Raw genomic sequence first — 60,948 nt, forward strand, 5'->3', positions numbered from 1 at the left:
CAACACGAAAACAGTACATGCCACGGGTTATGATGATCCTATGGATCTGATTTTTGGTACACACCCTATCTATGGAAGGGCCTTCCAAATGAATGCTTTGGATCACCCAAAAATGTGAGCCCATATGATTTTTCTGCACTTGAGAGCAGAAACAGTTTTTCTATATATATGAGTGGGCTACGAATTGACTATAGTGAGCAGAGATAGACATATCTCCACGGCAAAATCGTAACTACTCAGAGTACATGGAACAGATACGGTTGATGTTGGCCACACCAGAATAAAGAAGGGTAGTCTGATCTCAGACATGCTTCAATGTTGGAAGAAGCATCAAGGGACTAGCAATATGAGATGCTCTGCCAAAGTAGTGTACGGACTAGGGCATCCTCTTGTTCCAACCTATCATAGGTAGGATCAATAGCAGGAGTGGAGGACCCTCAAAACGAAAAATGACATTTTATTTTTCCAATTGTGTACAAAGTAGGTAAGACCAGGGACCCTCAGATTGGTAACACAATTCAAAATGGATTGTGACATAGGCTCCGAAATTAGGATCTGAAAAGCACTCCGAAAAGGATCCCCATTAAGGATTTAAACTGATCATGACGAAGACAAAGGTGGGTCTGTTGGAACCCCTCTTACACAGTCTCTTTATACAAGATGTTTTCATTGAATGTTACAATTCCCAATGAGCTAAATTTTGGTCAAAACGAAGAAAATTCTAAACAAAGAGAGAGGGAAGATACACTAACAAATCGGTGGAAATTTATATTTGGGATTTTCTAGGGACCATCGCAGAAATTCATTTCCCAGCTGGCTATTGCATGTGAAAGCAGCCACGTTTGGGATGGTCCCTAGCAAAACCTTCATACTTTTCTAAAAAATACAGAAATGGGCCTCAACCTTGAATTATATTGAAGCATTTTATTTGAAGAGTAAGTGCGATTAGGAAGGAGATTAAGAAAGGATTACCTATAACAACTTGGATGGTTGGAAATACGTTGGCAATGCAACCATCTCCATCTATCCCATAATCGCCATGTTTGCCCTTTGGGCAGCTACAAATATAACCAGATCCATCTTTCTTATTCTCGCAATCCCCTCTTTTGCAGGGATTTGGAACGCAGTCATTAACATCTACAACGCCATCACAAGCAATTACAGCTTTCGTCAGAGAGAGAGAGAGAGAGAGAGAGAGAGAGAGAGAGAGAGAGAGAGAGGGAGATGAGTAGAGAGAGAGAGAGGAGTACCTTGACAATCACCTGGAAGGTAAGCGTTCCCTTTGAAGCCCGGAGGGCAATCGCAATTAAACCCACCGCTGTCCGAATTGATACAGTTACTTTTCAAACCACAATTATAACTAAAAGGGTTTCTCCGGGCTTGTTCACACGTTTCTTTCCCTACCGCCCAGTCTAGTACCATTGGGTATTTTTTTGTAACTTCATCTGTGAAGTTTTGAACGGATAGAAGTGGAGTGGAGAATTCGAAGTGAGCCTTTTCAACTATAAAGGCATAGCTACATAGGCTGAAACTCTCGGTGCGTTCGCTGAGACTTTGAAGGGAGAATTCAAAGAACTTGCGACCCTTTGGGACGGCGGCTTGGCAACAGCCAACACCTTTGCATGACCCGTTGTTCAAACTCTCTTCGCTTGGGCAAATTGAGGCACATCCAGTACTGAAATCTGTAGTATTGTCGCCTCCACCGATGTAGGCGATGGTATCACAACCAATGGCAGTGAAACTGTTTCGTGTATCAGAAAATGTGTAAAATGATCCTTCTAAACTAGTAAACTTCTTACCAGATCCATTGCGGATCCATGTAGAATTAAATTGGGATTCATTGCGCCTTGGGCCCAACTCTGAGTAACAGTCCCATACCATCAAACCAGCAATGCGTATTTGCCCTTCTAAACAAATTTCAAGAACCTCAAAGTTACCAAGGAAAGGCCTTGGAGGGTTGAAGGATGTATTGCAGTTTATTTGCAAGCCTTCAACGACACAGTTGGGATCATCTCCGATGCCAAAAGGGTAAGGAATGGCGACATGACCGCATCTATCTGTACAGCCAGGTTTTCCTATAGAAGTTGCTAATGCTGTTGTTAGCAACAATAGCTGAAGCAACACATGAAATACCATTTCTTTTGTTTTTCTACCTTCTAAAATCTCCTCTTTGATTAAATAACAAGAAAGAAGCCCGGCTTATATATATATATATATATATGAGAATAGAGTTCCTAAGGTGTCACCTCATATAGCTTATATGAGGTGGCGCTTAAAAACATAAGGGGCCTACTTTGTTTGGATGATCCAAAGCATTCATTTGATAGGCCCTCACATAGATAGGGTGTGCCCAAAAAATGAACTTCATAGGATCATCCTAACCCGTCCATTTGTGGAGGTTGAAATGGATGGGTATAAACCTCCATAAATTTGCCTATTTTTAACCTCCACAAATGGAAGGGTTAGGATGATCCTGTGGACCTGATTTTTTGTAGGCACCATATCCATCTAAGGGCCTTTCAAATGAGTGGTTTTGATCACCCCAAAAATGTGGGCCCCTTATGTTTTGTGAGCGCCACCTCATATAAGCTATATGAGGTGACACCTTAGGAACTCTATTCTCTATATATATATATATATATATATATATATATATATATATATATATATATATATATATATATGTGTGTGTGTGTGAGGAAACTGTTGGTGCGCTTAAGCTCACCATACTTATGGTGAGCTTAAGCGCCCCAATCACATGGGGGCCCACTTTGTTAGGTGATCCAAAGCATTCATTTTAAAGTCCCTTACATGGATAGTCTGTCCATTTTTGTCCTCCACAAATGGAGGGGTTAGGATGATCCTATGGAGCTGATTTTTGGTACACCCCCTATCTATCATAAGGCCTTTAATATGAATGCTTTGGATCACCTAACAAAGTGGGCCCCCATGTGATTGGGGAGCTTAAGCGCATCATAGGTTTGGTGTGCTTAAGCTCACCAACAGTTCTCTCTCTCTCTCTCTCTCTCTCTCTCTCTATATATATATATATATATATATATATATATATATATAAGTGAAGCTACACATACGTGTAGCTAACTTAGCTACACCGACGGCTTAAAATACAGTGGGCCCACATTATTTGGGTGATCCAAACCATTCATTTGATAGGACCTCACATTGATAGGGTGTGCCCAAAAAATCAGCTCTATTGGATGATCTCAACACTTCAAACTGTGGAGGCAAAAATGGACAGATTTGTGAACGTTTTTACACGTCCATTTTTTCCTCCACAAATCATAGGGTTGGGATGATCCTATGGAGCTCATTTTTTGGGCACACCCTATCTATGTGAGGGCCCATCAAATGAATGGTTTGCATCACCCAAACAATGTGGGGCCCACTGTATTTTAAGCAATCGGTATAGCTAAGTTAGCTACTCGTATGTGTAGCTAAGTTTCCTCTATATATATATATATATATATATATATATATATATATAGAGGAAACTGTTGGTGAGCTTAAGCTCACCAAACTTTTGGTGAGCTAGCTTGCCCAATCACATGGGGGGCCACTTTGTTAGGATGATCCAAACCATTCATTTTAAAGGCCTTATGATAGATAGGGGGTGTACCAAAAATCAGCTCCATAGGATCATCCTAACCCCTTCATTTGTGGAGGACAAAAATGGGCAGATTTGTGTCTGTCCATTTTTGTCCTCCACAAATGGAGGGGTTAGGATGATCCTATGGAGCTGATTTTTGGTACACCCCCTATCTATGATAAGGCCTTTAAAATGAATGGTTTCGATCACTCCCCAAAATGTGGGACCCATGTGATTGGGCAAGCTAGCTCACCAAAAGTTTGGTGAGCTTAAGCTCACCAACAGTTTCCTCATATATATATATATATATATATATATATATATATATATATATATATATATATATATAAAGGAAACTGTTGGTGCTCTTAAGCTCACCAAACTTATGGTGAGCTTAAGCGCCCAATCACATGGGGGCCCCTTTGTTAGGACGATCCAAAGCATTCATTTGAAAGTCCTTATCATAGATAGGGTGTGTACCAAAAATCAGCTCCATAGGATCATCCTTACCTCTCCATTTGTGGAGGACAAAATGGACAGACAGTATTTGTCCACAAATCTGCCCATTTTTGTCCTCCACAAATGGAGGGGTTAGGATGATCCTATGGAGCTGATTTTTGGTACACACCCTATCTATGATAGGCCCTTACAAATGAATGGTTTGGATGAAACTTATGGTGCGCTTAAGCTCACCAATCACATGAGTCCCACATTTTCTGTGGTGATCCAAACCATTCATTTGTAAGGCCCTATCATAGATAGGGTGTGCACCAAAAATCAGCTCCATAAGATCATCCTAACCCCTCCATTTGTGGAGGACAAAAATGGGCAGATTTGTGGACAAATAATGTCTGTCCATTTTGACCTCCACAAATGGATGGGTTAGGATGATCCTATGGAGCTGATTTTTGGTACACACCCAATCTATGTAAGGGCCTTTCAAATGAATGCTTTGGATCATTCTAACAAAGTAGGCCCCAATGTGATTCGGCGCTTAAGCTCATCATAAGTTTGGTGAGCTTAAGCTCACCAACACTTTCCTCTATATATATATATATATATATATATATATATATATATATAAAAGAGTGAGTTTATGAGGGATTTCATCTCTTTCTACACTTCAACAAAGAAAGAAAATGTCAAGCAAGGATTCAAGAGTAACACGCATTGGATAAACACGACACGGTGGCATGTTAATTACCTTTGCGCAGCGGCCGGGGAGGAAAAATTCATGGCAAGGGTCCCACCACAATCGCATCATAAACACCAATGTCAGAACCTTTTTCTCCATAACGTTGGTTAAAATCCCAAGAATTCCCCTCTCTTCCCCTTTACCTATTGGTTTAAAATCCCGCACCATTTACCCTTTTCAAGAAAAGAGAAGTATCACCAATATTAATAACGTGTATTTCCAACTACCCATTTAATTTGATAAACACACCCTTATCAGTAGTGAGAAAATTCTCCTCTTACGTGTGGACTGTATACATTACAGCAACTGGCTAGACAAAATGAAAGAGACATCAGAGAAGAAAGTTATATATGTTAGGAATTCTAGACACATGAATTTAATGGCAATGCTCCACCACAATCGCATCGTGAACACCAATGTTACCACATTTTTCTCCATCTATGCTAGTGGCGCCAATGGGGTGCCAAACATTAGGAAGTCTCTGGGATAGATTTTTTTACAATAGTCAGTCATGCATCAATAGCGATCGAAAAGCAGCAATGACTAGCTCTAACAATGACCAAGACCTCGTATTATTGGTTTCAAGAAAGTAGTGCTTTGAATTTCAGACCCGTGAGGCATCTTCCTTCCTTGCGAGGGTTGGTTTCTAAAATCTATAACTATGACCCGTGTTCAATATTTTGTTTTTTTTTTTTTTTTGGGTGTGTTTATCTTCACCATATGGTCCATATCTGTCTAATGAATTAGTGGCGCCAATCGGGTGCCAACCAAATACACAACCTGGCCTCGGGTGGGCCCATGTCTGATACAAGTTAAAAGTGCAAAGAACTGACTTTCTAAAAGATCTCTTGTTAGGACTGTAGCCTAAGCTTTAGGTACAATGAAGTTTGAAAAAAAATGAATACATACCAGGGCTGGCTCGAGTTGGTGGTCATCCATGGGATGATGGTGGCACAATGAGATGGGCTTTCTCAAGCCCTATTGAGATTGCACGGCCTGGTACAAAATGAAAGAGACATCAGAGAAGAAAGTTATATATGTTACGAATTCTAGACACATGAATTTAATGGCAATGCCCCACCACAATCGCATCGTGAACACCAATGTTACCACATTTTTCTCCATCTATGCTAGTGGCGCTAGCATTCCCCAAACATTAGGAAGTCTCTGGGATAGATATTTTTTAAATAGTCAGTCATGCATCTATAGCGATCCAAAAGCAGCCATGACTGGCTCTAACAATGACCAAGACCTCGTATTATTGGTTTGAAGAAAGTTATGCTGTGAATTTCAGACCCGTGAGGCATCTTCCTTCCTTGCGAGGGTTGGTTTCTAAAATCTATAACTATGACCCGTGTTCAATATTTTTTTTGGGTGTGTTTATCTTCACCATATGGTCCATATCTGTAATGAATTAGTGGCGCCAATGGGGTGCCAACCAAATACACAACCTGGCCTCGGGTGGGCCCATGCCTGATACAAGTTAAAAGTGCAAAGAACTGACTTTCTAAAAGATCTCTTGTTAGGACTGTAGCCTAAGCTTTAGGTACAATGAAGTTTGAAAAAAAATGAATACATCCCAGGGCTGGCTTGAGTAGGTGGTCATCCATGGGACGATGGTGGCACAATGAGATGGGCTTTCTCAAGCCCTATTGAGATTGCATACTGTAATAATGTCAAAGTGGCAATTGAGGGAAGCCCTGGCCTGGTAAGACGTGGGCCCTATCTTACACGGCCCATTAATTACAGTAGTTGGCCGTGACAGAGTGACAGGCAAGACCCAATGATCTTAGTCGATCTGGCCTGCGGCCCACGATGTGCTGGCACGGCACGACCCACGATTTCTTATATATTTAGTTTGAAAAAATACAGTTACACCCCTACAACTTTCAGACACATTCAACGATAATCCTGTAGTTTCAAACTCATCAACGACACCCCCTAACTTTTCAATGTGTATAAGGTAGACTTCCTCAATTGACAGTCCGTCCACAAATCGAAGGGTTAGGATGATCTTATAGAGCTGATATTTTGGGAACACCCTATCAATGCCAGAGCCCATCAAATGAATGATTTGGATCATCCAAACAATGTGAGTCCACTGTGTTTTGGTCGGCGGACTAGAAAAGGTTATGTAGTCGACCGACTAGAGACAAGATCTTAATTAGCATTGATAGTGTTTCAAAAGAGGGGGTCTACCTTATACACATTGAAAAGTCAGGGGATGTCGTTGATGAGTTTGAAACTACAGGGTTATCGTTGAATGAGTCAGAAAGTTGAGGGCTTGTAACTGTATTTTTCCCTTTTAGTTTTTTACCGAAAATACCCTCAACAACTAGAAAACGGTAGTTTTTGGGTATTTTTGCAAGTTAAATATTTTTTTACCCAAATATCCCCTTCGACATCTGGAAAACGGCTAGTTTTGAGGGTATTTTCATAAGTTGAACAATTTTTACCCAAATATCCTCAATATCTAAAGAACGACTACTTTGGGGTTTTCTACGCGAAACCGCTTCTTTCTACTTCCTTTAAGCATATTAAGCATCTTAATAAGTTATCTCGCTTTTGTCCAAAAAGAACTGTTGTTGTCCAAATCTTCCCTTCTTTAACTGTTTTAGCACAAAAAATTACTTGCAAGGAGAGCAATATAAGGAAATTGAATTTTATTTCATTAAAATGTTCTTTAATGTTCTTTACTGGAAAACAAAGTGTGTGCTTTTTATTTTTAAAATCATTTTCAGGTCCTATAAATACCTATTGCTCCATCTCTCAACACACACAAGTCACTTTCCCTCTCTAATTCTCTCTATATACACTCTCTACATTCTACAATCTCTCACTTTCTTTACAACTATAAGGTTACTCTCCACAATCTCTTATTCTCTACAAGTTTAATCACCGATTGGCGATTAAGAAGAGGCTTCCAACTTGCTCAAAATTTTCAACTCACGCAGTTGCGTGAATTCATCAATTGAGAGTAAGGCATTAAGTTGAGGTACATTGCACAAAGTTATTTAATACTAGTTATTATTATTTAATTATGTAGGCTATTATTTTTCTAATTGAGATTAAGTTGAAGTACATTGCATGAAATTATTATTGAGAAGAGGCTTCCAACTTGCTCAATTATTTAGGCTATAATTTTTTAAAATTATTATCGGGGTATGCGGAAGACCAATATGTTTCTAGACCTCCATACTTCAATGGCACAAATTATGCCTATTGCAAAACCCACATGACCATCTATCTTCAATCGATGGATTATTCAATGTGGGAACTAATGGAATATCAGACCCATTAGGAATCTTCCTTCCTCATGAGGGTTGGTTTCTAAAGTCTATTGCCTAAAGGGTTATATAACCCTATAAAGGGTTATATTTCTTCTTGTAAAACTCAAGAATATAACATCACGTGAATGAGGGTTTTAGTCTCTTCCCTTTTTAAAAGAAAATCGAGGGTTATTCTGTGTTTATGAATTTTGTTTGTGATTTTGGTGGTTAACTATGAGATTTGGTCGTTATAGTTGTAAGGATTTTGGGTCCGAAACGGACTATTGGACTCAAATTTGCATTTAAGTTCGAGTCCAATAATCGGTTTTGGACTCAAAATTAAAATTGATTTTCAAAATCCAAAACGAACCAGGCCTTAATAGAACCTAAAAAATATCTACATGAAAAGGTGATTTTTTCTAAAAATAGGAAAATCTGAAATTCATTAAATTAAATCTGAATCTTTTCTTCTTTCATACATCGATCATGCTGGTTGTGATGGATCTGAGATGTAGATAAATATTGATCCAAGAGAGCCTACACTAAACCACACAAAGTCCTTGTCTTAGACCAACCAGGAGTCAACACAAAAAACCTACCAAAAGGTCCTCAAATTTTGACGACCGAGAATAATATTTTTTATAAGAACCAAGTCCAAAATTTGACTGGGTACAAATAAACAACTGAATGATTTGTTTTTATAAGATATAAGTGTTAAAATTCTAGTCCACAAGAAAGCGACATTGAAAATATTTCAAAATCACCCTTAAATTGCATCATCTGAAAGCATAAATGCAATAAAGTGCTTTCATCATATAAAAAGGACATCTTGATACTGATGGGCTGTACTAAAATTATGTCAAAGCCCCTCCAAAAAAAAACTTAGAAACATTAACAAGAAGAGCCGATCATCACAATCTAATTCACTAGTACCTGCCCAAGTTGATTTCTAAGTAGTGTTAGGTCTGGTAGGAACAAAATAAGGTGCCTACATCGTCAAGCTGTGGAGCTCGCATTAACCTATGGGACCATAGCTATTCTAATAAGTGTTTAAAAACTCGTTGACACGACAAGCATTTTTCTTGGCCGGTGTTTTGCCTTACGGAGTTAATAAAAACTCCTTTTGACTCTCCCGAGTTATGACCACATCAACCGTGTCAACCGCATTTCTGGTCACATCCACACTGAGTCGACAAGGATTTTTCTTGGCCGTGTTCCGCGTCACATCCGTATTTTTAAACGCCGATTCTAATTGAAAACTGCTGGCAATAATCAAAACCAAGAAACTTGAAAATGAAAATAGGATATGGAGATCCTTCATTAAAGCCCAAAGGAAATGTCTCTTAAGACTAGCATGTTTTCGTTAAGGAGATGACCACGTATGGCATGGACCCACTGTCATATGTAGGGCAATGAGGTCCATGGATGGTCTTGGCCATCATAAATCAGGCATATTAGTATATTACCCTTATCCCAAATTCCCAACCTCATGTTGAAAATAATTCAAACGTGTTATCAATTCCTAGTTTTTCTTTAAATGCACTTTGGTGACTCAAGGAGAATTCAATTTAGAGCATTGTAGCATGGTGGATCAAATCACCAACATGTTTACAAAAGCACTTCCAAAAGAGAAGTTTTTCTATGTTACATGACATCCTTGACATGTTTACAAAAGCACTTCCGAGTTCCGAAGGAGAAGTTTTGGAAGTTACATGGGCCGGAGTGCTGAAAATAATTCAAATGTGTTAACCTTTATTAATTCCTAGTTTTTCTCTAATTTTATTTTAGGAGATTAGGTTAGCTTTTATCTTGGAAAGTTATTATTATGTTCCTATTTAGGGATTTCTCCTGTCTCTCTTTGTCGTTTAACATTCTCTAATTAAGGCAGGATGGTAGTGTAAAACCTACCATTTTGCTCTTATTATTATTGCTTTCTAAATAAAGAGAATTTATTTCCTTCCTTCTTTTTCTTAAAAACCTTCATTTCTTTTGTTTTTTTTCTTAATTACTTGCCGAATCATAAGGGGAGGAAACCCTACATCCTCATTCGATGATTCTATATGTTGTTCAAGCATGATGAAAAAAATACGTTCCTAAAGAAGTCTTAAGCCATTGTTTTAGCAATGTCCCAATTTTGCGAATGACCCATCAATTCAACGGTCCCAATTGCCAAGCACATATGCCATCTGTGTCTTGGATCATGCTTTGCTTTGGAATTTTAGAAAGCTTTATACAAGAGAGTGTACGTGCAGGGTTATTTTTGGAACAAGGTTATTTTTGGAATAAGCAAGCAATAGCCGTTTCTAACTAAAGAAGGATGTTTTACCATTTCAATCAATGACATTCCATCTATGGGTCCCTTCTTTTGTTTATTAACACCCAAGAGCTTGTGCTGGGTATATTAATTTTTTCCAAAGAGTTGGGCTGAAAAGTGTGGAGAGAAAGCTCTTGCATTGCTTTGAAAAGGCTCGTCTCTTTCTCTACTTCAGCCTTTCCATTAAATATGTCATGGGCCTGGCTTTTCGTCCTTTTCGTTACTATTCTCATGGGCTTCCAAGCTGCAGGTCTCTCTCTCTCTCTCTCTCTCTCTCTCTCTCTCTCTCTCTCTCTCTCTCTCTCTCTCTCTCTCAAACAGAACTAAACATATATTTTTCATAAACCATTCATCTTTACTCTTCAAGCGGGGATGTAGGTTGAGTCAGAGATTTGTTTTTGGTTTGTTTGAATTTTTTTTTATTTGGCTTAAGAGAGTAGTAGAAACGATAGAGTTTTCTTCTGTACCCTAACAAGACATGTCTATTTAGGGGTAAATGATATGACTATGGCTAATTTTGAGGGATATTATAATAAATTGAAGGTCCCACTATTAAAAGTTGCATAGGGTTGGTTCAAGTTATCACTTTAGTGTGTCAAAAAATAAGGAAATACTAGAAATATTTATCTTTTTGAAAAAATTCCTCCAATCCAAAAAAGCCAAAAAAATATTTAATTAACCGTTAAATAAGAGGTTGAGAGTTTGATTGTTGGCTAGTCAACTTGTTTTACTATCGAGTTGAGTCCACTCACTGAGTTTTGGTATTATGGTTATGGCATTACAGCTGGGAAGAAAGAAAGTTTGGCCGAGACTTGTCATCCGAGCAACATTCAGATACGTCAAGACCGAATGGGGTTAGGGCCAGGTCATGTCCCCATTTTCTTCGTTTCGGAGCCCTGGAGCTTCCTCTTATTGTCAGGACATTCATTGGAGTTTAGGGTAGTCATTAGCATTTGATCTTACCATCGTTTTTCGAGAACTTCCTCTCAGGCTCGGGCTATGACGGAATGTTTCTTGAGCCAACCCCTTTCCCTTCCTATCATTTTTCCCATCTTAGGGTCTTCATAGGGTTTGAAGGTTTCCTTTCTTTTTGGGATTCTTCTTTGCACGTTCCTCGGGATCCTTTTCGAGTTTCGGGATGCGGAACACTTCCCTCAGGTTTAGACGTCGATGGAACATTTCTTGAGCCAATCTCTTCTTTTCCTGCCTTAGAGTTTTCGCAGGTTAAGGGATTCCCTCCTCTTAGAGTGTTTAACTAGTTAGGACCATTTCCTTAGTGAGTGATTGTTTAGTAGTTCTTATTATAGGTTTTTTTGTTTGTCCCTTTTGTTTAGAAGTCTACCTTTAGAGTTAGAAGCTTTTTCATCTCTCGTCTGTTCAGGTTTTTCCTCACAGGTTAGATATCGTCTCCTTTGGAGATTGATTGGGGCTCGTTAGTTTTTTTTCGTCTCTTCGAGATTGTTCTTTTCCTTGGAACTTTAGTTCCCTCATTTTGATTTCTTTCCCCTTAGGCTTTAGGGATCCCATTTCCCTCTGTAATACTCTACCGCGATATGGTGGGTATAGAGGCTCTTCTATTGGATTCCTTTATCTGAAAGGGTGTTAACACACTTTAGACGCCTAAAATGTAAAAAACACTTCGAAACATTAGAAATTGAAAACATCAAAAACATTTGAAAAATCAGAAAAATCCAATCATCTAAAGTGTTGAGTGTTTCTTTTAGAAGCGTAGTTAGGAAAGTTTATTTTCAAACTACGTTGGCTTGATCCTCTTTCACGAGGTACGTAGTGCAGCTTGGGATTTTTATCCCAAGTCCAGCCAAACTTTTGTAAATAGTATTTTAAATCTTTTTTTGAATAAACAACTTTAAAATCTTTTTTTCAAAAAGCTCTTCCTCTAGAGTTAGGAGTTTTAGAGTTAGGAGTTTGTCCTTGATTTGTTGTATGCTTGTTGTGTGTTTGTTTTAGAGTTAGGAGCCTGTCCTAGCTAGGAGTGCCTCCGTCCGGTCAGTTGGCGATTCACATCGCCGACTGATGACTATGTCTAGGATGCGTTAGTGATCACATTGTTTCCTTAGGACACACAGCCTAGTTACACATAGGTTGTAGGAACCACCTGCATTACCTTAGGGCTAACCTGCATTTAGTTATGGCATATAGGGTGTCCTAAAATTCACAATCCACTGGAATTTAAATAATCGCACAAGAAGCTTTAATAACTAGTCCGGTCTTTTAGGTCGTGTCTAGGATAGAGGTTTAGATGTCTTAGGCATCATAGCTTAGAATAGGCGCGAAGAACTACGTTGCCTTGATTCTCGTGGACGCGGGGATACGTAGGCTTCTTTGGATGAACATCAGATCATCTAAAGACTCGGGCTTAAGCATTAGAGTCTTAGGGTCTGTTGGTAGCACTTTAGGGCTTGTGTTTGCATATTAATGATGATTTTCGCATAGGATCATGATAGCGTGTGTTCATTTCCTTGCTTACTTACGTGCTTAGTTATAACATTTACCTGCTTATGTGTTTTACCTACTTGCTTAGTTGTAGCTCTTACCTGCTTAGCTGTAGTTCTCACATGTTTAGCGGTAGTTCTCACATGCTTAGCTGTAATTCTCTATCTTTATTAGGTTACTGATTATTATCCTTTACTATCATGTGCTGACGTTTGCTCATTGCGCAGGTTTACCTTCTTAGCTGTAGCGCTTTACTGCTTATTCTATCTGTCATTTATTGCTTTCTAGATGAGATGTGTTAGGATTTTATTTTATATTAGGCGCTATGTATTCGCCCCAATATAGATAGGCGCTATGTGTTCGCCATAGGTTTTCATTACTGTGTTTTCTATCTGTCATTTACTGCTTTCTAGATGGGATGTGTTAGGATTTTATATTAGGCGCTATGTATTCGCCTCAATGTAGATAGGCGCTATGTGTTCGCCATAGGTTTTCATTACTGCATTTTCTATCTGTCATTTACTGCTTTCTAGATGAGATGTGTTAGGATTTTATATTCGGCGCTATGTATTCGCCCCAATGTAGATAGGCGCTATGTGTTCGCCGTAGGTTTTTATTTCATTATTCTTTTATTTGCATGGCATTTTGTTTATTCCTTATTTCATTCACTATTTCTTAATTCATTTCATGATTAACTGCTAATTTTAGATTTTCTTTCCTGTACAGACTCATACATTTAGCTGTAGCATGCATGTGTTCGCCTATCAGAATTTAGACACCTATTTAGGCAAGACACTCATAACCTAGCAATGCTTAGGTAGCACACTTCTTTTATTTATTTTGTATGCGCTTAATATCCCCGGGTCATGCATGTTTAAGTAGACGTTTTCCTCGGGGATATTCGTTCATATTTCACATGATTTTCACCCAAAACTCTTCAAAATTAATAAATAAATGGCATAAGAGACCAAGTGTTCGCACTTGGGCGAATTGGGGGTGCTCTTCGGACCTTCTCCATTCATCACCAGGCACGAACCTTTTGTATCTCTGTTTATCCATTGCAAGCAGAGCATTTGTTTTGGTTCCATGGCCTATCCATGGATGGCGACTTTGAGTTATTTCGGGTGCGTCTTGGTTTAAAGCCCTTGCTCCGAATCAAGAGGTATCTCTTTCTTTTTTATATCGCCACTCGTGCTATGCTATGAGGGTGGCACCGTTTCGAGAGTTCCTTTGTAGAGCTCTCCTTCACATTGTGGAGATCTTAGAGGATTGCAGGGGGATCTCGCATCCCTCGGCACCGGTCCTCTCAAATCGGGGCCCACAGGTAGTGATATATATTATGATCAGACGATCCTAACAGTCCATTTGGAATGGTTGAAATTCCGTATTGGCCTCTTTTCAACTTTAATTTGCTCACATGATAAAAGGTGTTAAGAAGTTGCAGAGTTATCCATACAATGAAGACAAAGGAACCAATAAAGGAGCAAACATGTATCATTTAGCATTGTTCAGTTTAGATTTAGAGAATCAGTATTCGCCCATCTAATGGATGGGTTGGATCATCTGTGGTATGGGCCATACCGTACATTTTAATAAAGTGAGGAGTGCGATCATCAAAATACGGTGAGGGCAGTATCAAAATATGTGATTCCATGCCATTATCAAAATATGCGATAAAAGGTGTTAAGAAGTTGCAGAATTATCCATACAATGAAGACAAAGGAACCAATAAAGGAGCAAACATGTATCATTTAGCACTGTTCAGTTTAGATTTAGAGAATCAGTTTTCGCCCTATTCTAAAACACATTTCTTTAGTAAATGCGTTAATCTATCTCTCTCTTTTTCTTCTATAGCACTGTTCAGTTTAGATTTATGCGTTAATTAGCACTGTTCAGTTTAGATTACTGGACAAGTTGATCATTCCCGTGCTTAGCAAAAAAAAAAAGGTAAGTTAAAAATCATTCAAAAAAGCTTGTTTTCAATTTTTTTTTTATATTTCGCAGCACCAAAAGATCCTCTTTATGTTATCATTTAAATTTTAAATGGATAGCACGTGCATCGCACTTGCATTTTTACTAGTACAAGTTAAAAGTGCAAAGAATTGACTTTCTAAAAGAATTCTTGTTCGGACTGTAGCCTAAGCTTTAGGTACAATGAAGTTTGAAAAAAAATGAATACATCCCAGGGCTGGCTTGAGTAGGTGGTCATCCATGGGACGATGGTGGCACAATGAGATGGGCTTTCTCAAGCCCTATTGAGATTGCATACTGTAATAATGTCAAAGTGGAAATTGAGGGAAGCCCGATGGTGGCACAATGAGATGGGCTTTCTCAAGCCTTATTGAGATTGCATACTGTAATAATGTCAAAGTGGAAATTGAGGGAAGCCCCGGCCTGGTACGACGTGGGCCCTATCTTACACGGCCCATTTACTACAGTAGTTGGTCGTGACAGACTGACAGGCAAGACCCAATGATCTTAGTCTATCTGGCCTGCGGCCCACGATGTGCTGGCACAGCACGACCCACGATTCCTTATATTTTTAGTTTGGAAAAAATACAGTTACACCCCCTCAACTTTTTGACACATTCAACGATAATCCTGTAGTTTCAAACTCCTCAACGACACCCCCTAACTTTTCAATGTGTATAAGGTAGACTTCCTCAATTGACAGTCCGTCCACAAATCGAAGGGTTAGGATGATCTTATAGAGCTGATATTTTGGGCACACCCTATCAATGCCAGAGCCCATCAAATGAATGTTTTGGATCATCCAAACAATGTGAGTCCACTGTGTTTTGGTCGGCGGACTAGAGAAGGTTTTGTAGTCGACCGACTAGAGACAAGATCATAATTAACATTGATAGTGTTTCAAAAGAGGGGGTCTACCTTATACACATTGAAAAGTCAGGGGATGTCGTTGATGAGTTTGAAACTACAGGGTTATCATTGAATGAGTCAGAAAGTTGAGGGCTTATAACTGTATTTTTCCCTTTTAGTTTTTTACCGAAAATACCCTCAACAACTAGAAAACGGTTAGTTTATGGATATTTTTGTAAGTTAAATATTTTTTTACCCAAATATCCCCTTCGACATCTAGAAAACGGCTAGTTTTGAGGGTATTTTCGTAAGTTGAACAATTTTTACCCAAATATCCTCAATATCTAAAGAACGACTATTTTGGGGTTTTCTACTCGAAAACTCTTCTTTCTTCTTCCTTTAAGCATGTTAAACATCTTAATAAGTTATCTCGCTTTTGTCAAAAAAGAACTGTTGTTGTCCAAATCTTCCCTTCTTTAACTGTTTTAGCACAAAAATTACTTGTAAGGAGAGCAATATAAGGAAATTGAATTTTATTCCATTAAAATGTTCTTTACTGGATAATAAAGTGTGTGCTTTTTATTTTTAAAATCATTTTCAGGTCCTATAAATACCCATTGCTCCATCTCTCAACACACAAGTCACTTTCCCTCTCTAATTCTCTCTATATACACACTCTCTCTCTATATACACTCTCTGCATTCTACAATCTCTCACTTTCTTTACAACTATAAGGTTACTCTCCACAATCTCTTATTCTCTACAAGTTTAATCACCGATTGGCGATTAAGAAGAGGCTTCCAACTTGCTCAAAATTTTCAACTCACGCAATTGCGTGAATTCGTCATTGAGAGTAAGGCATTAAGTTGAGGTACATTGCACAAAGTTATTTAATACTAGTTCTTATTATTTAATTATTGTTGGGGTTCCACGCAAAAGCAATAGTCCCACATCCGGCATGTGAAATGGACGTGGATGGGTTATAAGGGAATGGGCACCCTCGCTCTAACAGCTAGCTTTTAGAGGCGAGTTCTACCCAGTTAAATTCCCTACAAATGGTATCAGAGCTAGGGCGTGGTAACTTCCGGGAAAATCTCGGTAACCCCGGTGTGCCTCCGAGGAGGATGGAATTCCCTCGGAGAAGATCTCGTGGTTCCCACGTTGCCACTGCATGGAGGGGCGATATGGTCCACGTTGCTTCCGCGTGGAGGGGAAGATTGTTGGGGTTCCACACAAAAGCAATATTCCCACATCGGACATGTGAAATGGATGTGGATGGGTTATAAGGGAATGGGCACCCTCGCTCTAACAGCTAGCTTTTAGGGGCGAGTTCTAAAATCTTCCTTCGTCATGAGGGCTGGTTTCTAAAATCTATTGCCTAAGAGACTTATAAAGGGTTATATTTCTTCTTGTAAAACTCAAGAATATAACATCACGTGAATGAGGGTTTTAGTCTCTTCTTTTTTTAAAAGAAAATATAGGGTTATTCTGTGTTTATGAAATTTTTTTTGTGATTTTGGTGGTTAACTATGAGATTTGGTCGTTATAGTTGTAAGGATTTTGGGTCCAAACTGACTATTGGACTCAAATTTGCATTTAATTTCGAGTCCACTAATCGGTTTTGGACTCAAAATTAAAATTGATTTTCAAAATCCAAAACGAACCGGGCCTTAATAGAACCAAAAAAATATCTACATGAAAAGGTGATTTTTTCTAAAAATAGGAAAATCTGAAATTCATTAAATTAAATCTGAATCTTTTCTTCTTCCATACATCTCATGCTGGTTGTGATGGATCTGAGATGTAGATAAATATTGATCCAAGAGCCTACACTAAACCCCACAAAGTCCTTGTCTTAGACCAACTAGGAGTCAACACAAAAAACCTACCAAAAGGTCCTCAAATTTTGACGACCGAGAATAATATTTTTTATAAGAACCAAGTCCAAAATTTGACTGGGTACAGATAAACAACTGAATGATTTTTTTTTTTTTATATAAGATATAAGTGTTAAAATTCTAGCCCATAAGAAAGAGACATTGAAAATATTTCAAAATCACCCTCAAATTGCATCATCTGAAAGCATAAATGCAATAAAGTGCTTTCATCATATAAAAAGGACATCTTGATACTGAGGGGCTGTACTAAAATTATGTCAAAGCCCCTCAATAAAAAACTTAGAAAAATTAACAAGAAGAGCCGATCATCACAATCTAATTCACTAGTACCTGCCCAAGTTGATTTCTAGTAGTGTTAGGTCTGGTAGGAACAAAATAAGGTGCCTACATCGTCAAGCTGTGGAGCTCGCATTAACCTATGGGACCATAGCTATTCTAATCAGTGTTTAAAAACTCGTTGACACAACAAGGATTTTTCTTGGCCGGGTTCCACGTTGCATCACATCCGCATTCGGAGTTTTGCCTTACGGAGTTAATAAAAACTCCTTTTGACTCTCCCGAGTTATGACCGCATCAACCGTGTCAACCACATTCTTCGCCACATCCACACTGAGTCGACAAGGATTTTTCATGACCGTGTTCCGCGTCACATCCGTGTTTTTAAACGCCGATTCTAATTGAAAACTGCTGACAATAATCAAAACCAAGAAACTTGAAAATGAAAATAGGATATGGAGATCCTTCATTAAAGCCCAAAGGAAATGTCTTTTAAGACTAGCATGTTTTCGTTAAGGAGATGACCATGTATGGCATGGACCCACTGTCATATGTACGGCAATGAGGTCCATGGATGGTCTTGGCCATCATAAATCAGGCATATTACCCTTATCCCAAATTCCCAACCTCATGTTGAAAATAATTCAAACATGTTATCAATTCCTAGTTTTTCTTTAAATCCACTTTGGTGAATCTAGGAGAATTCAATATAGAGCATTGCAGCATGGTGGATCAAATCACCAACATGTTTACAAAAGCACTTCCAAAAGAGAAGTTTTTCTAAGTTACATGACATCCTTGACATGTTTACAAAAGCACTTCCGAGTTCCGAAGGAGAAGTTTTGGAAGTTACATGGGCCGGAGTGCTGAAAATAATTCAAATGTGTTAACCTTTATTAATTCCTAGTTTTTCTCTAATTTTATTTTAGGAGATTAGGTTAGCTTTTATCTTGGAAAGTTATTATTATGTTCCTATTTAGGGATTTCTCCTGTCTCTCTTTGTCGTTTAACATTCTCTAATTAAGGCAGGATGGTAGTGTAAAACCTACCATTTTGCTCTTATTATTATTGCTTTCTAAATAAAGAGAATTTATTTCCTTCCTTCTTTTTCTTAAAAACCTTCATTTCTTTTGTATTTTTTCTTAATTACTTGCCGAATCATAAGGGGAGGAAACCCTACATCCTCATTCGATGATTCTATATGTTGTTCAAGCATGATGAAAAAAATACGTTCCTAAAGAAGTCTTAAGCCATTGTTTTAGCAATGTCCCAATTTTGCGAATGACCCATCAATTCAACGGTCCCAATTGCCAAGCACATATGCCATCTGTGTCTTGGATCATGCTTTGCTTTGGAATTTTAGAAAGCTTTATACAAGAGAGTGTACGTGCAGGGTTATTTTTGGAACAAGGTTATTTTTGGAATAAGCAAGCAATAGCCGTTTCTAACTAAAGAAGGATGTTTTACCATTTCAATCAATGACATTCCATCTATGGGTCCCTTCTTTTGTTTATAAACACCCAAGAGCTTGTGCTGGGTATATTAATTTTTTCCAAAGAGTTGGGCTGAAAAGTGTGGAGAGAAAGCTCTTGCATTGCTTTGAAAAGGCTCGTCTCTTTCTCTACTTCAGCCTTTCCATTAAATATGTCATGGGCCTGGCTTTTCGTCCTTTTCGTTACTATTCTCATGGGCTTCCAAGCTGCAGGTCTCTCTCTCTCTCTCTCTCTCTCTCTCTCTCTCTCTCTCTCAAACAGAACTAAACATATATTTTTCATAAACCATTCATCTTTACTCTTCAAGCGGGGATGTAGGTTGAGTCAGAGATTTGTTTTTGGTTTGTTTGAATTTTTTTTTATTTGGCTTAAGAGAGTAGTAGAAACGATAGAGTTTTCTTTTGTACCCTAACAAGACATGTCTATTTATGGGCAAATGATATGACTATGGCTAATTTTGAGGGATATTATAATAAATTGAAGGTCCCACTATTAAAAGTTGCATAGGGTTGGTTCAAGTTATCACTTTAGTGTGTCAAAAAATAAGGAAATACTAGAAATATTTTTCTTTTTGAAAAAATTCCTCCAATCCAAAAAAGCCAAAAAAATATTTAATTAACCGTTAAATAAGAGGTTGAGAGTTTGATTGTTGGCTAGTCAACTTGTTTTACTATCGAGTTGAGTCCACTCACTGAGTTTTGGTATTATGGTTATGGCATTACAGCCGGGAAGAAAGCAAGTTTGGCCGAGACTTGTCATCCGAGTGTTAGATTTTTTAAACAAAATAATAAAAAGATTTGAAAAGTCAAAGATGCTTTTTCTTTTTGTTTAAAAAAATTTGGAGGGAAGATTCAAATTATGTTTTCCTCTCTTGTTTTAAAGCAAAAGACTTTTGCATATGTGGGGACTTGAACCCAAGACCTTGGTGAGTGTGCTTGTGGTGTGTTTTCAAAACCAAAACCGTTTTTGTCTTTTAATGGTAATTAAGAGAGAAACGTTTATGTCTTTTAATGGTAATTAAGAGAGAAACGTTTTTGTCTTTTAATGGTGATTAAAAGAGAAACGTTTTTGTCTTTTAATGGTAATTAAGAGATAAACGTTTTTTGTCTTTTAATGGTGATTAAAAGATAAACGTTTTTTGTCTTTTAATGGTGATTAAAAGAGAAACGTTTTTGTCTTTTAATGGTGATTAATTATCCTCCAACGGTCATATTCTCATCTATAAAAAGAAGAGAACAGCACCATTGAAAATATAGTTTTTTACAGAAAAAACATCAAAGTTTCTGCTTGTCTTCTTCCTTTCCTCCGTTCTGATCTGAGCACAGTTCTACGGTGATTCTGGGTGGACCAGTCAGCGAGTGCACGTGGACTGGAGCTAACTTTGGCTGTTTTATCTTGGAGCATCGGTTCGCGGATCCCGGTTTGCACCGGTAGGGGGCGGATACGATTCTTAAGGAAAGTGACCAGTGGCACGACTCAGCCTTCTTCTTCTCGATCTGTTTTACAGAAACGTTTTCTACAAAAGCTAAGTACTGATTTATTTACATTTCTAATTTCTGGATTCAATCAAGCCATATATCAGACCCTACTGGACAACATCTAATTTGTCCAACAATCTTAAGAATCGTATTTTTCAAATCTGATCATATGGCTTCTGATAATCCGAACCCAACTTCTGTTGATACCATCTCTGTTGAGAATTCCAATCCAACGGTTGTTCGCACCTCTGTTGTGAACAGAATTCTCAACATCATTCCAGATTTTTCCAAGATCGAACGCCTTACTAGATTGAACTATAAAAGATGGAAACAACAGATCTTGTTTGCTCTACAACAAATTGGTGCCGCTTTTGTTCTTACACAATCAAAACCATATGAAGATTTTGCTGATTTTGAAAACTGGAATAATGCTGATTATATTTGCAAAAACCCATCTCTTATTTGGTTTGGCAAATTAAAAGGTTGAGTACCTTATGACTCAATATTGTTATTAGCACCTAAACTAGTAGATTATATTTGTTTGGCTTTGATGATGGATTTTCTTATTGTATCTTTATACAATTGCCTCAACATGTTAAATTTCTGTTTTAAGAAATTTTATTGGTTTGTTGATAAAAGAAAAGGGAATTCATGGTTGATCATCATATGGGCTTGATATTTGGACCGTTTGTGGTGGCTCATAAAATCAGTTGCCTATGTTTTGATATCAACACCCATTTATCTAGTTAAATGTTTTGACACTCATTTATTTTGGTAATGGTACATAGTTAAAAAAAAATGATGCTTGTCAAGTGTTTGCTAAAATGCCTTTAAGAGATAAGCATGTCTTGTTGAATGCTTGTAAATGAATCTAATGGCAATATAAGTGATTTATTTTCAATGAGAAAAAATCTGCATTGCTTGAATGGGAATGCTATATAGTTCATATACTATCAAAGTTTAAAGTTCTTGTTCTTGTTAAGGAACTTGATGTATTGGAAATGATGTTTTATATGTACTATGGCATGGGAACTCTAAGAGCCAAATTGGGTTTGGCATTACCCTAACTAGTTTATTCCATCTAAAGAAGAATTGATGAAATTCATCAATATAATGCATGTTAAAATGTCATTCTAATTTTCTGTATTTTTTTTGAAAAATAAGTAGATTTTGCATATTGGAACAAAATTTGAACAATATATGCATTATGTGCCTATTATATACATATTCTGCAGGTTGTAGAAAGTAAGAATACTTATATAAAGATTGGATAATTGAATGTAATTGCGTATGAGTATCGTATGGACCTGACTCTAAATTCTTGAATGGGAGGCTAACCATAATTTTTGGAGTATAGCGGCTTAAAATGTAAATGCCATGTACTCACTTATGGTTTGTTGCTCGAAAGGTACATGTGTACATCAAATTGGGATGGGTAGTACCTGGTAACTCAGAATTAAGAGGTAATTGTTCAAATTGTGGGGGCCCTGTTGTTCAAGAAGGCTAGGTTGTGCTAATGGATCTCTAATTGAGAGAATCAAGGTATACCAGTGGGTACTTATTCACCCTTGGTGGTGGTGCGATTTCTTGGAAATCGGTTAAACAACTTGTAGTACAAGTTCTACTATGGAAGCGGAATTTATAGCCTTAGCCCTAGCAGGAGCTGAAGCCGAATGGCTCAGGAATTTTATGGCAGATGTGCCTTTATGGCCAAGGCTAGTTCCCTCGGTGTTTCTATATAGTGACTGCCAAAAAATGCTATAGCCCAGGCAAAAAATAAGACCTATAATGGCAAAAGAAGGCATATTCGCCTAAGGCATAATTTGGTAAAGCAATACTTGAGTGAGGGAACAATAGCACTCGACTTTGTAAGGTCGGAGAGGAATCTGGCAGATCCTCTGACAAAACCACAGATAAACAAGGTGGTTTATGAGACATCGCAAGGAATGGGGTTAAAGCTCGTGGCATGAATCATTAGTGATGGACACCCAACCAATGTGAAAGGAGATCCCTGGAATTTGGTTCAATGGGTACTAACAAGTCACCGGATGGTTTGTTAACACTATCACCCCCTACTCCTAGATGCAAAATGATGAAAGATAGTGTTCACTGCAAATGAGAGAGGATGAGTTATAGACTCTTAATCAGATCATAACCTGTATTGGGTGGTATGTTACTTGCAGTGCATACTTGATGACTGACCTAAGTGAATGTGGAGGTAAGGCCGCTTCCTATGAGAATTTAACGAGTATTTCTCTAGAACATTCATGAGAACCAAGAGGGGAACAAGGCCAAAATATTCCAAAACTGTGAATGAATCACCAAGGAATCGAATGTAGAGTGTGGATAACAGGTTAGTCAGTTACACCCACGAGGAAAGATTGAAGGAGTCTAACTCTACCCGTACTCGGTAACGTAATCTGTTTATCCTAAATATCGGTTGAAGTCCAAAAGACACCGGTATGAATCCACTCTATTTTCTAATGTGCTCAGATACTTCCGTTTTCAATTTTCAACTGTAATTTGAATCTTATGGGAGATTGTTAGAATTTTTAAACAAAATAATAAAAAGATTTGAAAAGTCAAAGATGCTTTTTCTTTTTGTTTAAAAAAATTTGGAGGGAAGATTCAAATTATGTTTTCCTCTCTTGTTTTAAAGCAAAAGACTTTTGCATATATGGGGACTTGAACCCAAGACCTTGGTGAGTGTGCTTGTGGTGTGTTTTCAAAACCAAAACCATTTTTGTCTTTTAATGGTAATTAAGAGAGAAACGTTTATGTCTTTTAATGGTAATTAAGAGAGAAACGTTTTTGTCTTTTAATGGTAATTAAGAGAGAAACGTTTTTTGTCTTTTAATGGTGATTAAAAGATAAACGTTTTTTGTCTTTTAATGGTGATTAAAAGAGAAACGTTTTTGTCTTTAATGGTGATTAATTATCCTCCAACGGTCATATTCTCATCTATAAAAAGAAGAGAACAGCACCATTGAAAATAAAGTTTTTTACAGAAAAAACATCAAAGTTTCTGCTTGTCTTCTTCCTTTCCTCCGTTCTGATCTGAGCACAGTTCTACGGTGATTCTGGGTGGATCAGTCAGCGAGTGCACGTGGACTGGAGCCAACTTTGGCTGTTTTATCTTGGAGCATCGGTTCGCGGATCCCGGTTTGCACCGGTATGGGGCAGATACGATTCTTAAGGAAAGTGACCAGTGGCACGACTCAGCCTTCTTCTTCTCGATCTGTTTTACAGAAACGTTTTCTACAAAAGCTAAGTACTGATTTATTTACATTTCTAATTTCTGGATTCAATCAAGCCATATATCAGACCTTACTGGACAACATATAATTTGTCCAACAGCAACATTCAGATACGTCAAGACCGAATGGGGTTGGGGCCAGGTCATGTCCCCATTTTCTTCGTTCAAATTATCAATCATGCACCTAAATCACTCACTATTTATGGTGTTCATATCAACTGCGGGGCATTTGCTTCAGTGAAAATGATTGATCCAAAAATTTTCAGGCGACTCTGTCCAGGCAATTGTTTGTTGAAGAACGGGGATCCATTAAAACCTAATGAGGTTATTTCATTCTATTATGCAAATAGTAAACCTTATAACCTTGTTACTTCCCATGTTCGTTGTAAGCCAGGGAAGCTCACTTGATATCTCTTGCATGAGATTATTTTGTTTGGTATCGAGATTATGGTTTCCTGGTTCAATTTATGTAGAATTTTATCCGGCAATAAAGGACTTTTCAGCTATTATATATAATTTTTATAGAATAAAAGTTCCTCATTAATATATATATATATATATATATATATATATATATATATATATAGCGCGTTCTTGTACCTAATGGAAATCTATCCAGATCCTACTAGCTGTTTGGATGTTAGGAATTTTTTTTGGAATTTTTTCTATGAGAAATGCCTTTACCAAATTAACATTGGAACACTCATTTTCCATGCAAGTTTTTTTTTTGCAAAAATCAAACTTTTTCAAGAAAAGCTGTAAACTTACTAGACCCTTGAATTTATTTTCTATGGAATATTTTTTCATAGAAAATATTGTTATGTTAGGAATAGATTTTCCTATTTAGATGTTTGCCTTATTCATGTTATTGCTATCTTATATTAGCTTTCCTTATTTCCTGTTTTCTATTCTGCTGATTTCTATTTTCATATTTTGTTTTCCCTAATTTCTATATAATGTAGATGCCGTATGGCTTTTGAGGAAGGAATAATCAAATTAAGTGCAATTTGCATCTTGGAGGTCGAGTTTCCTCGGATTAACTCATTGGAGGCTTGAGTTTCCTCGAATTAACTCCTTATTTTCCCTTTCCCCGTCATCTTCTTCCCTAATTTCTCTTCTGATAGAACGGTGTTCTATCAACTTGGTATCAGAGCACTTCCTGGTGGATGCCTCTGACGCGCCTTCAAAAGAACAAGCTCGGTATCAGAGATTTGAAGGCTTATTCCATGGCTGCCGAGAACAAGAATGGTTCTTCATCAGACGAACAAGCCTTGGAAGCGAAGTTGAAAGCTGAAATCATAAAAGAACTCAATGCGGTTTATCAGGCACGATTCAACAACATTGAGACACAGTTACAAAAGATCACAGATCTTCTTCTCCAAATCCGTCCATCACCTGAGCCAACCATTACCCATGACAATTCGGGTGCAGGGCTTAGATCTGTCAACACACTGGATCGACGGGACGAGGATCGTGTTCGTCAGGAATGTGGCTCCGGCGTTGAACGAGAGCAATATTGTCCCCGTATGAAGATAGACTTCCCACGATGGGATGGTAGTGATCCAGAGCGATGAGTGACACGAGCGGAACGTTTTTTCCGATTCTATCAAACTCCCATCGACCAACGGGTTACCATCGCCTCCATTAATTTAGAAGGTGATGCCATCCAATGGTTCAAGTGGTTTGAGGGGATCTATCACGGATCGCCAAACTGGAGAAAGTATGTAGATGGATTGTCAGTACGTTTTGGCCCCTCCCAGTATGAGAACGATCACGTCGAGTTAGCTGAGATACGACAAAGTACGACAGTCTTAGAGTATCAAAGCTGTTTCGAACGACTCGCCAATCTTGCACAAGATTGGTTAGAACCTCAATTAGTGGGAACATTTATTGAAGGACTTCGTCGGAAAATTCGGCGGGAAGTCAAGATGTATCGTTCTCGCACGATGACGGCAGCTATCTCTTATGCGCGATTGCAGGAGGAAAGACTACATGAAGATAGTCGACGTTCATATGATGGCTTTACTGGCCGACCCCCTGATCTTCTTCGAGAATGTCCCATAAAATTCATGGGTCGTAACATGCATGTGAAGCGATTGACGGAAGAAGAACTCAAGGACCGAATGACTAAGGGGCTATGTTGGCACTGTGATGAGAAAATGGCATAAGGGTCATCGTTAAGAACAAAAACGGTTGTTGATGATTGAGCTAGCTAGTTATTCCGACGACGATGATGAGGACAATCAACCTTGAGGACAAGGTTGAAATTAAGGGCGGGGGAATGTTAGGAATAGATTTTCCTATTTAGATGTTTTCCTCATTTATGTTATTGCTATCTTATATTAGCTTTCCTTATTTCCTGTTTTCTATTCTGTTGATTTTTATTTCCATATTTTGCTTTCCCAAATTTTATATAATGTAGATGCCGTATGGCTTTTGAGGAAGGAATAATCAAATTAAGTGCAGTTTGCATCTTGGAGGTCGAGTTTCCTCGAATTAACTCATTTGAGGCCTGAGTTTCCTCAAATTAACTCATTATTTTCTCTTTCCCCGTCATCTTCTTCCCTAATTTCTCTTATGATAGAACGGTGTTCTATCAGAAACAATCCCTTTTGGATTAGAAGAATTTTTTAGGGAAAGTTTTGAAAGGAAAAATATTATCAAAATTTTCTAATTTATTTACATACTAAAAAAGATAGCTTGAACCGACCCTATTAATTTTTTTTACTTAGGGGGGAAAAGGAAGTTGTAAAAGACGTTTTCCAATGTTTTATCTCACACCCAAACAGAAAAATGTTCAACAACGGATTAATGACAATCTTTGGAAGCGATTATGTATCACTCCAATGAATCTCATTAATTTGTCAAAAAAGAAGGAGAAATTTGAGAGACAGGCTTCCTTATTTTTGGAAGAATCCCGGAATATAGTGACTGCCGAACATGCCAAGGGTTATTTTTGCAATAAGCAAGAACTGTGAGTTTCTAAATGAAGGATTTAGTTACTATTTCTATCAATAGCCTTCCTTATATGGGTCTCTTCCCTTATTTATTAAGACACACGAACTTGTGCTTGTTATTTTGTTTTTCGAAAGATTTGGGCTGAAAACTGTAGGAAGAAAGGCTCGGCTCCTCTTCTATCTCACCCTTAATCCATCACATATGTCTTCGGCCAGGCTTTTTGTCCTTTTCGCGGTTGTTCTCATGGGTTTCGAAGCTGCTGGTAAATCTCTCTCTCTCTCTCTCTCTCTCTCTCTCTCTCTCTCTCTCTCTCTCTCTCATAATTTACTTATACATATGATATAAAATGGGAAATGATAGTATGATACCAAGCACAACCATTCTTTAATAATTGCACAAACGCAGCTTGTCTTTTTAATTGGTTTGTCAGAGCTTTTTGGGAACTGTAATAACCCTTGACGACTCCTTCAATATTGAATGACAACTTGGGTTAGTGCAATTATAAAAACATAGTTATTGGATGACAAGATGGGTTAGTGCAATTATAAAAACATAGTTTTGATCAAGGTTTTAAATTTCGACCGAAATCTGAAATTTCGGGTTTCGGCGGAGACCCTTGACGACTCCTCCGAAACCGAAATTTAAAACCTAGGTTGTGATTTCGTTCCCCTGTAGAATTCTAGCTATATACAGAGATTTTATATGCTGTAAGCCCATATAGTCTAAGATTTTTTCAAAATGTTGTACGGCTTAGGCCATATGATGATCCAAACCATCAATTTGATAGGCCACAATGTAAATAGGGTGTGCCCCGCAAATCATTTCCAAAGGATGATCCCATCCCTCCGATCTATAAAGGTTTCCATAATATGTAGTTCCAATATAGATCGGAGGGCCACCCCTTGTAGCGTAAAATGAGTAGTCATAAATACACTAGAGGAGGGTGGCCGAGGTAAGAAGAGGGAGAATATATCACTTCCCTTAAATATTAGTGGTGCAACTCATGCTGATTTTTGGGAATTCAGGTTGAGCTTTTACCTTAAAATTGGGTCATGTTCAAGTTGATTCCAAATCATTTTTTAGCAAAAGCTCATCCCAACCCGACAATAGTTGCACCTCTAAAAAATTTGTTTGAGTTATTTAACCGATAAATAAGAAGTCGATGGGATTGAGCCTCTAGCTTAATTAATCGAGGCTTTGTTCTTCAATCTGTAGGTTCGGAGTTTCAATTCCAGCTTACCTACCAATAAATAAATAAATCAGAACTCGAGAATTTGAATATTGTGGTTGTGTTTTCACTTTTCATATCGGGACGTGTTGTTGGCGAGTCAACTAGCTTTACCATCGAGTTGAGTTGAGTAGACTCGCTAAGTTTTTGGTATTATAGTTCTAATTAACCAGATTAGCTAGCATGGCATTACAGCTGGGAACCAAGGAAGTTGGGCCGCAACTTGTCATCCGAGCAATATTCAGATACATCAAGACCAAGTAGGGCTCGCGTACAATCATGTCCCCATGTTCTTGGTTCAAATTCTTAATAATCCACCTAAACCAGTCACCCTTTATGATGTTCATATCAACTGCGGGGAATTTGCTTCAATGACATTGATCAATCCAAATATTTTCAGGCGACTCCAACCGGGCGATTGTTTGTTGAAGAACGGGGAACCATTGAAACCTAACGAGGTTATTTCCTTCTATTATACAAATAGTAGACCTTATAAACTAGTTACTTCCCACGTTCGTTGTAAATAAGCATGGGAAGCCCATTTGATATCTCGTTCAGGCTTGACATTATTTTGTTTAGATTCGAAATTATGGATCCCTGATTCAATTTATAAAGTATTTTACCCAGCGAAGTGTTATTATGTAAGAATTTTATGGAATGATAGTTCTCAATATATCATTCTTGTATATGATGAAAATCTATCCGGCAATAAAAGAGCCTACTGGCTGTTTGGCTGTAAGGATTTATTTTTTTTCTGGAATTTTTTAATTTTTATGAAAATAAATTTTCCAATGTTTGGTAAACGCATTTTCCATGGGAGTATTTTCCAAAATAAATAAAAAATAAATAGAAAAGTTGTAAACCATCTTAGACCCTGGAATTTTATTTTCCATGGAATATTATTTTCATAGAAAATATTGTTTTCTATAATTTTCTTTCCCCATATCCAAACAAACCCTTGGTTTGTAAGAATTTTTTGGAGAAGTTTTGAAAGAAAAATATTTCCAAAATGCGGTACTTTAGTTGCACACGATACATAGCTTAAACCAACCCTGTTCACTTTTTTACTTAGAGAGACATTCAATATATGATGATCCATCGGAAATGTTTTTCTTGCAATCTGCAAAAAGGACCTTAGATTATTTGAAATGGAATATTTAATCTTATTTATAGATGGGATCATAAGGTCTCCTTGGAATCCATTGACCACAACATTTCTAAAACTGTCATAGCCACAAGAAAACACCACATATTATGCATCATTAAAAAAGGAGAGTGATAAATCGACCCCCTTTGTCTCAGTCTCTCTCCTATCTCTCACTCTAACCCAGAGGTGAGAGAAAAAGACATAGGGGGTCGATTTAAGATATTTGGGGGTCGATTTATCACTTCCCTTAAAACAAGGGATTTTCTAGGGCATTTCACGGAAAGCCATTTCACAATAAGGACAGCCACCTCAGATGAACTAAATGAATAAGACAATCTGCTAAAATGTGAGCATGTGTGGATGTTCTCTCATGCAAATGTCAGCGGAGAAATGGCTTCCCGAGACCTAGCAAACCCCCTTTAGAAAATGTGATTGTATAACTAAGTTTTTATGAGGCCCAATACTTCAAATTGATAAGTTTTGGAGATTTGATTAATCTCAGTTGTCCTTCATTAACAACGATAGGTGCTTATATAAAGCACTTACAGATAACCATGGTAAGATAAAGATAAGAAGAAGATAATCCTAATCTAAACCAGTTTCCTTCTCTATTCTAAGTTCTAACTACCTTATTTCGCATCTAATACTTGTGATCCAATGTTCAGATCTGATAGATTTGATCTACTCTAGCATGCTCCCTCGAACGTATGTGGATTCGAAATCAACATGCGTTTGATACTACAATAAAACTCCTCATTTAAAAGTCCCAATCTGATCAACGATACTAAATATTGATAAATTGTATGCTGAGGATGTCGCCTGATATAAGTTGCCGGTATTGCTAAAGACGATGATTTATGCCTGTTGTCGGATGATTGAAGCTGATTGCCAAATATTATGCTGCTTGAAAGATGAGCCTCAGTATGCTTAATATATGAAACTCTAGCTTCGATGGGAGAGTTTTCATGGACCAATTTTAGATATCATCGGTATTAAACACTTATCTTTAAGGAAATGGATCACAATGAATCAAGTCTCAATGGGCAAATCATCACGGTTTTAGTTATCGATCCTCGTGGAATATAGAATTAGATGTCATGGGTCATCTTTTGATGTCAATCCTTATGGAATTTGAAGCTACTCTCCCAAGCATGCACCTCAAGGAATCGAGATTCCTCAACTGAGTAGAACTCCTTTTCAGGTATGCTCCTCAAAGAGGTACTGCAATTGAAATAGACAAAAAAAAAAAAAAAAAAAAAAGAAATTATGATTTGGAAGGAAGATAGATGTAGAAAGCAGATGAAAAGTTGGTAGGAGAGCAACAATTGGAGAATGGTGGCAACGACAAATATCAATGACATTAGGAACGACGCGTGATGAAACTAGTGAGAACCAAAGTTTGATGTTGTTTTCTTTTACGAGTGTAATTATCAAATTTTGCTTTTGGACAAAAGATGGGGGTGTATGGATCAAAAGAGTGGAATGCCAAATGCATGAATATAAAATTAAAAAAATGAGAATAGATGGGAGGTGCCACTATCAATATTAGGAACAGGATATTTCTTTCAAGAGTTTAGGTAGAGGTAACATTGTACTATTGGTTCTAAATAGTGGATATTTTGTGTTGCCTTGTCTGTGAAGTAACCCATTGTGGTGAACCAAGTATATTCTTGTCTTCTTGGGGTTGCTTGTGATTTGCTCCTTTTGTTGGTGGTTGTGGTTTGTTGGCAAATATTTTCTCCACCTTGTTGTGCAAGATCTTGGGTATTTCTGTGTGTTCGCCGGTGGCAGATTGGCGGGTGTTATTGGCGGTGGGTTTTTTGCCACAAAAATTGGATCATAGCTCAGGGTGTGGTAACCCCGGTTTGCCTCCGAGGGTGGAAATGCCCCTCGGGGAAGATCTCGGAAACCCCGATGTAGTATCTTGTGGTTCCAACGTTGCCACCGTGTGGAAGGGCGAGATTCTCCGTGTTACTTCCGCATGGAGGGGGAGATTACCGGGGTTACCACGCCCTGAGCTCTGATACCATTTGCAGGGAATTTAATCGGGTAGACCTCACCCCCTAAAAGCTAGATGTTAGAGGGATGATGCTCATTCCCCTATAACCCATCCCCATCCATTTCACTTATCGATGTGGGAGTATTTGCTTTTACGTGAAAAATGGATTTACAAATCCAAATTAAAGAGAATTTGTGACTCAAGGAGAAATCAAGCTAGAGCATTTCAACATGGTGGATCAAATCGCCCACATGTTTAAAAAACCAATTCAAAAGGAGGAGTTTTTCAAGTTACATGGCGTCCTCGACATATTTACAAAGCACTTTGAATTAAAGGGAAGTACTGAAAATAATTCAAAAGTATTAAATTTTTATCACTTCCTAGTTTTCTCCTAGCTAGGAATTTTCCTTGGTTGTAAAAAACGTTTTGCTCCTATGCTTTATAAATAAATTTCCTTCTTCCTCTATTTTGTTAAAAACATTTATTTCTTTTGTAATTTTCCTTGGTTGAAACCCAACACATCATTGGATGATTCTATACATTTTTAAGCATGGTGAAAAATACGTCCTAAAGATGTCTTTAAGCCATTGATTTAGCAATGTCACAATCTTGAGAGAGAGATTTGACATGGACCCATTGGGTGGCCTTGTGATGACCAATCAATTCAACGGTGCCAATTGCCGAGCACATATCCCATCTATGTATTGGAAGTGATTTTTGTTCATTACAGATGAGATCATCGACTTGCCATTTTATCTCAGTCCCAAACAGGAAAAAGATACTTAAAGTTATAGAGAGAAGAAGAGGAAGAAATAGAATTAGAAGTCCCTAATATGTTAGCCTTCGCTTTGATTTGGAATTTTATAGAGAGAGGGAGTATCCATGCAGGGTTATTTTTGGAATAAGCAAGAATAGGAGTCTCTAAATGAAGAATTGAAGTATTTAGTTACTATTTCTAATTTCTATCAATTGCCTTCCTTCTATAGGCCCCTTTATTTATTAAGACACAAAAGCTTGTAGGTTTTAGTTACTGATGGGGTGCAAAAATCCCAGCCTCTCACAGGCCGCCACCTGTCCTGGAGTAGGTGAACTCCAGCCTCTCACAGGCCGCCACCTGTCCTGGAGTAGGTGAACTCCAGCCTCTCACAGGCCGCCACCTGTCCAGGAGTAGGTGAACTCTAGCCTCTCACAGGCCGCCACCTGTCCAGGACACCTGTCCTGGACACCTCACCAGGTTATCCCCTATAAATAGGGGATCAAAGCTCAGACCAATGGGTAATGCGAAAAACCCTCTCCACCCAAACTCTTAGACTTCTCCCCTTCACCCCTGCTCATACTGACTTGAGTGTCGAAGGGCCTGTCCGGAGTAAAACCCGGGTTGGTCTTCTGACCTCACTTGCCTTGTGCAGAACTCAGCCCTCATAGCAGGACTCGCTTCTAGCCACTTCATTACTCGTTCACTCCAGTCCCCCAGGACTCAGCTCCTTTGGTTATCCAGCTCAGCTCTCGCGTCACTGCTGTACCTGTTACCGATTTTCGGTCTAACAGATTGGCGCCATCCGTGGGACCTCAGAACTAAAAGCCGTTCTCAAACATCTCATGAAAAATGGCAGGGCGCAAGAATCCGCGGGTGCCAGCTACACGGACTGACCAAGCCGTGCTGCCTCGCAGGACCCAAAGTGAACGAATCACCTCGCTGGTAGTGGCGGCCTCTGCAACAGCTGAGCAGAGCCCTGCTAGCTCAGAGCACCTGAACCCCCTCCCCACTCCGGAGCAAGTTCAAGCTCTATTTCAACAGATGACAGCTCTCGTCGGGCAGTACCAGCAACTGCTTCAGACACCTTCACAACCTCCCCCAGAGGCTCCGCGATCTGTCCAAGGAAGGCCAGATGTCCACAGGGGAGAGTCGTCGCGCCATGGTGAAGATCGAACTCACCACTCCACCAGACAAGTCCATCACCCCACAGCGGGGTATGCCCGAGCAGAACCTTACCGCCGTCAGAGGTCACGGTCCCGCTCCGCACCAAGGCCCCGAGCTCATGAAGACCGTGCTCCACCAGTAAAGTCCCGGTCTCGTCGAAGGAGTCCTGAGAGCCAGTCCGGCTCCGCGGTAAGCTGATCAATGGGAAGAATCAGGCCCGAGGAGCACAGAGCGGATCCGCTCCTACAGAGAATGGAGGAGATGGATCACCGGATAGAAGAGCTGGCGAAGGATCAGACCCGGCCCGCCTCCAGGGCGTTCTCAAGCAGAACGCCGTTCACTGATGATGTCCTGGGTGCTCCAGCACCCAGAGGGTTTAAAATGCCCGTTGTCCCGCAGTACGACGGGACCACTGACCCCGTCGACCATTTGGAGACATTCAGAACAATGATGCTCCTCCACGGCGCCTCTGACGGCTTCATTTGTAGAGCGTTTCCAACGACGCTAACTGGCGCGGCGAGAGACTAGTACTCCAGGATCAAACCAAACTCCATCAGTAATTTTGATGATTTTGGAGAGGATCTGGTACGCCACTTCATGAGCAGTCGCAGGCCGAAGAAAACGACAGCATCTCTGATGGCTTTGCGACAGGACGACAATGAGCCCCTGAAAGTGTTCGTCCGCCGCTTCAACAGGGAGGCACTTCAGGTGCCAAATTTAGATCCCTCAGCAGCTATGAATGCGTTCCTTGCGGGCGCCAGGTCTAACGACTTCCGTCGGGCTGTAGCGCGACAAAATCCGCACTCACTGGCGGATCTCATGGCCGGTGCAGAGGAGTACATAACGGTGGAGGAAACACTGGCCGCCCTCAATTCAAATCGGAGGATAACCTCTGAAGAGAAGAATCTCCCTAAGCAACGCAGAGAGGATAAACCTCCCCGGAGAGAGAAGTCTCCGCTTCCGCAAAAAAGAGGAGAGAACTTCACACCCCTCAACACTTCCAGAAAACATATATTGGCTGCCATCAGCGAAGAGGAATTCGTGAAGTGGCCTGCGAGAATGATCTCCAGGAAAAAGATACTTAAAGTTATAGAGAGAAGAAGAGGAAGAAATAGAATTACGAAGTCCCTAATATGTTAGCCTTCGCTTTGATTTGGAATTTTATAGAGAGAGGGAGTATCCATGCAGGGTTATTTTTGGAATAAGCAAGAATAGGAGTCTCTAAATGAAGAATTGAAGTATTTAGTTACTATTTCTAATTTCTATCAATTGCCTTCCTTCTATAGGCCCCTTTATTTATTAAGACACAAAAGCTTGTAGGTTTTAGTTACTATTTCTAATTTCTATCAATAGCCTTCGTTCTATATATAGGTCCATTTATTTATTAATTTATATGAAAAATGAATTTTCCAATGTTTGGTAAACGCATTTTCAATGGGAGTTCCAACCCCCCCAAAAAAAAAAGAGAAAACGGTTTCTACACACAAGTGTAGATAAGTTATCTACACACTAACAGTGGAGGGCATATCGTTTGGGTGATCCAAACCATTCATTTGATTGGCCCTCACATAGATATTGTGTCCACAAAAAATTGGCTCCATAAGATCATCCCAACCCTACGATTTGTGGAGGTGAAATGGACGTGTATAAACCTTCATATATTTGTCCATTTTTTGCCTCCATGGTTCAAAGGGTTAGGATGATCCTGTGAAGCTGATTTTTTGGGCACACTCTATCTATGTGAGGGCCCATCAAATGAATGCTTTGGATCACCTAAACAATGTGAGCCCCACTGCATTTTAAGCTAGTGTGTAGATAACTTATCTACACTTGTGTGTAGATAACTTATCCCCCAAAAAATTCTTTATTTTTTTATAGAAAACGTGTAAACCTACTTAGGCCCTGTTTGGTCTGTGATAATTTTTTGGAGAAGTTTTGAAAGGAAAAATATTTCCAAAATGTCCTACTTTATTTGCACACGAAAAGAGATATATAGCTTGCACCAACTCTGTTCAATTTTTACCTAGAGAGACCTTCAATTTACGATGCTCCACCGGATATGTTTTTTTTGCAATCTGAAAACAGGTCCTTGTTCCGTTTGGATACCACAAAAATTAATCCTTATTTGAACTGGAATTATTTAATCTTATTTGTAAAAGGGATCATAAGTACGGGTGCAACTTGGGCCGGGCTCAACTCGAACCTAACGGGTTCAATCTGATTTTGGCTCGGGTTAGGGTTGGGAAAAGACAAGCCGGTTTAATTTAGGGTTGGGTTAGGGTTGAGGCCTTGGCAATCCAACCCGAACCCGAGCTCCGTCCTCTAATTTTTTTCATAATTTTCTTAGGATTAGGTTTTTTCCTTATATATTTTTTTTGTTTGGCCCTAGATGAATGTGAACCCAACCCGACTCAACCCAAACCCAACCAGACCTTATTTGGAGGCGACCTTGGAAGCCATTGACCTCAACATTTCTAAAACTGTCATAGCTACAAGAAAACACCACATATTACGCATCATTAAAAAAGGGATTTGCTAGGTCATTTTGGGCAAAGCCAGTTCGCGGCTGACTTTTGCAGGTGAGCACAGCCATGTCAGATGAATTAAATGATTAAGAGCATATTTCGCTGTTCTCTCATGCAAATTTCAGCAGGGAAATGGCTTTCCGGGACCTAGCAAATGTTGACTTATTTACCCATTTTGATGGTCTCACTGGCCACCAGACTTATTTACCCATTTTGAATTTATATGTCTTTTGTCTTTTAGTTTGTCCACTTTAAGCTTTTGTGGCATTTTCAAAGAAAAACTTGAATTTCCCTCCATTCTCTTTTTGTGCTCTGTGGAGACATTTAGTCCCACATTCGAAAGTGGAGGAATGGTTCATTGGTATATATTAATTTTCACTTCATTTGCTTTGTGAATGAGAAGAGGAAAAGGGGACCTATGCACATGAGTGGCCGAGTGGACCCGATGGGCTGTTGGCTATACCATACATGCGTACCGCCCGGCATGGCCCGGCCAACCTCACATATGGCTAGAAGCTTTTCCTCTAAATTTTATTTTTTATTTTGTTACTGCCCATGTAAATTCTCCCTTAACTTCGAGGTTATTGGTGCATAACTTCACCGCTCTTGGTAAATAACCACGCCATTCTTAGTGAACAACTTCGTCGTCCTTGGTGAATAACTTCACCTTTATTATTAGTGAATAATTTCGAAGTTATCGGCGATATTAACTTGCATCGTTTTGGTTTTATAACCGCCCAAAAAGTGCAGCTTTATCCTTTCTTCCCGTTGGGCAACATTCAAAATTGTTTCCTTACTGTGTCCTTTAACTAAGGATTAAGGACGCAACTTTTGTAAGTCTTTTTATGGTGTTGTTCTGTGTTGAGAGATACACACGAACATAAACATATTTCTCTCCATTGTCTCTATTCTTCTCCCTTCTAGTTCTTATTATTTTGCAAAGTTTTGGATCGTTTTCTTCTCTCATCAAGGCTGCATAAAGCGTGATCGCTAGCCATCCAGGCAGCGTGACTGCATACCCCCTAGAGCGGAGTTGTTGAATCCATAAGACATACGCCAGAAGACCCAATTTGCACCACGACTCTTCATATGTGAGGGCGATACTGGTCTCGAGGACAGCGAATTAAGATTCATGCCTCAATTCACTGATAAGTTTTTTCTTCATTATTTTGCTGTTATTTTATAGATCTATTACTACAATGCTATCAAATTCTTCAAAGGTACAATCTAAAATCCCCCTAAGTATTCCGTAACAACAATCTTGAGATAAGTATACAAATTTTTATAAATAGATATTTTGGATTATCCAATCATGTCTTCGACTCATGCCGGAAGACCTTAAAAGTTTGATGGATCGGATTTTATGAGATGGCAACAGAAACTGATTCATGCCTCAATTCACTGATAAGTTTTTTCTTCATTGTTTTGCTGTTATTTTATAGATCTATTACTACAATGCTATCAAAATCAGATTCTTCAGAGGTACAATCTAAAATCCCCCTAGTATTCCGTAACAACAATCTTGAGATAAGTATACAAATTTTTATAAAGAGATATTTTGGATTATCCAATCATGTCTTCGACTCATGCCGGAAGACCTTAAAAGTTTGATGGATCGGATTTTATGAGATGGCAACAGAAACTGATTCATGCCTCAATTCACTGATAAGTTTTTTCTTCATTTTTTTGCTGTTATTTTATAGATCTATTACTATAATGCTATCAAAATCAGATTCTTCAAAGGTACAATCTAAAATCCCCCTAGTATTCCGGAACAACAATCTTGAGACAAGTATACTGATTTTTATAAAGAGATATTTTGGATTATCCAATCATGTCTTCAAATCATGCCGGAAGACCTGAAAAGTTTGATGGATCGGATTGGATGAGATGGCAACAGAAACTCAGGTTTTTACTTACAACTCTAAACTTGAATATGTGCTATCCGTATTTGTTAATAACATAGAGGAAAATGAACATGCTAGATCTCGTGTTTCTAATAAATTGAAAAAGGATGAATACATATGCAGGGGAACACATTGTAAATGCTTTAAATAATAAATTGTATGATGAATTTGCAACAGAACTTTGGGAAACCCTAGGGAAGAAATACCTAGTATAGGCTGCAGGATCTAAGAAACATGTCATAAGTAAATATTTCAGATTTATGATCGTGGATGAGAGATCCGTAACGGATTAATTGAACGAAATTCAATTGATCATGGTTGTCGTTATATGAGAACTCATGGAATTTTATAGTGGTGATGAATTTCTCTTGCATTATATGTTTTGCGAAATGACTATGACTATCAAAGTTGTTTGCTTATGTTAAATTGCATACTTGATCCATCTGTTATAGGACGCTTGTCCACACAATGAGCATTAGCTCATTCCTTAAATGTCATTTTTTCAGATTACGGGGAATAGATACAGATACGCGGAATGGGAAATGGGATGATGAGTGAGGATTTACTTAGTTTGGACATTATTAGATTTATTTATCTTATTTCCAGCATTAATAGAGACAAAAAAATTTGTTAACGAATTTATTTATTGAGGACATGATACTTGCAAGGGGGCGGAGAAGGAGAAGGGCTCTTGATTGGATCCACATCATTTTTGGTAACCTTCCGAAAACAGATGAGATAGTAAATTGGGTTGCACTTTAATGACGTGGATCCAATCAAGAGCCCTTTTCTGTCTCTTTATGCAAGGGCGCCCTTGTATCTATCATTCCTCTTATTTATCATTGGTTGAACCTTAAGAGAGAGTTCTTAATTTGGAATTTAGTGAAGGACTTACTCTTAATTAAAGGGATCATGGATTTTAGTTGCTCCAAAAAGATTTTGAGTGGTTAAAGATAAATGAATATAAATTCCTCGACTTTCCCTTTTTTATCCATGATCTAAAGCTCCATCCTCCATGTAAGAGAGACATGGCTCTCGTCTTACCACCCCCTTATTCTTTCAAAGGAATGGCTTCAAGGGTTTTTAACTCAAGGCCTCGAACTCGCTATTTAAATCCCAAATCCCCGTATCCTGTTTGTAAAGCCTCATGGCAAGAGGTCTGCTTTTCTATCTGCTTCTTCTTCCCTACTTGAAGGGTTTTGTTCTCTCTCTCTCTCTCTCTCTCTCTCTCTCTCTCTCTCTCTCTCTCTCTCGATTTTGATTTCAATCTCGGACTCTTGTTGTAGCTTGCTGGGGTTCTAATATTCTCTGCGATTCCTTTCACCGCCGTAAAAGCCATTGCCAACAGTTCCATTGGAGAGGCTCTACAGAAGAGGTTACAGAGCACCAAGAAGGTTGCCATGGAGGATTCATCCAAGTTCAAGGCGTTGGCAGAAAGTGCTAGAGAAGAGAGGCAAGTTGAGGGTTTTTCAGTGTTGATTGTTTGATTTGAATTTTTTTTTCTTTTATATTTCTTGGGTCTTCTTTGTTTCTTGAATGGGGATTGGTTTAGGGGTTCTGGGTTTTGGAAAATGTGGGAATTTACATTGCCTTTTGTTTACACACCCCATAATTGAAATTTTGAAATCAATTATTGCCTTTATGATCAGGCACCCATTTAGGCGTTTGGCATAATTCATTAGATTAAAAATATATTAGGATTTGTATACAGGAAACACAAGAACTCAAGAAGAGAAGAGGGTGTCTCCCTCAACTTTTATTTAAAATTAGATTAAAAACTCAATAATCATAACAAAGCCAGCCAGCCCCCACCCACCCTCCCCCCCCCCCCCCCCCAAAAAAAAAAAATCCTAATTCGTGCATTCATTTATAATAGCAGCATTTAGATGCAAAAAGAACCATAATCCAACAATAACTTGTCTTGGAAAAGAAATATATTCAAAATAAAAAATGCTAGAGATAACTTTCATAGCTATTGTTTCGAACATCCTTCAATTGATTTCCAGATCAGTCAATTTACTATTAAACACCACGATTGATGGATTGGAGTTTCAATCGGTGGATTGCGTCTTCAACATGGTAAAACATGTGTTTCTTCTTAAACCATTGATGGATTTATTCGTAGCATGATTCAGAACCTCTATGTAATCATGTCCCACCTGATCTGCATCATTCTCTCTAGGTTGAGAGGAGGACTCGTCCTCAAGTTCAACTCTTATTCTTTCATTGAATCTCATTGATATGGAGCTAGGTGCTTGATGTTGAACTCATCAAGAGTAAGATTATGGCTTGGAAGGTTCAATCGGTTGGCATTGATGTTGATCTTTTCAAGTACTTCATAAGGATCAATCTTCCACGGACTGAGTTCACTACATTAAGCACTCAGGGAACAATCTTTATTGAGGATGACCCAAGCAAAATCTCCCACATCAAACACTACTTTCTGGCGATGTTTGTCCACATGATTTTTCACGTGAGAATCAATCTTATGAGGTTTAGCATCAACATTTTTGTATTACAATATACACGCTTCATGTTTGGTACCAGAGCAAGATCAAGGCAGATTTAGAATTAAATTCGAATGCCACCTCAGATGGATTGAATTTCCATAATCTGTTTGTAGACCTAATGAATGCAAATTTGGCTTCGAATAAAGCATTATTCTCGAATTCTTAGGATTGCTCCCAAGAAGGCTACAAAGAAAATGACCAAGGCTTCAATTCACAACATCCTTTTTCCCATCGATATGTGGATGACAAGTGCTACCAAATGAGAGTCTGGTGCAAAAAAGTTTTCAAAGACTTAGCCAAAAGTTGAAGTAATGGAACTTGACACATCGTTTAGGTGAACAATCTCATGGAAGTATAAAGAAGTGATATGTGATGCATCCATTGTCTTCTGAGAAGCTATAAGATGCCTCATCTTTGAAAATCGATCAACTACTAAAAATGCCGAATCCATACCTCTTTGTGTTCTTGTATGACTCAAGACAAAATCTATACTCTTATCTGTCCATCGAGCTTCTGGCATAAATAACGACGTATAAAGTCTGGGATTATTTGTGATTCTCTTCGAGGTTGAGCACGCATGGCATCATTCAACAAATCAAAACACTTCCTTGTGAATAGATGGCCCAAATGATTCTGTGGCTATAAGTTGTATAGTCTTATCTCTCCCAAAGTGTCCTTCCCCATGCAGCTCTTGGATGATTTTGACCTGTAGAGTATTTTAACACAATTGATTTTCTTTAAATAGGAAACCATCTTGAATGAAGAAACCATTCCACTTTCCTTCATATGTTCTTAAAGTACAGATCATAAATATATAAATCACGACACATCTCAAACCCAAGTGCCTTGGTGTGTAAGATTTAGCAAAGATGGTCTCCATCGTAAAGCATTGGCTATGCGATTTTGAACGCTCAATTTGTGCTTCAATATGAAAGTGAACTCTTGTAAATAAGCAGCCTACTTTGCATGTCTTGAGCTATGCTTTGTAGGCTATTACTAATATTCAAGGATTCATGATTGAAATATTAGACAAAGTCTCTTTCAATCAAATAGTCGCTCCAATGTCGTAGAGTTTGCACCACGGCGTTAAACTCGTCATATGTGGAATAGTGTAATTTGGCACCGCTAAACTTCTCACTTTAATAAGCAATGTACCCAAACCAACATTAGAAGCATCAATGAGCGACCTTTGAATCATTTGGATCATGAACGTGCCACTACTTCAAAGGTCGTGAATTAGGGATCTTTTAGTGTTCTCCAGTTTTGACAAGATAAAAGGTTATGTTAAACTAAAGTATAAAAGATAAATAACACCTCTCTCCAGCAGCTTAAGCTTCTGGAGAAGTTGGTAAGTTAACATGGTATCAGAGCCAAAGGTCTCGAGTTCAAACCTCCCGGGTAGCAAAAATCCACATGCGATGGTCGGCCCAAAGTGGGACCACATGTGCCACGTGTTTGCCAAGTGGGCCACACGTGCAGGGGAGTGTTAAAGTATAAAAGATAAATAACGCCTCTCTCTAACAGCTTAAGCTTCTGGAGAAGTTGGTAACTTAACAGGTTAGTCCCCTTCTGTTTAGGGCATGTTTGTCAACTGGTTTTTTGAGCTTTGTCTCGACATTCTCGATTATTAGATGCATGATGAGCCTTAAAACCAGTAGGGTTGACTCATCATGATAATCCAAGTACCAAACATTCTTTTTGTCTTTGCTTTTAGATGTGTCTCTACACAATCCTTCATATGGTTTGCCGTGTTTTTTGGTCCTACTTTGTTGTAGTACTTTTATTTATTAATTTTTTTGCCCAAATAAATAAATTACAAGCAAAGTTAAAGCATGAACACTTCCCCTCTCCTGCTTCCCTGCAACCACACACCCACAATAAAAAACTACATCTCCAAGGAGAGGAGCGGCCAAGACAGTAAAGAATAAAAATTTTGTATTCAACCCCATATTTGCTAATATTGGTGATATTGTTTGCTTCCCTACACATGAGGCTTTCATGTGATTGGCTTTCAATTACCCTATTTCATAAATTTTTATCAAAATAAGAAAAAAGATTGGTGTATTGCCAAGTCAACTTCATTCCTGATAGTTATAACCAACGAACTATTTGAGAAAGCACCATAACTGTTATGAATGCTAAACTCTGCTTTCTGCCACACCTACATGTACGAAACTGAAAGAGCAGAATGTGCATCTCTAAAGTCTTAAAAATTAAATGACCATTTGGATATTATCTGAGTAACTTATTTTTTTTGTTACATTTAATGACATAACACTTAACTATTGTTCAGTTTTTGGTATGGAAAGGAGCGCCCTCTCTGGCTTGGTCCTATCCCTTACGAGTATCCTGCGTACCTCGCTGGAGAATTTCCTGGTGATTACGGCTTCGATGTCGCAGGCCTGAGCAAGGATCCTGTAGCCTTCCAGAAATATTTCAAGTACGTAAACTATGCTATATTTTGTTCATCTTTAATTACCCACTAACACGTTGAACATATTACATCCTTCTCATCACCATCGAAAAGGCAGTTGGCACTGAACCTTATAACTGATATGGAGATAGGAACCAATTTGACCATCTCTACTGATCAGATCAACCTGAAATAATTATGCTTGTATGAAATTCATTGACAAAACAATTTCAAGATGCCCATAGACTTGCCAAACCCAACATTGAAGTTTTCAATATTCCAAGACGAAAATTCTAAGTTCTGTTACCTCCCTGCAGCTTTGAAATACTTCATGCTCGTTGGGCTATGCTTGCATCACTTGGTGTTCTTATTCCAGAATTGTTAGACCACTTTGGCATTGTGCACTTTGTCGAACCTGTGTGGTGGCGAGTTGGCTATGCAAAGCTTAAGGCAAGTATCTATGCGGCATGATAACTTATGAACCTGGGAAAATTTTCAATTAAACTTTAATATATTACTCAATAGTGGTTTCATTTACACCTATTTGTGTGATCTAATGATGCTTTAAGGACAGTTCATTCCAACTTGAAATCCTTCACTCATTATTTTCTTCCAAAAGTAAAATCACTTGGCATATTTCATCTGTTGGGGGGAGGCTATGGAAAGTAGTGGGTGGGTGGGAGACAAGTGTGAGTTCTAACTTGAAACCCTTCTTCCTCAAAGATTCCGTGGTGTGCCTTAGCCCTTCTTGATTTTTTTCGATTCTCTTCTCTAATTTCTCCAATCAAGAGGGATTTGACTGACATCCTTAAAGTTTGTTGGTTGTCAATGTATAACCTTGAATAACTGGTTGGTTTCAGGTGTACTGTTTCTGATGAAGCATCTTCTATTGTCATTATTAAACGAAAATGACCCACTGATATAGTTTGTCAATTTCCAATGCTTGAAATGACGTCTTAGTCATGCTTTTCTTAATTACTATTTTCCAGCGTATCCACAACCTTCACGGCCCATCTATAGATTAATTTATGACATCATATTTGTAAATTTAACCAATATAAATGTTTATATTAGTTGCATAGGCTCTTATAGATGGCTAGCTACAAAATTTAATATATAATATAACGGAATATGTAATTATAATTGCATATCTCTTTCCTTCCCTCACCTTAAATGTTACCGTGGTGGTAGCACCCAATATCGAGTGCTAGGATATAATGTAAGCCGTGGTATGTTGAATGTTCTGTTATGGTGGAGAGCTTTCTAAAGAACCACCGAAGTTGGAGCCACAAAAACTCAGGTTTCAATCTCATTGTGTGAAAATTGCATGGACATGTTCAAAGCGTAACATTCCCAAAAAAAAAAAAACATGTTCAAAGTGCACATGAAGTGTTTTGCCCCTTCTCTGTAAGGCGGTAGGTTCAGTTAATGCCTAAGGTAGAGCACATAGCTGATAATATTCCTTTGAAGGGTTAGTGATGGAAAACTAGCCCCAACTGCCATTGCAAACTGCACTTTTCAGCATTTTGTTAGGTTAGGACTTTAATTTCACTCATGCACCAACTTCCATTTATTGTCTGCCATTGTGACAATCCAATGCATGGGTTCTGATTTCAGTGATTCAGAATAGATAATGTTCTGGATGGTTAATAGGTAATTGTTAAAAGTTCAAACTCATTGCTCGTGAAACTGTACTTTACATTGCTTGGAGATGCTTATACAATCACACAAGGCAAGATGAATTGCCATAGAAAAGGGTTTCCCCGCAGAGTCAGTACAAAAAACAGAACAAGGAAAGAGGAATCAGGAAGCCCATTCAATAATCATAGGGGAACTTCGTCCCCTAATACAAGATGCCTTTTAAACATCCACTCTCCGCCAACTCACCTACTATCTCATTAGTTGAGCTTGGTTTAATGATTGAACTAGGGGTTGATGGATCTCCACAGAACAAGAACTTCCAAGATGTAAACCGCTAGCCTCGATGAATCCAGTGATGAGGGCATGTGAAATGCCGAGTTTTGTTCTAGATTTTATTGTTACGGCTTCTCCGTAAGATTTTTTAGCAGTTGCAACCCAAGTTCCATTTCAATATAGTTCTGACTATCCTTACTGTTTACTTTCATGAATTTATCAACTTTAGCTATCAATACTCATTGATATTGTTATATAAAATTATTGTCATATTTGGTCACTTCTAATGAAGAATTGACTAAGATCTGCTGCTTGGTTAAACAGTTGCAAGTGAAGAGTATTATTACTGACTGAGCAATTTTCTTTTGTAATCAGGGTGATACTCTCGACTACCTCGGCATTCCTGGGTTTCACATCGCCAGAAGCCAAGGAGTAAAGGTCCCTGTAAAAAAGAGTTTATGAATTTTTCCTTCTAAAATTTAGGGTTGCAACAGAAGTCGATTTTTGAAAATGTCTGGTTAAAAGATTAGGGTTACAATAAAAATTTTGTGTTACAACAAAAAAAGTTCTATATAACAAAAAATACTGACAAGACAAAAAAAAAATGACAAAGAGGGGATGGACCTATTTGCAAAAAAATAAAGAAGATTACTAATGATTGAGAGGTAAAGAAATAATAACTAGATTACCCATAGGAGAGCTTGGAGAGTCCTAAGAAAAGGATAGTTCGACGGTATTCAAAATCTCTCAGATAACATGTTGAGTCTGCATGAATCCAGTGCCCTAATCCAGGCATGTGAATTGTAAAAAAACAGTGAAAAAGAGATTACACATGAATTTACAGCTCATTTGTATCTGTACTTACAATAGAAAGACCATTCTGTTTTGGTAAACATTAATCCTTTTGCTAACAAATTAACAATAAAAAGATGATGATCTTAAAAGCGAGCTGAGCAATCACCACCCGATATCTGACTCCAATAAGATGTTTTGGCCTTTCAAACTATCTTTCGCATCACCTTGACTGCTGTTGTAGCGTCCTGATGGTTCATCAAGCAAATATTTGCTCTCTTCAAGATTCAGTGCAACCCACGGGTGCACATCTGGCCTTCTTAACTGATCGAGCTCCGCAACCACCTCTCTCATTGTCGGCCTTTCTGCTCCTCTCATTCTCAGGCACCTTTCTGCAATATTAGCAACTGCATATAGTTGCTCTCTTCCTCCTTCATCCACAATTCGTTTCTCCAAGATTTGAAAGAGACGGTTTTCTTTCATTGATGAAATGAAATACATAGAAAGATTTATGCCTTCCTCGGACCGCTTGGTAGAAACGGGTTTCTCCCCTGTTAAGAGCTCCAGAAGAACCACTCCAAAGCTATAGACATCACTCTTCTCAGTTAATTGACTTGTTTGAAAGTATTCTGGATCCAAGTACCCCAGGGTCCCTTGCACTAACGTGGTTATTTGAGTATAATCCAAAGGAACCAATTTCGAAGCTCCAAAATCAGACACTTTTGCTGTGTAATTTTCATCTAGTAGTATATTGGTAGATTTCACATCTCTATGAATGATTGGAAATGAAGCTGCAGAGTGCAGATAAGCAAGAGCACTTGCAGCTTCAGCAGCTATTCTCAAACGATTTTCCCATGAAATGGATGATATATATCCCTCATCATGGACATGGTGGGAGAGGGTTCCATTGGAGACGAATTCATAAACAAGTAGCGGAACTTGGGTCTCTAAGCAACACCCCAACAACTTCACCACATTCCTATGATTGATCTGTAGAAGAATGGAAATCTCATTTATAAACTGGTCGATCTGGATTCCATCGGCTACTCTAGACTTCTTAATGGCAACTATTCTGTGGTCTGATAAAATGCCTTTGTAAACTGTACCAGAACCCCCTCGACCAATGATTCTGCTTTGGTCATAATTGTCAGTTGCCCTTCTGAGCTCCTCTTCAGTAAAGATCTTGGCGGTCTCCGTAACATTTTCATTGGTAGAAATTCTTTGTTGTAATAGCATACCTCCATTTTGTTGGAAGAATTTCTCTTTCAGCTTGATGAGCCTTCTTTTCTTCATTCCCCAATATAACCAAGAACTACTAACCAGTAGAAACAAAAGGCTAACACATACACCTACATCAACACAGGAGAAGAGTAAGTTGTTGAAATATTCTCCTTATCGGAATTGAAATGGTCCCATCTGTTTCCCACCAATGTGAAGCGGTTGAGCTCCATTTCTAAATCTCCAAAAGGACACAAAGAAGGATCTCATCTATTGTAATATGTGTACTAAGTGAGTGAAAAACAATCCTCATTATCCAAATAACATGTGGGATTGTATAGGCAATTTGGCAAAGCAATTTCCCAGCCCATATTTTTCAAGAGAGAAGTGCTGCACTAAGTGAGTGTGAGAAACAATCCTCATTATCCGAATAACATGGGATTGTATAGGCAATTTGGCAAAACAATTTCCCAGCCCATCTTTTTCAAGAGAGGTGTCACCTCATGAGGTAATTTGGGAAAACAAATTTAGCTACGAGGTGGGTCTTCTCTATTGAAAAGATGAATGGCTTTAATTGGCTAAACAGTCTTGACTAACAAAATACATTGTATTTCATGTGTAGAGTCTAATTTATATGAAATACATACATACATATGTACATACCATATATGTGTGTATATGTTAATGATATCGGCACTGCCATGCTTTGATAATGGGGTGAAATCACCAAGTTTTCCATTAGGGAAATGATTTCTGCACTCCAATGTTTTGATAAACATGCGCTCACTTGTTTGTCATGTAGAATTTAAAGAGTTTTAAGAGCTTTTTGAGAACCGTAATATCCTCTGACATCCCTTTAAATACTACATGACAAACAAGTGGAGCGCATGTTTATCAAAACACTGGAGTGCAAGAATCATTTCCCTTTCCATTATTTAGCCAATTGTTCCCAAAAAGCTCTCAGAAGCCAATTAAGAATGGAAAGACAAGGTGATTTCACCCAGCACAGTTGTGCCAATATCAGCAGCATATATATAAATATGCAGGAAAGTGATATCAGCACAACCATGTTTTGATAATATATGCAAACTTACCTTGTCCTAGGCTATTGATATTGGCACTGAAATGTTTTGATAAAGAGCCAAACATGCCTTGCCTTTTACTATCTAAACGGCTGTAAAAGGCTATTACAATTCACAAAAAGCTCTCAGCAACCAATTAAATATAATAACAGACAATTAAGCTCGTACCAATTTACGGGTGCAACTCGGGTCGGATTCAACCCGAAAAAATCACTCGTCAGGTTGTGTTTGAGTTCGGTCAGATTTGGGTTGAGGAAGTTGAACCTGGGTCAGGTCGTGTTCGGGTTGACCCGATCATCATCAAAACTAGATATTTAAAAAATAACTGAACCAACCCGACTTAACCCCACCCCGAATCAGGAAATCGGGTTGGGTTCGGGTTGTGAAATTAATTTTTCGGGTTGGGTCGGGTAAGCCTTCATTGGTTTGAGTGTCAGGTAGGGTTCGGATTGACGGTTAAGAGTTTCAGGTTGGCTTCAACCCGACATGATCTTGCACCCCTATGTACCATTCGCAATATGTGTTCGTGTAACATATTTTATTTCAACACGAAAACAGTACATGCCATGGGTTATGATGATCCTATGGATCTGATTTTTGGTACACACCCTATCTATGGAAGGGCCTTCCAAATGAATGCTTTGGATCACCCAAAAAATGTGAGCCCATATGATTTTTCTGCACTCGAGAGCAGAAACAGTTTTTCTATATATATATGAGTGGGCTACGAATTGACTATAGTGAGCAGAGATAGACATATCTCCACGGCAAAATCGTAACTACTCAGAGTACGTGGAGCAGATACGGTTGATATTGGCCACACCAGAATAAAGAAGGGTAGTCTGATCTCAGACATGCTTCAATGTTGGAAGAAGCATCAAAGGACTAGCAATATGAGAAGCCACTCTGCCAAAGTAGTGTACGGACTAGGGCATCCTCTTGTTCCAACCTACCATAGGTAGGATCAATAGCAGGAGTGGAGGACCCTCAAAACGAAAAATAACATTTTATTTTTCCAATTGTGTACAAAGTAGGTAAGACCAGGGACCCTCAGATGGATAACACAATTCAAAATCGATTGTGACATAGGCTCAGAAATTAGGATCTGAAAAGCACTCCGAAAAGGATCCCCATGAAGGATTTAAACTTATCATGACGAAGACAAAGGTGGGTCTGTTGGAACCCCTCTTACACAGTCTCTTTATACAAGACGTTTTCATTGAATGTTACAATTCCCAATGAGCTAAATTTTTGTCAAAACGAAGAAAATTCTAAACAAAGAGAGAGGGAAGATACACTAACAAATCGGTGGAAATTTATATTTGGGATTTTCTAGGGACCATCGCAGAAATTCATTTCCCAGCTGGCTATTGCATGTGAAAGCAGCCACGTTTGGGATGGTCCCTAGCAAAACCTTCATATTTTTCTAAAAAATACAGAAATGGGCCTCAACCTTGAATTATATTGAAGCATTTTATTTGAAGAGTAAGTGCGATTAGGAAGGAGATTAAGAAAGGATTACCTATAACAACTTGGATGGTTGGAAATACGTTGGCAATGCAACCATATCCATCTATCCCATAATCGCCATGTTTGCCCTCTGGGCAGATACAAATATAACCAGATTCATCTTTCTTATTCTTGCAATCCCCTCTTTTGCAGGGATTTGGATCGCAGTCATCAACTTCTACAACGCCATCACAAGCAATTACAGCTTTCGTCAGAGAGAGAGAGAGAGAGAGAGAGAGAGAGAGAGAGAGAGTACCTAGACAACCATCTGGAAGGTAAGCGTTCCCATCGAGGCCCGGATGGCAATAGCAACGATACCCACCGCTGTTCGAATCTCTACAGATACTTTTCAAGCCGCAACTATAAGTAGATGAGTTTCTAGCTTCTTCACACCTTTCTTTCCCTACCACCCAGTCTAGTACCATTGGGTATTTTTTTGTTACTTCATCAGTGAAATTTTGAACGGAGAGAAGTTTCGTGGAGAAATGAAAGGAATCCTTATCAACTATAAAGGCGTAGCTACATAGGCCGAGATGCCTGGTGCGGTTGCTGTAGCTAAAACTTTGAAGGGAGAATTCAAAGAATTGGCGACCCTTTGGGACGGGGGCTTGGCAACAGCCAACACCTGAGCACGACCCGTTGTTCAACCAGTCGCTGGTTGGGCAAATTGAGGCACATCCAGTAGTGAAATCTGTAGTATTGTCGCCTCCACCGATGTAGGCGATGGTATCACAACCAATGGCAGTGAAACTGTTTCGTGTATCAGAAAATGTGTAAAATGATCCTTCTAAACTAGTAAACTTCTTACCAGATCCATTGCGGATCCATGTAGAATTAAATTGGGATTCATTGCGCCTTGGGCCCAACTCTGAGTAACAGTCCCATACCATCAAACCAGCAATGCGTATTTGCCCTTCTAAATAAATTTCAAGAACCTCAAAGTTACCAAGGAAAGGCCTTGGAGGGTTGAAGGATGTATTGCAGTTTATTTGCAAGCCTTCAACGACACAGTTGGGATCATCTCCGATGCCAAAAGGGTAAGGAATGGCGACATGACCGCATCTATCTGTACAGCCAGGTTTTCCTATAGAAGTTGCTAATGCTGTTGTTAGCAACAATAGCTGAAGCAACACATGAAATACCATTTCTTTTGTTTTTCTACCTTCTAAAATCTCCTCTTTGATTAAATAACAAGAAAGAAGCCCGGCTTATGCGCTTAAGCTCACCAAACTTATGGTGAGCTTAAGCGCCCCAATCACATGGGGGCCCACTTTGTTAGGTGATCCAAAGCATTCATTTTAAAGTCCCTTACATGGATAGTCTGTCCATTTTTGTCCTCCACAAATGGAGGGGTTAGGATGATCCTATAGAGCTGATTTTTGGTACACCCCCTATCTATCATAAGGCCTTTAATATGAATGCTTTGGATCACCTAACAAAGTGGGCCCCCATGTGATTGGGGAGCTTAAGCGCATCATAGGTTTGGTGTGCTTAAGCTCACCAACAGTTCTCTCTCTCTCTCTCTCTCTCTCTCTCTCTCTCTCTCTCTCTCTCTCTCTCTCTCTCTCTCTCTCTCTCTATATATATATATATATATATATATATATATATAAGTGAAGCTACACATACGTGTAGCTAACTTAGCTACACCGACGGCTTAAAATACAGTGGGCCCACATTATTTGGGTGATCCAAACCATTCATTTGATAGGACCTCACATTGATAGGGTGTGCCCAAAAAATCAGCTCCATTGGATGATCTCAACACTTCAAACTGTGGAGGCAAAAATGGACAGATTTGTGAACGTTTGTACATGTCCATTTTTGCCTCCACAAATCATAGGGTTGGGATGATCCTATGGAGCTCATTTTTTGGGCACACCCTATCTATGTGAGGGCCCATCAAATGAATGATTTGCATCACCCAAACAATGTGGGGCCCACTGTATTTTAAGCAATCGGTATAGCTAAGTTAGCTACTCGTATGTGTAGCTAAGTTTCCTCTATTATATATATATATATATATATATATATATATATATATATATATATATATATATATAGAGGAAAGTGTTTCTACTCGGTCCCCTAGATAAGCTTATCTACTCCTCCCTTTAAAAAAATACAGTGGGCCCACGCTGTTTGGATGATCCAAAGCATTCATTTGATAGGTCTTAACATAGATAGGGTGTGCCCAAAAAATCAGCACCAAAGGGTCATCCTAGCCCTTCGTTTTGTTGGGCACACCGTGTCCAAAATGGACGCATATAAACGTGGACGTTTATATGTGTCCATTCTGGGCACCACAAGGCACTACAAAACGAAGGGCTAGGATGACCCTTTAGTGCTGATTTTTTGGGCACACCCTATCTATGTTAAGACCTATCAAATGAATGCTTTGGATCATCCAAACAGCGTGGGCCCACTGTATTTTTTTTAAGGGAGGAGTAGATAAGCTTATCTAGGGGACCGAGTAGAAACACTTTCCTCATATATATATATATATATATATATATATATATATATATATATAAAGGAAACTGTTGGTGCGCTTAAGCTCACCAAACTTATGGTGAGCTTAAGCGCCCAATCACATGGGGGCCCCTTTGTTAGGATGATCCAAAGCATTCATTTGAAAGGCCTTATCATAGATAGGGTGTGTACCAAAAATCAGCTCCATAGGATCATCCTTACCTCTCCATTTGTGGAGGACAAAATGGACAGACAGTGTTTGTCCACAAATCTGCCCATTTTTGTCCTCCACAAATGGAGGGGTTAGGATGATCCTATGGAGCTGATTTTTGGTACACACCCTATCTATGATAGGCCCTTACAAATGAATGGTTTGGATGAAACTGTTGGTGAGCTTAAGCGCACCAAACTTATGGTGCGCTTAAGCTCACCAATCACATGAGTCCCACATTTTCTATGGTGATCCAAACCATTCATTTGTAAGGCCCTATCAAAGATAGGGTGTGCACCAAAAATCAGCTCCATAAGATCATCCTAACCCCTCTATTTGTGGAGGACAAAAATGGGCAGATTTGTGGACAAATAATGTCTGTCCATTTTGACCTCCACAAATGGATGGGTTAGGATGATCCTATGGAGCTGATTTTTGGTACACACCCAATCTATGTAAGGGCCTTTCAAATGAATGCTTTGGATCATCCTAACAAAGTAGGCTCCAATGTGATTGGGCGCTTAAGCTCACCATAAGTTTGGTGAGCTTAAGCTCACCAACACTTTCCTCTAAATATATATATATATATATATATATATATATATATATATATATATATATATAAGAGTGAGTTTATGAGGGATTTCATCTCTTTCTACACTTCAACAAAGAAAGAAAATGTCAAGCAAGGATTCAAGAGTAACACGCATTGGATCAAACACGACACGGTGGCAAAGTTAATTACCTTTGCGCAGCGGCCGGGGAGGAAAAATTCATGGCAAGGGTCCCACCACAATCGCATACACCAATGTCAGAACCTTTTTCTCCATAACGTTGGTTAAAATCCCAAGAATTCCCCTCTCTTCCCCTTTACCTATTGGTTTAAAATCCCGCACCATTTACCCTTTTCAAGAAAAGAGAAGTATCACCAATATTAATAACGTGTATTTCCAACTACCCATTTAATTTGATAAACACACCCTTATCAGTAGTGAGAAAATTCTCCTCTTACGTGTGGACTGTATACATTACAGCAACTGGCTAGACAAAATGAAAGAGACATCAGAGAAGAAAGTTATATATGTTAGGAATTCTAGACACATGAATTTAATGGCAATGCTCCACCACAATCGCATCGTGAACACCAATGTTACCACATTTTTCTCCATCTATGCTAGTGGCGCCAATGGGGTGCCAAACATTAGGAAGTCTCTGGGATAGATTTTTTTACAATAGTCAGTCATGCATCAATAGCGATCGAAAAGCAGCAATGACTAGCTCTAACAATGACCAAGACCTCGTATTATTGGTTTCAAGAAAGTAGTGCTTTGAATTTCAGACCCGTGAGGCATCTTCCTTCCTTGCGAGGGTTGGTTTCTAAAATCTATAACTATGACCCGTGTTCAATATTTTGTTTTTTTTTTTTTTTTGGGTGTGTTTATCTTCACCATATGGTCCATATCTGTCTAATGAATTAGTGGCGCCAATCGGGTGCCAACCAAATACACAACCTGGCCTCGGGTGGGCCCATGTCTGATACAAGTTAAAAGTGCAAAGAACTGACTTTCTAAAAGATCTCTTGTTAGGACTGTAGCCTAAGCTTTAGGTACAATGAAGTTTGAAAAAAAATGAATACATACCAGGGCTGGCTCGAGTTGGTGGTCATCCATGGGATGATGGTGGCACAATGAGATGGGCTTTCTCAAGCCCTATTGAGATTGCACGGCCTGGTACAAAATGAAAGAGACATCAGAGAAGAAAGTTATATATGTTACGAATTCTAGACACATGAATTTAATGGCAATGCCCCACCACAATCGCATCGTGAACACCAATGTTACCACATTTTTCTCCATCTATGCTAGTGGCGCTAGCATTCCCCAAACATTAGGAAGTCTCTGGGATAGATATTTTTTAAATAGTCAGTCATGCATCTATAGCGATCGAAAAGCAGCCATGACTGGCTCTAACAATGACCAAGACCTCGTATTATTGGTTTGAAGAAAGTTATGCTGTGAATTTCAGACCCGTGAGGCATCTTCCTTCCTTGCGAGGGTTGGTTTCTAAAATCTATAACTATGACCCGTGTTCAATATTTTTTTTGGGTGTGTTTATCTTCACCATATGGTCCATATCTGTAATGAATTAGTGGCGCCAATGGGGTGCCAACCAAATACACAACCTGGCCTCGGGTGGGCCCATGCCTGATACAAGTTAAAAGTGCAAAGAACTGACTTTCTAAAAGATCTCTTGTTAGGACTGTAGCCTAAGCTTTAGGTACAATGAAGTTTGAAAAAAAATGAATACATACCAGGGCTGGCTCGAGTTGGTGGTTGTTAGACCAAAAATCGGTAACAGGTACAGCAGTGGCGTAAGAACTGAGAGCGAGTGACGAGGGAGGTTGAGTATGAGTCCTGTGGTGAGTGCTTAGTCCTGCACAAGGCAAACGAGGTCAGAAGACCAGACCGGATTTTACTCCGGACAGGTCCTTCGACACTCAAGTCAGTATGAGCAAGAGTGAAGGGAAATGTCAGAGTTTTTAGGGAGAAGAGGGTTTTTAGCATTACCCATTAGTCTGAGCTTTAGTCCCCTATTTATAGGGAAGATCTGTTGAGGTGTCCTGGACAGGTGTCCAGGACAGGTGGTGGTCTGTGAGAGGCTGGATCTCACCTACTCTGGGACAGGTGGCAGCCCGTGAGAGGCTGGATCTCACCTACTCTGGGACAGGTGGCAGCCTGTGAGAGGCTGGATCTCACCTACTCTGGGACAGGTGGCAGCCTGTGAGAGGCTGGTGTTTTCACACCCCATCAGTTGCCCCCCAGTTTTCCAAGTCATGGAGGGACTTGGGAAAGTGTAGTCGGTTGTTTTTCTGGATGGGCGGACGCTGTTCGGAGGTGAAATGGAGAGCCTGGAGTTCGCAGTCCGGAGCTCGCAGCTCGGAGATCGCAGTCCGCAGTTCGGAGTACGGCTTCAACCGGACTGGCTCTTGACGCTTTTCAGAATGCGCCGTATCCAGTCCGGAGGTTGCAGTACGGAGATAGCAGTCCGCAGTTCGGAGTACGGCTTCAACCGGACTGGCTCTTGACGCTTTCAGAATGCGCCGTATCCAGTCCGGAGGTCGCAGTACGGAGATCGCAGTCCGCAGTTCGGAGATAGCAGTCGGCAGTTCGGAGTACGGATTCAACCGGACTGGCTCTTGACGCTTTTCTGAATGCGCCGTATCCAGTCCGGAGGTCGCAGTACGGAGATCGCAGTCCGCAGTTCGGAGATAGCAGTCCGCAGTTCGGAGTACGGATTCAACCGGACTGGCTCTTGACGCTTTTCTGAATGCGCCGTATCCAGTCCGCAGTCCGCAGTACGGAGATCGCAGTCCGCAGTTCGGAGATAGCAGTCCGCAGTTCGGAGTACGGATTCAACCGGACTGGCTCTTGACGCTTTTCAGAATGCGCCGTATCCTGTTCGGTTTTTACCGGACTGTTTTTTGTCGTCTTGCGGCCAGTTCGGTGCGGACCGGACTGATTTTTGTCGTTTTGTGAGAACGCGTTATATCCAGTACGGTTTTTTCTGGACTGAGTTTTGTCGTCTTGCGGCCAGTTCGGTGCGGACCGGACTGATTTTTGTCGTTTTGTGAGAACGCGTTATATTCAGTACGGTTTTTTCCGGACTGAATGCGGAGTGCGGAGTGCGGAGTGCAGAGTGCGGAGATCCATTCTTGGGACGTGAATATTTACGCGCGTGCTTGATCGTATTGATGGTGGGAGAATGTGTCCGTCATAAATAGGGGACACGTGGCGCAATCCGGATGACCTCGAGATGCGTGCATCGCATTTATTGCCCCACCGCCTCTTAAAAACTATATAAGGAGGTTTACCCCCCTTCACTTTTTACTTTTTACTTTTCATCTTTTTCCTCTTCTTGCTCTGGGAGTTTCCACTTCTCAGTTCGCAGCTCGCAGTCCACAGATCGCAGATCGCAGTTCGAAGCCCGTAGCTCGCAGTCGCGTTCCAAGATCTTTACGAGCTCCACTCACCGGTATTCCTCTCAGCCCTTCCTTTTACTATGTCTGGTAGTACTTCCAATTCCGAGTCCGGTACGGGGTCCTCCACTAGCAGTAGTTCGGAGTTTAGGATGCCTCAGGAGCCTGTAGTGGCTAGGGCGTCTGATAGGATAGACCTTGTAGATAGTGACGACGGAGGGGATAGGGATGAAGTGTTCTTAGATCTGAATGCCACTCCACCCTTGACTGGCAGTCTCCCGCGAGCAGGAGGGAGTGTTGAGAGCGACGTTGCTGAAGCGTCCACAACATTCCTTCCTGGCCGGGCGGTGGAGGTGATCGCTAGAGCGCGGATGGATGCCGATCCAAAATACAACTTGCGAGCTCTAGTCGAGGAGAACTACCTCACCAGGTCTATGCTGGGAGATATCAGGGATAAATACTGTGTGCCCCCGAGATTTGAACTGAGGGCAGCTATAGAGGGAGACAGAGCCTGCAACGAGAGCCAGGACCTCTGTATTTATGAGGAGTCACTGAGGGCAGGACTCCGATTTCCGTTGCACCCCTTTTTCTCAGCGGTGCTACGATACTACGGACTAGCCCCGGCCCAGGTAGCTCCGAACTCATGGAGATTATTAGTTGGGTTTTTATACCTCGTCCACGGTCGGTTAGAGAGGAGCGTGACTTTGTCACTGTTCCGTGCTTGTGCACACCTGAAGAAGCATAAAGAAGGGGGCTGGATCTACATTAGCCAGCGCCCTGAACGGAAGATAATCACTGGCATTCCTTCGTCGATTCACTCGTGGAAGAATAGATTCTTCTATGTTGTGGATCAGGAGGCCAGTGAGCCCTGGTCCGTCCCTCTAGTGTGGGACACTCCAGATACCTCAAAACTGAGTTGAAAGCCGCTCCTCGAAGGTGAGGACAGGATAACATTCGCCTTGATGCGGAAGGAGATCGAGCAATCGGGCCTCATCCGTTGTAAGGAGTTTTCTGAAGAGGCGATTCTGGTCGGGCTGGGCGTGAGTGCCGCGACTCCAGAACGTATGTAGCTAGACTTGTCTATGCAATCTGTTTATTTTTTATATACTTGCTTCTGACCGTTGGCTGCTCATTTGTCTTGCAGAGATGAAGAAACAATCAACCGTCGAGAAAATCAGGCAGGGAGCTCACCCGCGGGCACAAGAAGGTGCTCAACAGGCGCAGCAGGAGCGCCAGAAGAGAAAGGCGACTGTACTGGGGAGTCCGGCCCCATCACAGGGCACTCCTCCCCCATCCCAGAGGCCCAAGACTACGGTGAAGCTAATAGGCCCCTTTGCTCAGGGCGGTGGCTCTTCTAAGTCCGGTGGTGCTTCTACCGGAGCCGGTTCTGGGGCTCGTCCTCCTGCGGGGATTAGTGAGCACGTCTTTCGACCCAATTGGGCCGTTCTGAAGGATGACACTGCCCTAGGCGAGAGCCGAATAGCAGCAGAGCTCATGAGCAAGTGTTTGCTGCGGAAGGACAAGCAACAGATCCTTTACGAGCCGCCAGCTACAGGAGAGGAGGCTGTGCTATCCTCAGCTTACCAGGTAAGGAAGTGGTGATCCATTTGCTAACTTTCTGCCCATTTCTTCCTTTCACCATACTGATGCCTGTTTCTTTCTTCAGATCTTGCTCTACTATAATGACCTCAAGGAGAAGAGTAAGAAGTTCTCCCAAGCCATTACTGCATCTGAAGAGGTGAACGGAAAGTTGGCCGCTGAGGTGCAGGAACTTCAAACGAGCATCGGGCGAATAGAGGAGGAGAGGAGGTTGTTGAAAGAGGACCTGGCCGCAGAGAAGAGGAAACTGGCCAAGGCTGCTGAAGCCATGGAGGCTCAAAGAGGAAGAGCTACTGAGAGGCAAGAGAAGGCAGTGAAAGAGGCCACAGAGGCAAAGGAGGCTGAACTTTTCAGCCTGTCGAGCGAGGCTTATAGTCTTGGATACTACGACTGCCTCCAGGAGCTCCAGGCCTGCAATCCAAACTTATTGATGCAGAACATGACTCTCCCTGCCAGGCCGAAGATTACTGATGAGGAGCCAGATACTCCTGCTGATGCTCCTGCTGACATCACCTCTCTTCCAGATGCTTAGAATTTTATTTTATTTTTTTGACCTCTTTTTGTAATGGTCCTTGAGACCCTACAGCTCTTACCAGCATTTTTAAAGTGAATTTTGTAATGGCCCTCGAGGCCCCACATATTCTGATCAATGAAATCACATTTGTCTGTCTCTGATACTTCTCAACTGAGTGATTTGCTTGACTTTGTCTTTTTAATTTTGATAACCTGGGAATGAGGCTGTTGGTAGTCGAATTGTGACCAAGTACCCAAGTTTTGTGAACAGGGTTTCCAGTAAGTACCCAAGTTTTGTGAACTGGGTTTCCAGTGAGTACCCAAGTTTTGTGAACTGGGTTTCCAGTGAGTACCCAAGTTTAAGAACTGGGTTTCCAGTGAGTACCCAAGTTTTGTGAACTGGGTTTCCAGTGAGTACCCAAGTTTAAGAACTGGGTTTCCAGTGCGTACCCAAGTTTTGTGAACTGGGTTTCCAGTGCGTACCCGAGTTTAAGAACTGGGTTTCCAGTGCGTACCCAAGTTTTGTGAACTGGGTTTCCAGTGCGTACCCGAGTTTAAGAACTGGGTTTCCAGTGCGTACCCAGTTTAAGAACTGGGTTTTCAGATATAAAAGTGACACTGAATTTGCAAGAAGATTATTTATTCATAACAACAAATATACAAATTTACAAGATCACCTTTTCACGCCGGATAATTCGACTACTGATAATATTTCCTGAGGTTTTTGGAGTTCCATGCGTGGGGTAATAGGTGCTCCTCCAGTGTCTCTAGCTTGTAGCTTCCTGGCCGGATAACTTCCTTCACTCGATAGGGTCCCTCCCAAGTTGGGGAAAGTTTCCCTACTTTCGTCGGCTGGGAGACGGCTGCCTTTCTCAGGACCAGATCCCCTGTCCTGAATTCTCTGGGGCGAATTTTGGAGTCGTGATAATTCGACACCTTCTGCTTATAAGCGGCGACCCGGATTCGAGATTCCTCCCGGATTTCTTCTAGTAAGTCGAGATTGGCGCGGAGTCCGTCGCTGTTCAGTTGTTCATGGAAACTGATGACTCTGGGAGATGGGGTGCCTATATCAACAGGTATCACGGCTTCGGTTCCAAAAGAGAGGTTGAATGGTGATTCACCAGTCGTCGTGCGAGGAGTGGTGCGGTAAGCCCACAGAACATGGTAGAGCTCATCTGCCCATCGGCCAGCTTTTTCATCCAGCCTCTTCTTTATCCCTTGAAGCAAGATCCTATTAGTTACTTCCGTTTGCCCATTGGTCTGGGGGTGAGCAACCGAAGTGAATCTCTGTTCAATCTTTAGGTCAGAGCAGAACTTCCGAAAGTTCCGGCAGTCGAACTGTTTGCCGTTATCTGTGATTAAGGCACGGGGAATCCCAAATCTGCAGACCACTGCCTTCCAGAAGAAATTCTGTATATTCTGCTCAGTGATCTGGGCTAGAGGTTCTGCCTCCACCCACTTGGTGAAGTAGTCGATCGCCACTACCACGAATATGCGCTTTCCAGAAGCCGGCGGAAAAGGGCCCAAGATGTCCATCCCCCATACTGCAAAAGGAAGTGGACTGATAATTGGGGTCATCGCCACAGCAGGCTGGTGGATGGTGGGGGAAAATTTCTGGCACCTCTCGCACTTTTTAACCAGATTCAGCGCGTCTTGTCGTATGGTGGGCCAATACAATCCTCTGAGGAGTACCTTTATTGCCAGGGCTTTGCCCCCCAGATGTTCTCCACAGATTCCTTCATGAGTCTCTTGCAATGCGTACGCGGCGTCGCTTGGTCCCAGACACTTTAGGTATGGGAGAGTGTAGGACCTTTTATACAAAATGTCACTGCTGAGGGAGAATCGGGCAGCTCTCTGTATCACCTTACGGGCTTCCTTCTTATCTTCGGGAAGCTTTTCGTCCCGTAAGTAGTGAATGATCTCGTCCATCCAGCACAGCTCGTTCTCCACCTGCATTATTTCTGCGGCTTCTCTTTCGATGCTAGATCTTTGTAGGAATTCCATACGTATTCTTCCAAGAGTGGTGTACCCAGAGGCAGCCAGCTTCGACAGTACATCTGCTTTGGTATTTTCTGTTCGTGGTACTCTGATGACCTCGAAACTGGCAAACCGGCCGGAGAGTTGATGAACCTTGGCAAGATACTTAACCATACGCTCATCTCGAGCTTCATAGACCCCTTGGATTTGGTTTGCTACCAGCTGCGAGTCGCAGTATGCTTTTAATGTCCGTGCGCCGGTCTGAATTGCTAGGTTCATTCCGGCAAGGAGGGCTTCATATTCTGCCTCATTGTTGGACGCACGGAATCCGAATCTCAGGGCGTAGTCCGCAGTGAACTCATCGGGCCCGGTAAGGACGAGGCCGGCTCCACAGCCACTTTTATTTGAAGATCCATCGACGTATACCTCCCAGACTGGTGCGTTGGTCATGGTGTCCGGTTTGGTTGGCTGTCGCATGATCTCCTGAGGTTCTCCTGCTATACATTCTTCAGGGGCTGCCTTTTCTGTAACTGGGAGCTGTGCCGCTTCGGGGTCGACGACCTGTTGGGGGATGGTACACTCGGCTACGAAATCTGCTAGCACTTGGGCTTTGATAGCTGGTCTGGGCGCGTACTGAATATCGAACTCACTTAGCTCTACGGCCCATTTTACAAGTCGCCCGGAGATATCTGGTCGATGGAGGACCTGTCGAAGTGGCTGGTCAGTCAAGACCTTTACAGTGTGAGCTTGGAAGTATGGCCTTAGTTTTCTGGCAGCCATTACCAGCGCGTAAGCCGATTTCTCGACCCGCTGGTACCTTATTTCTGCGTCGTGAAGAACCTTGCTGACATAGTAGATTGGTTTTTGCTGGCGGTGCTCTTCGCGGACGAGGACAGCTGCCAGTGCCGTGGAGCTAACGGAGAGATACAGGAATAACTCCTCACCTCGCTCCGGCTTTGTCAATAATGGCGGGGAGGACAGATACCTTTTCAGCTCGTCGAAGGCAATCTGGCATTC

The 60,948-nt window shown here is 40.1% G+C and overlaps 4 protein-coding genes across 4 annotated transcripts in view; 1 reads left to right on the forward strand and 3 right to left on the reverse strand.

Annotated features, from left to right (window-relative positions):
* The window catches only part of LOC143850642 (wall-associated receptor kinase 2-like), a 5,069-nt gene extending 2,885 nt beyond the window's left edge, over positions 1–2,184 (reverse strand). Inside the window, exons 1-2 of the mRNA XM_077359864.1 lie at positions 1,251–2,184; positions 973–1,137 (exon numbers count right to left, since the gene is read on the reverse strand). Of these exons, the coding sequence (XP_077215979.1) occupies positions 973–1,137; positions 1,251–2,136 (1,051 nt within the window). The 5' untranslated portion in view covers positions 2,137–2,184. The remainder of the gene's footprint in view (positions 1–972; positions 1,138–1,250) is intronic.
* A 36,515-nt stretch (positions 2,185–38,699) lies between these two features.
* Positions 38,700–45,430, forward strand: LOC143850680 (chlorophyll a-b binding protein 7, chloroplastic-like). The gene is made up of 5 exons (XM_077359906.1): positions 38,700–38,902; positions 39,032–39,198; positions 42,549–42,695; positions 42,986–43,118; positions 44,958–45,430. Exons 1-5 carry the CDS (start codon positions 38,774–38,776, stop codon positions 45,042–45,044), a joined length of 663 nt encoding a protein of 220 aa, XP_077216021.1. The 5' UTR covers positions 38,700–38,773; the 3' UTR covers positions 45,045–45,430.
* On the reverse strand, positions 45,349–50,467 carry LOC143850636 (wall-associated receptor kinase 2-like). Its single transcript, XM_077359862.1, has 3 exons — positions 49,440–50,467; positions 49,197–49,361; positions 45,349–46,723 (listed from the first exon to the last, which is right to left on the reverse strand). Exons 1-3 carry the CDS (start codon positions 50,326–50,328, stop codon positions 45,540–45,542), a joined length of 2,238 nt encoding a protein of 745 aa, XP_077215977.1. The 5' UTR covers positions 50,329–50,467; the 3' UTR covers positions 45,349–45,539.
* An 8,087-nt stretch (positions 50,468–58,554) lies between these two features.
* Positions 58,555–60,711, reverse strand: LOC143865093 (uncharacterized). The gene is made up of 3 exons (XM_077375780.1): positions 60,255–60,711; positions 59,818–60,131; positions 58,555–58,572 (listed from the first exon to the last, which is right to left on the reverse strand). Exons 1-3 carry the CDS (start codon positions 60,709–60,711, stop codon positions 58,555–58,557), a joined length of 789 nt encoding a protein of 262 aa, XP_077231895.1.
* Between the last annotated feature and the right edge of the window lie 237 nt (positions 60,712–60,948).

This window comes from Tasmannia lanceolata, unplaced genomic scaffold (assembly GCF_043159265.1).
Source record: "Tasmannia lanceolata isolate RefF3 unplaced genomic scaffold, GAP_Taslan_0.1 ptg000003l, whole genome shotgun sequence".
Lineage (NCBI taxonomy): Eukaryota > Viridiplantae > Streptophyta > Magnoliopsida > Canellales > Winteraceae > Tasmannia > Tasmannia lanceolata.

Excerpts from the sequence above, each read along its gene's own strand:
- LOC143850680 (XM_077359906.1), top strand. The coding sequence starts at position 38,774 with ATGGCTCTCGTCTTACCACCCCCTTATTCTTTCAAAGGAATGGCTTCA. Across the intron at positions 38,903-39,031 it reads GTAAAGCCTCATGGCAAGAG|CTTGCTGGGGTTCTAATATT; the intron begins GTCTGCTTTTCT and ends CTCTTGTTGTAG. Across the intron at positions 43,119-44,957 it reads TTGGCTATGCAAAGCTTAAG|GGTGATACTCTCGACTACCT; the intron begins GCAAGTATCTAT and ends TTTTGTAATCAG.
- LOC143850636 (XM_077359862.1), bottom strand. The coding sequence starts at position 50,328 with ATGGTATTTCATGTGTTGCTTCAGCTATTGTTGCTAACAACAGCATTA. Across the intron at positions 49,362-49,439 it reads CCTTCCAGATGGTTGTCTAG|AAGTTGATGACTGCGATCCA; the intron begins GTACTCTCTCTC and ends ATGGCGTTGTAG. Across the intron at positions 46,724-49,196 it reads AACCATCCAAGTTGTTATAG|GTGTATGTGTTAGCCTTTTG; the intron begins GTAATCCTTTCT and ends GTGTTGATGTAG.
- LOC143865093 (XM_077375780.1), bottom strand. The coding sequence starts at position 60,711 with ATGGCTGCCAGAAAACTAAGGCCATACTTCCAAGCTCACACTGTAAAG. Across the intron at positions 60,132-60,254 it reads CGCCCTGAGATTCGGATTCC|GGGTCTATGAAGCTCGAGAT; the intron begins GTGCGTCCAACA and ends ACCAAATCCAAG.